Source organism: Musca autumnalis, unplaced genomic scaffold (assembly GCF_047663935.1).
Source record: "Musca autumnalis isolate F117 unplaced genomic scaffold, ASM4766393v1 scaffold_1, whole genome shotgun sequence".
NCBI classification, from domain to species: domain Eukaryota; kingdom Metazoa; phylum Arthropoda; class Insecta; order Diptera; family Muscidae; genus Musca; species Musca autumnalis.
Genome location: NW_027411644.1, coordinates 248,327,478 through 248,399,566, shown reverse-complemented (window position 1 = coordinate 248,399,566; position 72,089 = coordinate 248,327,478). Strand labels below are relative to the sequence as shown.

Here is a 72,089-nt window from a genome sequence, read left to right as displayed (position 1 = left end):
ATACAGTTAACCAAAAAAGTCTACATACACCCTATAAGTCTCTAGTTTTAAGGGTAAGGGAACATTTTTATGAAAATCCAAGTACAAAGTTCTATTTCATATGCCTAATGAACAAAATTAAATTTCACACAAATATATTCCATAATACGAATAACGCAAATTCTATAAAAATTAAAAAATTAATAGGGAAAAAGTGTACCTACATTTTGCGAAGTTCAGGAGCATATGTTATCCACAAGAACAACTTCAAAGCGCTCTAGGATCTCAAAATTATTGGTGCCACTGTATTTTCTAAGGCTTTATAAACTGCCAGCCTGAAAAACTCAAAGAAATCTGCAAGGGTCCGCTTTAACGAGGTATACGCGAAGTCTGACCTTAAATAAAGGCAATTAATCCACAAATATGTTCCTATTTTGCCCAAAGGATATCATGGACAACCAAAGACGTTCAATAAAGAAATAAAATGTAAACTTTGTATTCCTTACTCCATAAATTTTACGGTAATCTCAATATTTCATTGGGGTGTACGTACACTTTTTCCCTATTAATTTTTTTAATTTTTATAGAATTTACCGTTATTCGTATTAGGCCATGTTTATATTATAGCCTTTTGCAGGGTTAACCTTCTTTATGAGGATTTATTTGAAATATAAGCAATGGAATTGACATTTGAAACCCAGTGGGTTTGTTAAATCCAGTTATATATAAACGTACTATTATCAAATATATTTTAATTTTGGTTTTCAAACTAGTCAGGCTTAATCCCATAGTCGTTGTTTCAATATTTTATTAAAACAACTTTAATTTATAAGTGGGAAAAAATTGGGGATGTTTACCAAGGGGTAAGGCAGGAAGACTATAGTTACAGATCTCGCCACAGATCTTCTTTAATAAAATATTAAAACAAAGACTATGGGATTAAGCCTGACTATTTTGAAAAACAAAATAGAAGTGGTCATCCCAAATAAAAAACGCCAACCCTCCTAGAAATATGTTTCTGTTAAATTTAATTTTGTTCATTAGGCATATGAAATAGAACTATGTACTTGGATTTTCATAAAAATTTTCCTTACCTTTAAAACTCGAGATTTATAGGGTGTATGTAGACTTTTTTGGTGATGGTCTGAGTGGGGTCGGAATGGGCAAAAACTTATTTGGAGAAAAATCAACGTTTTATTTCAAAGCGAATATCTCCGCTTCCGTAAGGGGTATATCAATATTATTATTATTTGAGTTGTACTGACCATGCACATAAATGCGTTCCAACAAAAGTGGCCTGTATTAATGAAGACATTCAGAGCAAAGGTGCTAAGCTATCCCAATTTTAACATTTTGGATTTTACCAGTCAAAAGCTTATGCACAGGGGTAGTGGTGTAGGGTACCACATAGTCGGCCCCGACCCGACTATAGCCATGGCTCAATTGTTTAAATATGGCAAGGGGAAGGAAACCGCCCCCTTCGAAATTCCTGAATATTTCAGGAAAATCGGTTGAGTAGTTTTGTAGATGTAACATATTTTAAAAAGTGGGCGTGGTCTAGTCTTTGATTCCTGAAAAAGTAGCTAAGGTCGGAGACACAATCACATTTTTCTCGCATATTAATTTCCAAACCGATATATTCTTAATTATTGTAAATATAGCGTTTTTTTTTAAATAGGGTATAGGAAAGTACCCCGCCCCTTCCGAAATTCACCAAAATATGTAGCCTTTTTCTCCGGGGGCCATCGCTGTACATTCCCTGACAATTTCAGGAAAATCAGTTCAGTACTTTTTGTAGAAAAGATTAAAATTGAAAAAAGTGGGCGCGTTCAAAGTTTCTTTGCATAGAAACCTAAGTTGGGTTATGACGAACATTTCACAAAAAGAATTATACAAATAGGTCCAGCCGTTCTCAACTGATGGCATTACCAACGAACGACATTTGATTTTTATTTATATAGATTATTTTTCTAATTTTAGTTGCAACTACGGTGGAAATCATTAAATAGTTTTCACATTGTTTTTTTCCTTTTTTATGATCAACTTTTTTCTTGAAAACAATTTGAACACATTAAAATCGCCGCAATTACTTTTAATAAATTTCTTTCGCGGATGTTTTTTAAGTGAAAAAGGAAAGCCGAAGTTATTCCCACACTACCACCAAATTATGCGACCGTTTTCGCTGTTAGTTACGCAGATCATCAGACATATCGGTTGTGGAAGTGACTTCTCGATGCTTCCAATCTTTTATTTATACCGAAGTTATTGTAATATTGTGACTGTGAATATTGTAATTAAGAGGCCTAGCTTAATGATAATTAAATTTGTCATTCCGTCTGTAACACAACGCAATATTTGTCGGAGACCCAATAAAGTATATACACCCAGAAAAAATTCGGTTCCATTAGACATTATGTAACCTATTAAAAAAAAAATATATATATATATAATAATAGGAGGGTTGGCGTTTTTTGTTTGGGATGACGACTTCAATTTTGTTTTTCAAAATAGTCAGGCTTAATCCCATAGTCTTTGTTTTAATATTTTATTATTCCCTGCCTTACCCCTTGGTAAACATCGCCAATTTTTTTTCCCACTAATAAATTAAAGTTGTTTTAATAAAATATTAAAACAACGACTATGGGATTAAGCCTGACTATTTTAATAATAATAATAGTAATAATAATAATAATAAGAATAATAATAATAATAATAATAATAAGAATAATAATAATAATAATAATAATAATAATAATAATAATAATAATAATAATAATAATAATAATAATAATAATAATAATAATAATAATAATAATAATAATAATAATAATAATAATAATAATAATAATAATAATAATAATAATAATAATAATAATAATAATAATAATAATAATAATAATAATAATAATAATAATAATAATAATAATAATAATAATAATAATAATAATAATAATAATAATAATAATAATAATAATAATAATAATAATAATAATAATAATAATAATAATAATAATAATAATAATAATAATAATAATAATAATAATAATAATAATAATAATAATAATAATAATAATAATAATAATAATAATAATAATAATAATAATAATAATAATAATAATAATAATAATAATAATAATAATAATAATAATAATAATAATAATAATAATAATAATAATAATAATAATAATAATAATAATAATAATAATAATAATAATAATAATAATAATAATAATAATAATAATAATAATAATAATAATAATAATAATAATAATAATAATAATAATAATAATAATAATAATAATAATAATAATAATAATAATAATAATAATAATAATAATAATAATAATAATAATAATAATAATAATAATAATAATAATAATAATAATAATAATAATAATAATAATAATAATAATAATAATAATAATAATAATAATAATAATAATAATAATAATAATAATAATAATAATAATAATAATAATAATAATAATAATAATAATAATAATAATAATAATAATAATAATAATAATAATAATAATAATAATAATAATAATAATAATAATAATAATAATAATAATAATAATAATAATAATAATAATAATAATAATAATAATAATAATAATAATAATAATAATAATAATAATAATAATAATAATAATAATAATAATAATAATAATAATAATAATAATAATAATAATAATAATAATAATAATAATAATAATAATAATAATAATAATAATAATAATAATAATAATAATAATAATAATAATAATAATAATAATAATAATAATAATAATAATAATAATAATAATAATAATAATAATAATAATAATAATAATAATAATAATAATAATAATAATAATAATAATAATAATAATAATAATAATAATAATAATAATAATAATAATAATAATAATAATAATAATAATAATAATAATAATAATAATAATAATAATAATAATAATAATAATAATAATAATAATAATAATAATAATAATAATAATAATAATAATAATAATAATAATAATAATAATAATAATAATAATAATAATAATAATAATAATAATAATAATAATAATAATAATAATAATAATAATAATAATAATAATAATAATAATAATAATAATAATAATAATAATAATAATAATAATAATAATAATAATAATAATAATAATAATAATAATAATAATAATAATAATAATAATAATAATAATAATAATAATAATAATAATAATAATAATAATAATAATAATAATAATAATAATAATAATAATAATAATAATAATAATAATAATAATAATAATAATAATAATAATAATAATAATAATAATAATAATAATAATAATAATAATAATAATAATAATAATAATAATAATAATAATAATAATAATAATAATAATAATAATAATAATAATAATAATAATAATAATAATAATAATAATAATAATAATAATAATAATAATAATAATAATAATAATAATAATAATAATAATAATAATAATAATAATAATAATAATAATAATAATAATAATAATAATAATAATAATAATAATAATAATAATAATAATAATAATAATAATAATAATAATAATAATAATAATAATAATAATAATAATAATAATAATAATAATAATAATAATAATAATAATAATAATAATAATAATAATAATAATAATAATAATAATAATAATAATAATAATAATAATAATAATAATAATAATAATAATAATAATAATAATAATAATAATAATAATAATAATAATAATAATAATAATAATAATAATAATAATAATAATAATAATAATAATAATAATAATAATAATAATAATAATAATAATAATAATAATAATAATAATAATAATAATAATAATAATAATAATAATAATAATAATAATAATAATAATAATAATAATAATAATAATAATAATAATAATAATAATAATAATAATAATAATAATAATAATAATAATAATAATAATAATAATAATAATAATAATAATAATAATAATAATAATAATAATAATAATAATAATAATAATAATAATAATAATAATAATAATAATAATAATAATAATAATAATAATAATAATAATAATAATAATAATAATAATAATAATAATAATAATAATAATAATAATAATAATAATAATAATAATAATAATAATAATAATAATAATAATAATAATAATAATAATAATAATAATAATAATAATAATAATAATAATAATAATAATAATAATAATAATAATAATAATAATAATAATAATAATAATAATAATAATAATAATAATAATAATAATAATAATAATAATAATAATAATAATAATAATAATAATAATAATAATAATAATAATAATAATAATAATAATAATAATAATAATAATAATAATAATAATAATAATAATAATAATAATAATAATAATAATAATAATAATAATAATAATAATAATAATAATAATAATAATAATAATAATAATAATAATAATAATAATAATAATAATAATAATAATAATAATAATAATAATAATAATAATAATAATAATAATAATAATAATAATAATAATAATAATAATAATAATAATAATAATAATAATAATAATAATAATAATAATAATAATAATAATAATAATAATAATAATAATAATAATAATAATAATAATAATAATAATAATAATAATAATAATAATAATAATAATAATAACAATAATAATAATAATAATAATAATAATAATAAAGCGAGCGGCTTTCGGGTCAGCGTCTGTTTTCCATGTCAGGAACTGCTGCCCACCATACGTCATTCGGGTAGGCAGACGTCAACAAAAATACCCACAAAAACCCCCAAAAACAAATAATGGATTCACAAAACAATAATGATAACACAAACATAACAAATCAACAAATTAACATAACACCACACCAGAAGTCCACCTATCACTCGCGCTTCGTCTGTCCCTCGTGAGCAGACGACCGCAGAGATAGGGCTGCCGCGGCGCAGAATCAAATGGACACATGACATGAACGTGTCAGTCCTAAAGGCTTATTTTAAAGCTACTCGCGCACAAAACCCAATTGGTCACAGACAGCAGATGTACACTATCTTCCTATCCGAATACCCCGAATTATCGCATCTCACTCAGCAAAATATAGCGGATAGAAGAGCTGCGATAGTTAGGAACAACCTAATTCCTATAGCTATACAGGAAGAAATACGACGAAACGTCGAACACGAGCTACAGCAAAATACCAGCAATCCAATGCTACAAAATATAACAGAAACCAGGCAAAGCACACTTAATAACATTCCAGAAACTCATGAACCCACAGGAGAAACCATACACATACCACACCCAGCACAGCCCACAGACCCAGTCACTGATATTCCCTCAGCAACCATAGCTGAGGCAAAGATTAAGTTCTCAGAAATCAGCCCCGAAAACAGACCATATATCCCGAAACCAACAGCCTCAAAAATACTAACCATAATCACTTCAATAGTAAACAATCATATCCTACCTCAAGAAATAGCTGGACAAGACATCACTTAAAATCACCTTATAGAATTAATGTACTGTAGCGCAAACACAATAACCACCCTAGCGAACCAAATACATAAGTCCAATATAACAAAACGAAATAGCCCGACAAATAATCATAATAATGGAACCACAAGACAATTTAGTAACACAACGTCAAAACAGCAAACCACCCAAAAACCCCGTTGGTAATCAAGAATAGAGGGAAAGATAGACGAATATAGACGAGACTTAGGCGTAATCACAAGCCACATCAATGGAAAAACTGGAAAAAGATGCAAGAACAAGCTTAACAACATAAAACGTAAATATATTATCCACACGCAATTCGACCCAATAAATAATTCAATAGAACAGATCCGCGACACCATTAAACAAAAGCTTCTGAAATATACAAACCGACTGCGAACATACATGAAAAGCTACCAAAAATCCACGCAAAATAAACAGTTTCATACAAACCAAAAACGATTCTATAACTCCATAACTGCTCCCTCCACACGTAATCCAACCACCCAAAACAGGATTGATATTGATGAAGTAGAATACTTCTGGAAAGCAATATGGAGCCACGAGGTTAAACACAATACACAATCAACATGGATAAGCACCCTACTTGAGGATATCTCAATAAACCCCGGTATGACCAACCACTTAATAACAGAATGGAGTTTCAAGAAAATAACACGGAAACTCCATAACTGGAAACAACCAGGACCAGATAAAATGCAAAATTTCTACTACAAATATCTCACCACACTACACCCAATAATTATTAACATATTTAACAATATGATAACACAACCAGAAACCATACCACCTAGTATGAGCGCTCACATACCTAAAGCCCAAAACCCAATAACATGCCTAAATACGGCATATAAAATACTCACGGCATGTATAAGCCAACAAATTTCCGAACACTGCGAGTCACAAGATATAATGGCCGAAGAACAAAAGGGATGTAGGCAAGGAACAAAAGGATGCAAAGACCAACTTATCATTGACAGCACTATCACAAGACAAGTAATTAAGAATAAAAAAAACATGTACGCTGCCTTCATAGATTACCAAAAGGCCTTCGACTCTGTACCCCACTTCTGGATAATTGAAGTACTAACACTATACAAAATTAACCCTGTGCTAATACACTTTCAGTCAATTAATGACGCACTGGAAAACTACACTCCACGTAGGAAATGGAAAGGACAGTGTCACATCAAACCCAATCAAAATACTAAGGGGTATATACCAGGGCGATTCCCTAAGCCCACTACTTTTCTGTTTATCTCTTAGCCCACTCTCCACACTCCTAAAAAATAGCCAATACGGATATAAACTTAAAACATCCGACAACCTCAGGATCTCACATTGTTTTTTATATGGACGATCTAAAAATATACGCAGGGACCAAGCCCAATCTAAGTCAATTACTCAAAATCGTCGAAGTATTTTCCAATGATATCAACATGGCATTTGGGATTGACAAATGTAAAACACGGAACATAACGAAGGGCAAATACAATCCAGGAGAATTGTTCTGTACGTCCGCAGGAGAACAAATAACCCCACTCTTAAGAGAGGAGCAATACAAGTATCTGGGTATCCGACAAAACATAACCATAGACCATACTGTGCATAAAACAAAGACAAAACAAGAATTCGTATATCGCGTCCAAAATATTAGTAAAACCAAACTTAACGGAAAAAATCCAATCAAAGCAATAAACACATACTCAATACCCCTCCTAACATATACATTTGGTATAATATCATGGTCTCCCACAGACCTTACTGACCTGAATAGAACGGTCAGGAGAATGCTAACCAAGTACAACCAACATCACCCCAAGTCATGTATGGAAAGACTATATATCCCAAGAAAACTTGGAGGTAGAGGACTACTCGACATCCAGAGCCTACATGATAGACAAATAAAAACAATAACGGACTACTTCAAAGCAAAAGCAACAACCTCCACACTCTACAACGCGATTGTAAATTCAGACGATAACCTGACGCCACTAAACCTGGAAAATAATAGTCAAAGAATCCCGGAAACCACACAATCGCTACTGCAAAAATGGAAATCCAACCCATTACATGGAAAATATCCCAATCAAATAAATCAAACATATGTCGACATAGAAAATACAACTAACTGGCTCAAGTACAGCAACATACATACAGTCTGTCGCAAAAGTTAGTATACACCGTTGAAACCAAAATGTATTAGGGTAAAATATCACTATAACTTATTGAAAACAACAAACAATTAGTTTTATTTGATAGACAAGAAGGTTGTCTTCCGTAATAACAATTAAATGTGCGCAATATTTGCATACATTACCAAATGTACGGTTCGAATCCCAAAAATACCAAAATTTATGTCGCAAAAGTTAGTATACAACGGAGAATCCTCGTGGAACTGTGTAAAAAATTCTGGATATTTTTGAACAAAATGAAACTAAATCAGTACTTAAGATCATAAAGAGTATATTAATTGGTTTTAATGGCAGTTATAGTACTTATAGTGACAAGTCCAACGTACACTGGATCGTAAAATCCACAAAAAATGGTCATCTACAAATACAACAACTGTAGCGACAAAATTCTGGGTGTTATGTCCTGTTTATGGATTCTAAAACCATGAAATGGTCAGAAAAGCTCTAAAGTTTCAATATGGGGTGATCTTGATCGAGTTTTGGCTTGTCCTGTTTGAAAAAACGGGAATTTCTTGAAGGAAACCCAAACTTTTGAGGCCATTGTCCTTTTGAAACATGTAATAATCCCTAATCCTTACACATAATGACTTTCCTTTTTAGTTAATTTTCTCACAAATATTCCCCCTTTTCATATTCCCACCAAAAGTAAATAGTAGGAGAACCTCAAGGTCCGTTGTAAGCCCTACAGTTAAACTGTCCTACCGGCCTTTTAGCAGTATCGAATATGCTTCTCGTGTCCCCAGTGTCTAATGTACTACTAATGTCTAATGAACTACTTCTAACTGATCCATTTAGTTGTATTTTGGTCCTAAGTGAAGCGAACACAGCTTTTCAGAACGTTTTTGCACAATCCATGCGTTATAACAGCAGAGGAAGCTCTGTATTAAAATGTTAAATGAGCTATCATATCCTTCTGTGGTGGTGGAGTATCACTGTAGGGCTTACACCCGAACTTAAGGTTCTCCTACTATTTATTTTTGGTGGGAATGTGAAAAGGGACTTAATTTGTGAGAAAATTAACTAAAAAGGAAAGTCCTTATGTGTAAGGATTAAGGATTATTACATACTTCAAAAGGACAACGGCCTCAAAAGTATGGGTTTCCTTCTAAAAAATTCCCGTTTTTTCAAACAGGACAAACCGAAACTCGATCAAGATCACCCAAATTTAAAATTTAGAGCTTTTTTGAGCATTTCATGGCTTTAGAATCCATAAACAGGACATAACACCCGGAATTTTGTCGCTACAGTTGTTGTATTTGTAGATGACCAATTTTTTGGATTTTACGATCCAGTGTACGTTGGACTTGTCACTATAAGTACTATAGCTGCCATTAAAACCAATTAATACACTCTTTATGATCTTAAGTACAGATTTAGTTTCATTTTGTTCAAAAATATCCAGAATTTTTTACACAGTTCCACGAGGATTCTCCGTTGTATACTAACTTTTGCGACATAAATTTTGGTATTTTTGGGATTCGAACCGTACATTTGGTAATGTATGCAAATATTGCGCACTTTTAATTGTTATTACGGAAGACAACCTTCTTGTCTATCAAATAAAACTAATTGTTTGTTGTTTTCAATAAGTTATAGTGATATTTATCCCTAATACATTTTGGCTTCAACAGTGTATACTAACTTTTGCGACAGACTGTATATGCCGAAACCGAAGGCTTCATAATGGTAATACAGGACGGAGTAATACAAACAAGAAATTACAGGAAATATATCATGCATGATAAGACGATCGCCGATGACAGATGCAGAAGATGTGGAGGAGCCTCAGAAACTATAGCACACTTGCTAAATAGTTGTACCTCTCTGACCAACAACCACTACACAACAAGACACAACAACATAGGAAAAATAATATATATTAACATAATAAAATTACTGAAAATTAACGAAAACACATCATATTACTATAAATTCCACCCAAAACCCGTAATAGAGACGGAATACTACACAATATATTGGGATAGATCAATCCTGGTAAACAACCCACCAGATATAACTATACCAAATAGACCGGACATGGTCATAGTAGACAAAAAAGCCCATACATACCCATTAGATATCAATATAACGGAAACAATCAACACCAAAAAATCGATAATAATAATAATAATAATAGCGTAGTACTTATTATATTACTAACACTAAACTAGTTCCACTTCCAAGTGGATACCCATAACATTTAATTGTTTGTAAACTACGGAATTATATTGCTTGTTAAATTCCAGATACAAACAAACGCCAACAGCAGCAGCTCTTATTATCCACCTACATATGAAACGTTTGCAAAAAAAAAAAAAAATAAATAAAACAAAACACATTTCATTGTCGAGATGAAATTTCCTTTTATGCCCAAGAATTGTATTTCGTGTCGATGTGTCTAGGCGTATTATTGCAATACAAGCGATTTGTATATCAAATAACAAATATGACTTTAAAACAGTTGTGCTTGGAATTTGTCAATTTTAACACAAAGCGGCGCGGCTGGCTTGCCGGCCATCAACACTCACTCGGTAAACGGTAGACAACAGATGATTTAAGCAAAAAAGACAGTCCAAAAACGGTGAAATGTTTAAACTCTATTAAAATTTTAGTCAAATGTTTAGTCCGGATAAACTAACGCCTTCGGATGTGCTAATTAATTGGGTGCATCAATAATTTGTTGGGCGAATTATCAGCGACAAAGCTATTTTCTGAGATAGTTTTCGCACCGAAAAATATAATTAAATGAAATATGTGTCAACATATTTTCATTAGACAATGGTTCTGAGAATAGTTAAGGACTTGATCAAATAAATTTCTAAAAAGTGACAGTTAACTTTTACCCCCAGTTTTTGTAACTTATTTTTGTTCGTTCGTCTATATTCGTAATAATTTAGGCATTCATAGCTCAGCCCCCAGATGACATACACGTCTAATTTTTCGTATACCCGTTCCATATATCGTTAAGGATTCCTCATTTAAAAATCAGCGCTCTACATTTGCGCTAAAGCGAGTAAATCGATCTACAAAATTTGACAATTCGTGTGAGAAGAATAAAAAATTTTACAAAAACTGGGGGTTAAGTAAAGTAATGGTCACATTTTTTTTTAGACAGACATTTCACTGTAGGTAGCATAGTGTTCGTAGATATTTTCCATTCATATTGACATTCAGACACCAAATCTTATTTTATGACAGAAACATATATTGTTTAAAACCCGTGGGGATAATAACACAAACAAGATTGTTTAAATATCCATTTCTACATTTTTAAATTACCAATTTAAGTTGTAATTATTTATAGCAACTGTAATAAAACGTAATTAATTGGATCAACAGACAACGCCTAATTAGAAAATAGCAACACCTAAAAGGTATGCATTTAATTAGATATTATACAGAAATTAGACACAATAATCAATACTATATACAGCAAATGTTAGAAAAAGATGGAAGATGATAATTAAAAAATATTTAAAACAAATCCACGTATATTCCTCCCAAAAACATTAAAAAATCGTAGTTTATGGGCAGCTAAAAATATTTAAAAATCCACGTTAATGGACAGCTAAAAATAATGGGCTTCCAAAATTATTTAAAAATCCACGTTAATGGATATTCAAAAATATTTAAAAATCCAAGTTAATGGATATTCAAAAATATTTAAAAAATCCACGTTAATGGGTTTTCAAAAATATTTAAAAAATCCACCTTAATTGGCTTCCAAAAATATTTAAAAAATCCACGTTAATGGGCTTCCAAAAATATTTAAAAAATCCACGTTAATGGGCTTCCAAAAATATTTAAAAAATCCACGTTAATGGGCTTCCAAAATTATTTAAAAAATCCACGTTAATGGGCTTCCAAAAATATTTAAAAAATCCACGTTAATGGGCTTCCAAAAATATTTAAAAAATCCACGTTAATGGGCTTCCAAAATTATTTAAAAAATCCACGTTAATGGGCTTCCAAAAATATTTAAAAAATCCACGTTAATGGGCTTCCAAAAATATTTAAAAAATCCACGTTAATGGGCTTCCAAAAATATTTAAAAAATCCACGTTAATGGGCTTCCAAAAATATTTAAAAAATCCACGTTAATGGGCTTCCAAAAATATTTAAAAAATCCACGTTAATGGGCTTCCAAAAACATTTAAAGAATCCACGTTAATGGGCTTCCAAAAATATTTAAAAAATCCACGTTAATGGGCTTCCAAAAATATTTAAAAAATCTACGTTAATGGTCTTCCAAAAGTATTTAAAAAATCCACGTTAATGGGCTTTCAAAAATATTTAAAAAATCTACGTTAATGGGCTTCCAAAAGTATTAAAAAAATCAGCGTTACAGGGCTTCCAAAAATATTAAAAAAATCCGCGTTAATGGGCTTCCAAAAATATTTAAAAAATCCACGTTAATGGGCTTCCAAAAGTATTTAAAAATCCACGTTAATGGGCTTCCAAAAATATTTAAAAAATCCACGTTAATGGGCTTCCAAAATATTTAAAAAATCCACGTTAATGGGCTTCCAAAATATTTAAAAAATCCACGTTAATGGGCTACCAAAAGTATTTAAAAAATCTACGTTAATGGGCTTCCAAAAATATTTAAAAAATCCACGTTAATGGGCTTCCAAAAATATTTAAAAAATCCACGTTAATGGGCTTCCAAAAGTATTTAAAAAATCTACGTTAATGGGCTTCCAAAAATATTTAAAAAATCTACGTTAATGGGCTTCCAAAAGTATTTAAAAAATCTACGTTAATGGGCTTCCAAAAATATTTAAAAAATCCACGTTAATGGGCTTCCAAAAATATTTAAAAAATCCACGTTAATGGGCTTCCAAAAGTATTTAAAAAATCTACGTTAATGGGCTTCCAAAAATATTTAAAAAATCCACGTTAATGGGCTTCCAAAAATATTTAAAAAATCCTCGTTAATGGGCTTCCAAAAATATTTAAAAAATCCACGTTAATGGGCTTCCAAAAATATTTAAAAAATCCACGTTAATGGATATTCAAAAATATTTAAAAATCCACGTTAATGGATATTCAAAAATATTTAAAAAATCCACGTTAATGGGCTTCCAAAAATATTTAAAAAATCCACGTTAATGGATATTCAAAAATATTTAAAAATCCACGTTAATGGATATTCAAAAATATTTAAAAAATCCACGTTAATGGGTTTTCAAAAATATTTAAAAAATCCACGTTAATGGGTTTTCAAAAATATTTAAAAAATCCACCTTAATTGGCTTCCAAAAATATTTAAAAAATCCACGTTAATGAGCTTCCAAAAATATTTAAAAAATCCACGTTAATGAGCTTCCAAAAATATTTAAAAAATCCACGTTAATGAGCTTCCAAAAATATTTAAAAAATCCACGTTAATGAGCTTCCAAAATATTTAAAAAATCCACGTTAATTAGCTTCCAAAAATATTAAAAAAATCCGCGTTAATGGGCTTCCAAAAATATTTAAAAAATCCACGTTAATGAGCTTCCAAAAATATTTAAAAAATCCACGTTAATAAACTTTCAAAGATATTTAAAAAATCCACGTTAATGGGCTTCCAAAAATATTTAAAAAATCCACGTTAATGAGCTTCAAAAAATATTTAAAAAATCCACGTTAATGGCTTCCAAAAATATTCAAAAAAATCCACGTTAATTGACTTCAAAAAATATTTAAAAAATCCAAGTTAATGGGCTTCAAAAAATTTTTAAAAAATCCACGTTAATGGGCTTCCAAAAATATATAAAAAAAATCCACGTTAATGGGCTTCCAAAAATATTTAAAAAATCCACGTTAATGGGCTTCCAAAAATATTTAAAAAATCCACGTTAATGGGCTTCCAAAAATATTTAAAAAATCCACGTTAATGGGCTTCCAAAAATATTTAAAAAATCCACGTTAATGGGCTTCCAAAAATATTTAAAAAATCCACGTTAATGGGCTTCCAAAAATATTTAAAAAATCCACGTTAATGGGCTTCCAAAAATATTTAAAAAATCCACGTTAATGGGCTTCCAAAAATATTTAAAAAATCCACGTTAATGGGCTTCCAAAAATATTTAAAAAATCCACGTTAATGGGCTTCCAAAAATATTTAAAAAATCCACGTTAATGGGCTTCCAAAAATATTTAAAAAATCCACGTTAATGGGCTTCCAAAAATATTTAAAAAATCCACGTTAATGGGCTTCCAAAAATATTTAAAAAATCCACGTTAATGGGCTTCCAAAAATATTTAAAAAATCCACGTTAATGGGCTTCCAAAAATATTTAAAAAATCCACGTTAATGGGCTTCCAAAAATATTTAAAAAATCCACGTTAATGGGCTTCCAAAAATATTTAAAAAATCCACGTTAATGAGCTTCCAAAAATATTTAAAAAATCCACGTTAATGGGCTTCCAAAAATATTTAAAAAATCCACGTTAATGGGCTTCCAAAAATATTTAAAAAATCCACGTTAATGGGTTTCCAAAAAAATTTAAAAAAAACCACGTTAATGGGCTTCCAAAAATATTTAAAAAATCCACGTTAATGGGCTTCCAAAAATATTTAAAAAATCCACGTTAATGGGCTTCCAAAAATATTTAAAAAATCCACGTTAATGGGCTTCCAAAAATATTTAAAAAATCCACGTTAATGGACTTCCAAAAATATTTAAAAAATCCACGTTAATGGGCTTCCAAAAATATTTAAAAAATCCACGTTAATGGGCTTCCAAAAATATTTAAAAAATCCACGTTAATGGGCTTCCAAAAATATTTAAAAAATCCACGTTAATGGGCTTCCAAAAATATTTAAAAAATCCACGTTAATGGGCTTCCAAAAATATTTAAAAAATCCACGTTAATGGGCTTCCAAAAATATTTAAAAAATCCACGTTAATGGGCTTCCAAAAACATTTAAAGAATCCACGTTAATGGGCTTCCAAAAATATTTAAAAAATCCACGTTAATGGGCTTCCAAAAATATTTAAAAAATCCTCGTTAATGGGCTTCCAAAAATATTTAAAAAATCCACGTTAATGGGCTTCCAAAAATATTTAAAAAATCTACGTTAATGGACTTCCAAAAGTATTTAAAAAATCCTCGTTAATGGGCTTCCAAAAATATTTAAAAAATCCACGTTAATGGGCTTCCAAAAATATTTAAAAAATCCACGTTAATGGGCTTCCAAAAATATTTAAAAAATCCTCGTTAATGGGCTTCCAAAAATATTTAAAAAATCCACGTTAATGGGCTTCCAAAAATATTTAAAAAATCTACGTTAATGGGCTTCCAAAAGTATTTAAAAAATCCACTTAATGGGCTTTCAAAAATATTTAAAAAATCTACGTTAATGGGCTTCCAAAAGTATTTAAAAAATCCACGTTAATGGGCTTCCAAAAATATTAAAAAAATCCGCGTTAATGGGCTTCCAAAAATATTTAAAAAATCCACGTTAATGGGCTTCCAAAAGTATTTAAAAAATCCACGTTAATGGGCTTCCAAAAATATTTAAAAAATCCACGTTAATGGGCTTCCAAAAATATTAAAAAAATCCGCGTTAATGGGCTTCCAAAAATATTTAAAAAATCCACGTTAATGGGCTTCCAAAAGTATTTAAAAAATCCACGTTAATGGGCTTCCAAAAATATTTAAAAAATCCACGTTAATGGGCTTCCAAAATATTTAAAAAATCCACGTTAATGGGCTTCCAAAATATTTAAAAAATCCACGTTAATGGGCTTCCAAAAGTATTTAAAAAATCTACGTTAATGGGCTTCCAAAAATATTTAAAAAATCCACGTTAATGGGCTTCCAAAAATATTTAAAAAATCCACGTTAATGGGCTTCCAAAAGTATTTAAAAAATCTACGTTAATGGGCTTCCAAAAATATTTAAAAAATCCACGTTAATGGGCTTCCAAAAATATTTAAAAAATCCACGTTAATGGATATTCAAAAATATTTAAAAATCCACGTTAATGGATATTCAAAAATATTTAAAAAATCCACGTTAATGGGTTTTCAAAAATATTTAAAAAATCCACCTTAATGGGTTTTCAAAAATATTTAAAAAATCCACCTTAATTGGCTTCCAAAAATATTTAAAAAATCCACGTTAATGAGCTTCCAAAAATATTTAAAAAATCCACGTTAATGAGCTTCCAAAAATATTTAAAAAATCCACGTTAATGAGCTTCCAAAAATATTTAAAAAATCCACGTTAATGAGCTTCCAAAATATTTAAAAAATCCACGTTAATTAGCTTCCAAAAATATTTAAAAAATCCACGTTAATGAGCTTCCAAAAATATTTAAAAAATCCACGTTAATGAGCTTCCAAAAATATTTAAAAAATCCACGTTAATAAACTTTCAAAGATATTTAAAAAATCCACGTTAATGGGCTTCCAAAAATATTTAAAAAATCCACGTTAATGAGCTTCAAAAAATATTTAAAAAATCCACGTTAATGGCTTCCAAAAATATTCAAAAAAATCCACGTTAATTGACTTCAAAAAATATTTAAAAAATCCAAGTTAATGGGCTTCAAAAAATTTTTAAAAAAATCCACGTTAATGGGCTTCCAAAAATATATAAAAAAAATCCACGTTAATGGGCTTCCAAAAATATTTAAAAAATCCACGTTAATGGGCTTCCAAAAATATTTAAAAAATCCACGTTAATGGGCTTCCAAAAATATTTAAAAAATCCACGTTAATGGGCTTCCAAAAATATTTAAAAAATCCACGTTAATGGGCTTCCAAAAATATTTAAAAAATCCACGTTAATGGGCTTCCAAAAATATTTAAAAAATCCACGTTAATGGGCTTCCAAAAATATTTAAAAAATCCACGTTAATGGGCTTCCAAAAATATTTAAAAAATCCACGTTTATGGTCTTCCAAAAATATTTAAAAAATCCACGTTAATGGGCTTCCAAAAATATTTAAAAAATCTACGTTATTGGGCTTCCAAAAATATTTAAAAAATCCACGTTAATGGGCTTCCAAAAATATTTAAAAAATCCACGTTATTGGGCTTCCAAAAATGTTTAAGAAATCCAAGTTAATGGGCTTCCAAAGATATTTAAAAAAATCCACGTGTAAGGGCTTCGAAAAATATTTAAAAAATCCACGTATATGGGCTCCCAAAAAATATTTAAGAAATCCACGTTAATGGGCAGCTAAAAATGTTTAAAACGCAAGTTAAAACCAGTAAGGAAAGGATCATAGTCGGGCGGGGCCGACTATATGATACCCTACACCACTGTGAATATGTAAAATATAGGAGATATGTATCAATTTGAACTGATTTATATACATATATATACACATCCCAAATTTCATCAAAATTAGACAGAGCGGGCGAAAATATACATAGGAGCTATCTCCAAATCTGAACCGATTTCGATATAAGTTGTTACACTTATTTCTAGACTAAATTCAGTCACACATTCCAAATTTCATCAAAATTGCACGTAAATAGCGTGTTTTCAGCAAATACGTCAAATCGGCCGAAAATATATTTGGGAGCTATATCCAAATATGAACCGATTTCGATGTAGTTTGGGACATTTATTTTGAGACCGAATTCAGTTACACATTCAAAATTTCATCAAAATCGGACGTATATAGCGTGTTTGGTGCAGCAAATACGCCAAATCGGCGGAAAAATATATGGGAGCTATATCCAAATCTGCACCGATTTCGATATAATTTGGTACATTTATTTATAGACCTAATACATTTAAATGTCAAATTATAGCTACATCGGTCTGAAAATGTAGCTACAAACGTCAAAACACCGCAAATCGGGGGTACCGTTATATGGGGGCTATACCAAAACGTGGACCTATGTCCACAAGTTTGGTTATATAAGTTTATTGACACTTAAGAACCCTAAGTGTCAAAATATAGCTAAATCGGTCTGAAAATGTAGCTAAAACTGTCAAAATACCGTAAATCGGGGGGTACCGTTATATGGGGGCTATACCGAAACGTGGACCTATGTCCACAACTTTTGTTATATAAGTTTATTGACATTTAAGAACCCTAAATGTCAAATTATAGCTACATCGGTCTGAAAATGTAGCTAAAAACGTCAAAATACCGCAAATCGGAGGGTACCGTTATATGGGGGCTATACCAAAACGTGGACCTATGTCCACAACTTTTGTTATATAAGTTTATTGACACTTAAGAACCCTAAATGTCAAATTATAGCTATATCGGTCTGAAAATGTAGCTAAAAACATCAAAACACCGTAAATCGGGGGCACCGTTATATGGGGGCTATACCAAAACGGGGACCTATGTCCACAACTTTTGTTATATAAGTTTATTGACACTTAAGAACCCTAAATGTTAAATTATAGCTACATCGGTCTGAAAATGTAGCTAAAAACGTCAAAATACCGTAAATTGGGGGGTACCGTTATATGGGGGCTATACCAAAACGTGGACCTATGTCCACAACTTTCGTTATATAAGTTTATTGACACTTAAGAACCCTAAATGTCAAGTTATAGCTAAATCGGTCTGAAAATGTAGCTAAAAACGTCAAAATACCGCAAATCGGGGGGTACGTTATATGGGGGCTATACCAAAACGTGGACCTATGTCCACAAGTTTTGTTATATATGTTTATTGACACTTAAGAACCCTAAATGTCAAATTATAGCCAAATCGGTCTGAAAATGTAGCTGAAAACGTCAAAATACCGTAAATCGGGGGGTACCGTTATATGGAGGCTATACCAAAACGTGGACCGATATATCCCATCTTCGAACTTGATCTTCCGACGGCTAAAAAAATGGTATTCCCCAATTTTCAGCGAAATCGGTCAACAAATGCGACCTGTATGTTGCGAACGGACGGACGGACGGACGGACGGACATGCATAAATCGACTCAGAAAGTGATTCTATGTATATCCCTAGAAGGAACTATGGGTCTATCTCGCTTCCTTTTGTATGTTACATACAAATGCACTAACACATAATACCCCTTACCACATAGTGGTGTAGGGTATAAATATTGAAAAAATCCACGTTAATGGGAAGCTAAAAATATTAAAAAACCCTAGTATATGGGCTCCCAATAAATTTTTAAAAAATCCAGAATAATGGTTCTCAACAAATTTAAAAAAATAGCATAGCAATGTATGTATGTATATCTCATATCAAAACTATTAAAATAATTTTACATGTAATAACTGTTTGTGGTTTTTGCATCGTGCTGAAAAATTATTTGTCATTAGTATGCGAAATTCAATGTAATATTAAAAATTCATTTAACAAATTTCCATTTCTTACAAAATACGAATTTGTTAAATTTCAAAATAAACAATCGATCGGACCATAAATGTATTCTAACGAATGTATGCAGAGCAAAAACTATTTGTTCAATGATAAGAGCGTGGGATAGCATTATGGACTTCTAATCAGACTAACTGTCTATTGAAAAATGCGTCATTTTCGGAATGAACGAAAATATTACCTTGTTTTGTTGTTGTTCAAATTGAATGATTCACTATAGAAACGTGTATGGCATTCATTAACTGAAGTAAAAGTATGAACAACAACAAAATTAGCAAACATATGATTGCTTATTTATTGAGTGTCATAAAAAGTCATTAACACTTAGTTTTGAATTTTGTTTATTTGCAATTGTTGTTGTTTATGAACATTTCATGTTACAACAAAATTTAACAATGTTTTTTTTTAGTAATAACTATGAACAACTATGGAACTTATACATAATTCTTCCTACAAGCGGAACAAGAACATGTTGTACGTTGAACATGTATAAATTTCCAAATATTTTTATGAGTTATTACATTTGCGGAATATTTGAAGGATTTCAAATTACGTTACAATATGACAAAAATGTGATGCCACAACCACGAGTTGTAATGATGTCTACAAATTGTCATTATTACAACCCATAGAGCGTAAGTAGAAGTTTCAGGTGGACGGACACACTTAGCTAGATCTTTTAGACATTAATGGTGGGTCTGGAACCGGTTAAAATAAAGAGAATATTGGTACAGCATTAGCTACAGAAATGTTCTTTTTTCGGATATTGCTGGAACATTTTTGTTCTGAAATATATAACTTAGGTATGCGCGTTGTTTTGTTGGTTGTTGTCGCTTCTTCAGGATTAAAAAATATATCGTCGGTGTCATGCTTAAGTGTTCCATACGCCATTTGCCCGTTTTGAGATAATCGCATTTTAATGTTTTGCGTCACAACTGTGTGGAGCTGACTAAAGCAAATATTTATATTTTTGACTTGAAATATTAATAGTAGTATATAGAACATACTTGCAAAAATTTAGAGGAATATGTATTGGAATATAAAAGTTATAGAAATTTTTTTAAAAAAAGAATTTTTGTCGATATGTTCCATATCCGCACTTATGACACAAATGTGAAATATTGTAAATCACATGGAACAAAGTGACAAAAAATGTTTCTATATTTGCCTCAATAAATTGAATACTTCTTAATCGAAAATTATAATTCTGATTTTTGAAATGTGTTTTTAAACTTGTAAGTTTTTAAAATATGAATTTCATAACTGAAAAAAGTTAATGCTTTTCCGTCGAGGCGTGGATATCTCGGAAACTAGAGCAGATAGGAGAAAGCCGACTAGAAATTCAGAAAGAGCACACCGGAAAACCCTAGAAACCACCTGTATCTCAAAAAGTCAAAAATGGCGTATGGAACACTTAAGCATGACACCGACGATATGTCACTTGGTGTTTAACACTTATATTAAAAAGTTAAAATAACTACTGTGCTCCAAACATTCGCAACTGCTCAAAATATCTCTGGGTAACAAATTAACAAATACGAATGTAAATGTAAAACTAACACACAAATACTGCGTAGAAGATGGTCGTGGATTGGTCATATACTTAGAAGGTCATCAGAAGGATGTTGCCAAAATACCTTGGATTGGAATCCTCAAGAGCAAAGGCAGCCTGGCGGCCTACAACAACTTGGCAGAGAAATATCAAGAGAGAATGTCAGCAAATAAACAAATCTTGGAATGAAGTGAAGTTATTAACAAGAAACCGAAGATCATCGAGAGAAATGATTGACGCCCTATGATCCTATAGTAAACTATTATTTTTATAAATACAATTGAAATTATTGAATTGTATTATAATTTACTTCTTATTTAAAAAAATGAATAAAGGACAAAAAAAAAAAATCATTTGCAACTGATAATTGGTTTCAAGAATCAGGAGAATTTTTAACCTCATATCCATGTATCATAGTTTTATTACTTTTTATGTACGATTAGACAAAATCTTACATATAAGGTGATTCGATAAAAAACCTCACGCACAAAATGATTTTTTTATTTTTGTATATTTTGGGTAAGCAGAAATATAATGAAACAGAAGCTTTAGAAGTTAAATATTCACGTTGTGATGGGAGAGGATGAATCACAGTGAGAAGTAGACCGTCTTGCGGCAGTAGTTGTATAAGTCTTGATTGCATGCTCAACGCACTGGTTGCTTCGGGCAATACTGATTGGATATTCATCTTTTTCCAGTGTGTCTTAGAATATTTGAAAGTTTTTTGATAGTCATTCAGAGCTACAAAATCTTAGGCGCGGAACAAATGGCTACTGAACCAATGATCAACCCATGAGTAAGAAATAATGGAACAGATTTTACGCAACCTGTTTCTGGTTTCGGGCATCAGAATAACAATAAGAAGAACTAGAATGACACCAGAGTTCCAGCGTGCTTAAAATTTTCAAAAGGGATCTTTATCTCAGTTTTACCTTTGCTGAAAGCTGCTTTCAATTGAGAATACTTACTCATACTGCACAAACAAGTAGTCGATGTGTGGTGACAACCCAGATGAACTACAACTCCAGTAATTTAGTTGGAATCCCCGCAGGTAACAATCATCACAATTGATCCCCACTTGTTGAACACATCTAACACATTCTGGAGTCCTTCTGCGATTGTGTTCAATTTGAGCTCAGCGACCTGAACTTCTTTCTTGAAAATTAAAGTCTGATATACATAAAAGGTATAAAGGTTTAAGGTGTTTGCTTGCAAAGTGCATATAGCCTTATAGATTCCTGACTGACATGGGTTTTGGATCTCAATGCTCTCAGCGGGAAGCTGGTGGTACAAGGCTGCTACTTGGTGGAATGCAATAGCTGTTGGGTTATACTTCCTTTAGTTCGTTGAGCATTAAGCTTTAAATAGATCTTTAAACATACTTACTTACTTAGCTGGCCCATTACAGAACATTTGTTCTATAGGCCGAACTAAGAAAAGATCTCCATTTCTCTCTGTCTATTGCTTCTCTTTCTGGAATACCGCGCCTTGTAATCTGTTCATCCACTTTTTTGCGCCATCTATTCTTTGGCCTGCCAATTCTGCGTGCACCGCCCAGCGGCTCATATTTATACGCCTTTTTAGCGGGTTCATCATCGGCCTAGACAACGCAATCGTTGCATCTCAATACGTTTAACTATATTGATGTCGTTGTATAGCAGATACAGCAGATTGGTCCGTAGATCTTTCGAAGAATTTTTCTCTCAAACACACCAAGCACTGCCTTATCTGCTTGCGCGAGTACCCAGGCTTTGGAACCATACATCAGCACGGGTAGTATCAGTGTTTTGTAAAGCGTTATTTTTGTTTGACGAGATGTGGCTTTGTTTTTAAACTGCTTACATAATCCAAAGTAACATCTGTTAGCCAATACAATTCTTCTTTTTATTTCACAACTGATGTCTTTAGTTGTGTTTACGGCGGTGCCGAGCTAAACGAAGTCTTTTACTACCTCAAAATTATAGGAACAAACGTCCACAGTTAGCCCGATCTTTATGGACGCATTGCGCGTCGACACCATCAACTTAGTCTTCTCGCCGTTTACCGCCAGACCCACTTTAGCAGATTCTCCTTCGGCCTTCATAAAGGTATCGTTACTTTTTTACTGATTGTCCCATGATATCTATATCATCAGCATAAGCAAGTAATATGTGGCTATTGGTGTAGATTGTGCCACTTCTTTTGATGTTTGCCTCTCGAATAACCTTTTCCAGCAGGATGTTGAAGATATCACACGAGAGGCTGTCTCCTTACCTAAAACCTCTTTTGGTACAAAATTCTTCGGAGAGGTTCTTTCCTACTTTAAATGAGGATATCGTGTCAGTTAAAGTCATTTTAAGAAGCCGAATGAGCTTTGCGGGGATACCAAATTCAAACATGGCCTGGAATACCTTTGAACGCAGCTGGCTGTCGAAGACTGCTTTATAATCGACAAAAAGGTGGTAGGTGTCGATCTGCATCTCTTGGGTCTTCTCCAGGATTTGCCGCACAGTATCCCTGACACGATCTTGTAGGCAATCGGGAGTAGACTTATGCCCCTATAGTTAGAGCATACAGTCTTTCTCCTTTCTTATGGACGGGGCACAGGATACTCAGGTTCAGATGGTGCTAATTAGCTGATGAATACACCTTATCAGCGTGTCGCCTACGGTTTTGAACAGCTCGGCTAGTAAGCCATCGGCTAGTAAGCCATCGGCTCCTGCTGCCTTATTATTCTTCAGCCGGTTTATTGCTGTTTTTACCTCATCTTGGCTGGGCGGTATACATTCAATACCATCATCTGGGATTGGATCTGTGGTATCTTCGTCGTCTTCGCTGGATACCAACAGGTTTGAAAAATGTTCTTTCCATATCCTGAGCACATTATCTGTATCAGTTACCAAATTACCATGCTGGTCTTTACAGGAGGTGATGCCTGTACCAAAGCCATCAGTTTGATGCTTCACCCTTTGGTAGAATTTTCTGACTTCATTCTGGCTCCTGTACATCTCGAATTTTTCACATTCCCGCTTTTCCATCTCTCTCTTTTTTCCTGCGGAAAAGACGTTCCTCCTCTCTCCTTTTTTCCCCATATCTCTCTCGCGCGACGTGTTGCTACGGATTGTAAAGTAGCCCTATATGCCGCATTTTTCTCTTCGGTAGCAGCCCGACACTCCTGGTCATATGGTCAAGTATGGATTGTGCTGCTGTTTGCATGGAGAGGGCAATACTTTGCCATTGCGCTGATATATTATCGGGATGAGGAGTGCTTTGATTAAGCAATTGGGCTAGTTGAGTGGAATATGCTGTGGCTATCTGTTGTGATTACAGCTTACCGATGTCTAACTTTCGTGTTGTGTCTGTTCGTACTTTGTTTCCTATGTTTAACCGGGTGCGTACCTTTGCTGCAACAGGTAGTGGTCCGAGTCTACGTTTGCTCCTCGGAACGAGCGCACATCCAACACGCTCGGTAAATGACTTCCATCTATCACAACGTGATCAATTTGATTTCTTGTTTTCTGATCTGTTTATGCCGCTGCGAAGTCTATCAGCCTCATGCCATTGTCAGATGTTTCATTGTGGAGACTGAATTTTCCGACTGTAGGACCAAAGATATTTTCCTTTCCAATTTTGACATTAAAATCGCTTAGAATAATTTTAATGTCATGGGCAGGACAACGGTCATATGTTTCTTCTAAGCGCTCATAAAATATATCTTTGGTCTGTTCATCCTTGTCTTCAGTGGGAGCATGAGCGCAAATAAAGCTGATGTTGAAGAATTTTGCTTTTATTCGAATTGCAAGTCTTTCATTCACGGGTGTGAAGCTGGAGACCAGATGTTTTAACCTCCGACCAACTACAAATCCGCAAACAAACTCATGATTTATTTCATGGCAGCTATAATACAGTGCTTCACCTTTAGGTGTTGTTGTGACGCCTTTCCCGTTCTATATTTCCTGTATGGCAGTAATGTCGGCCTTGTACTTTTCAAGTACATCTGCCAATGCGTAAACTGCACCTTCTCTATAAAGAGTGCGAACATTCCAAGTTGTTAACGTTCTTATGGGTGAACGCGCGGCACATGTTAGCTCACTACCTTTAACGGTTGTTAAAGGCAGTTCCCCAGGTGACACCACGGGGAGGTCAGTGTCGACTTGAGATGAAAGAGGGACCAAGATAAATCCTGGGCTTTGCCATGTTAAAGCCGGTCAGGACCGTTCCTTGGTATCTTCCATCCCCTACGTCAATACAAGTGAAATTATTGAATTTTTTATTATAATTCACTTCTTATTTAAAAAAAATTAATAAAGGACAAAAACAATAATTTGCAACTGATAATTAGTTTCAAGAAACAAGAGAATTTTTAACCTCATATCCATGTATAATAGTTTTATTACTTTTTATTTAAGATTAGACAAAATCTTACAGATAAGGTGATCCGATAAAAAAAACCTCACACACAAAATGATTTTTTATACCCTCCACCATAGTATGGAGGGTATATTAAGTTTGTTTTTCCGTTTGTAACGCATTGAAATACTCATTTGCGACCCTATAAAGTATATATATTCTTGATCAGGGTAAAATTCTGAGTCGATCTGTGCATGTCCGTCCGTCCGTCCGTCCGTCCGTCTGTGGTAATCACTCTAGCATCCACAAAAATGGAGATAGAACGCTGAAATTTTGGGAAAATGCGTCTTTTGTTTGCAGGCAGGTCAAGTTCGATGATGGGCTATATCGGTCCACGTTTTGGTATAGCCCCCATATAACGGTACCCCCCGATTTACGGTATTTTGCCGTTTTTAGCTACATTTTCAGACCGATTTAGCTATAATTTGACATTTAGGGTTCTTAAGTGTCAATAAACTTATATAACAAAAGTTGTGGACATAGGTCCACGTTTTGGTATAGCCCCCATATAACGGTACCCCCCGATTTACGGTATTTTGCCGTTCTTAGCTACATTTTCAGACCGATTTAGCTCTAATTTGACATTTAGGGTTCCTAAGTGTCAATAAACTTATATAAAAAAGTTGTGGACATAGGTCCACGTTTTGGTATAGCCCCCATATAACGGTACCCCCCGATTTACGGTATTTTGCCGTTCTTAGCTACATTTTCAGACCGATTTAGCTCTAATTTTACATTTAGGGTTCCTAAGTGTCAATAAACTTATATAAAAAAAGTTGTGGACATAGGTCCACGTTTTGGTATAGCCCCCATATAACGGTACCCCCCGATTTACGGTATTTTGCCGTTCTTAGCTACATTTTCAGACCGATTTAGCTATAATTTGACATTTAGGGTTCTTAAGTGTCAATAAACTTATATAACAAAACTAGTGGACATAGATCAAGGTTTTGGAATAGCCCTATATAACTTTACGGCACGATTTCAGGTATTTTGACGATTTAAGTCGCATTTCTAGACCGAATTAGCTATAATTTTATATTTAGGGTTCTTAGTGACCAAAAAACTTATATTCGAAAAAGTTATGAACATAGGTACATGTTTTGGTATAGCCCCATATAACGGTACCTCCTGATTTTCGGTATTTTGAGATTTTCACCTACAAGTTTTAACCGAATTAGCTGTAATTTGAATATTTGACATTTGAAGTTCTTAGTGGTCCCCTCTCTACCAAAATTGTCTGGAATTTTTAGAAAATGCGTATTTTGTTTGCAGGCAGGTCAAGTTCGATGATGGGCTATATCGGTCCACGTTTTGGTATAGCCCCCATATAACGGTACCCCCGATTTATGGCATTTTGACGTTTTTAGTTACATTTTCAGACCGATTTAGCTATAAATTGACGTTTAGGGTTCTTAAATGTCAATTAACTTATATAAATAGTGGACACAGGTCCATGTTTTGGAATAGCCCCCATATAACGTTACCGCCATATTTCAGGTATTTTGACGTTTAAATTCACATTTCTAGACCGAATTAGCTATAATTTGATATTTAGGGTTCTTAGTGACCAAAAAACTTATATTCGAAATAATTATGAGCGTAGGTCCATGTTTTGGTATAGCCCCATATAACGGTACCTCGGTATAACCTACAAGTTGTAACCGAATAATCTGTAATTTGAACATTTGACATTTGAAATTCTTAGTGGTCACCACACCTCTCCACAAAAATTGTCAAGAAAGGTCGATGTATTTATAAAGCTCCCATATAAAAGTACCTCCCGATTTTCAGTAATTTGATGATTTTAGCTACAATATTAAACCGAACTAGCAGTAATTGGACATTTGATGGTTGTAGTGGTCACCACACATCTGTATCAACAATTTTCAACATAGCCCCAATATAACGATACTTCCCGATTTTCGGTACTTTGAGGATTTTACTTAAAATGTTTAACCGAACGTAGGTCCATATTTTGGTATAGCCCCAAAACAAACCTCCCGATTTTCCGTATCTTAGCTTTATTTTGGACGAACTTTCTGTAATTTGAAATTTAAAAGCCAACATAAATTCTGCAACAAAAATTGTTCATTTACGTTCATATTTTCGTATAGGCCACATACCTCCGACCTAGCTGTTAATGACATTTGAAGCTCCCACGTTATGAACCAATTTTTGGTATTTTGAGGATTTTAGCTACAATTTTTAACCGAATTAGGAGTTATTTGACATTAAAGGCTCCCATCAAAAACTGTCAACATAGGTCCATGTTCTATTATAACCCCTATATAACGGTACCTCCCAATTTCTAGCCCACCAAAAATTATCAACATACATAGTTAGATATAGGCACCATAAAAAAGGGCCTCCCGAATGAAGCATTTTATGTAAATGATCTGACATTATAACGTACCCACTTAAAGTTGGGGACAGGAATGAAAACTAATTATTCCATTTTAGTTCAGAATATTTTATTGTGGAGGGTATGAAAAGTTCGGCCCGGCCGAACTTAACTCTTTTTTACTTGTTTTTGTATATTTTCGGTAAATGTTTGAAGTCACTGTAAGCAGAAATATAATGGAACAGAAGCTTTAGAAGTTTAAAAATTCACGTTGTCATGGGAGAGGATGAATCACAGTGAGAAGTAGGCCGTGTTGCGGTAGGAGTTGTATAAGTCTTGCATAACTTCGATCGCACGCTCAACGCACTGGTTGCTTCGGGCAATGCTGATTGGATATTCATCTTTTTCCAGTGTGTCTTAGAACATTTGAAAGTTTTTTGATAGTCATTCAGGGCTACAAAATCTTAGGCGCGGAGCAAATGGCTACTGAACCAATGATCAGCCCATGAGTAAGAAATAATGAAACAGATTTACCTGTTTCGGGTTTCGGGTATCAGAATAACAATAAGAGGAACTAGAATGACACCAGAGTTCCAGAGTGATTAAAAATTTCAAAAGGGATCTCAGTCATCTCAGTGGAGTGACAGCAGTTTCATTTATCTCAGTTTTACCTTTGCTGAAAGCTGCTTTCAATTGAGGATAATTGCTCATCCTGCACAAACAAGTAGTCGATGTTTGGTGACAACCCAGATGAACTACAACTCCAGTCATTTAGTTGGAGTTCACGCATGTTATTTTGGTAACAATCATCACAATTGATCCCCACAGGTTGAACACATCTAACACATTCGGGAGTCCTTCTGGAATTGCGTTCAATTTGAGTGCAGCCACCTTAGGTTCTTTCTTGAAAATCACTGTCTGATATATAAAGGTTTAAGGTTTTTGTTGTCAAAGTGCAGATAGCCTTATAGATTCCTGCACACAACCTAGTGTAAAGCACACAACCTAGTGTAAAACCTAGTGTAAAAACGGAGGAGGATAAAGGGCAACACAGGGGGAGGATTAACTTGACCCAACTATCTGATGATGGTAGCGACCCTGATTCCGAATCCGATAGCTGCGGCAAAACAAACACCACCGTTGTGGAAAATCCCATGAAAGAGGAAGTCCACAAGATGGTAGAAGAAGTGAGCGAGAGCATCGCAAAGCTCACGACGAAAAGAGTGCAGTGGTCTGGGGCCCAAAGGAAGAAATTTAAGAGGAACCAGGCAAAACTAAAGAAGGAAAAACAGCTGGCTGCTTCAAAGGTTACCACAGAAAGTCCCTCCACTTCTTCGGAAGCGGCGAAGAGGACAAGGTCTCCTGAGGAGCAGAACGTGGCAAAACCCAGTAAGAAGAAAAAGGGCTTCCCACCTTCAATTGCCCAGAACAAACCTCGTCAGGACAAAAGCCAAGGAGACTGCCTAAAGGATCCTTCAAATGATACTGAAGAGGCGAGTTCTGACAAAAAGAAGGTGAGCGCGACGTCGGAATCTTCTGCGGTGGCCAAGGACTCAGTAAAGAAGCCTACTACCACCCAGAAGAGGAAGATGGACGCTGAAACCGGAACGGAGCCGCCATCGACTTACGCCAAGGTAGCCAAGAGATACTACAAGGACGAGCTGTGCTACGCAGTAATCGATACTAGTAAAGGATCTGGAAGGCTACACAAAGAGTACTTACCGGAGATCGAGAAATCGATCAACGATAAAATATTGGAACAAATCCTGCAAGGACGAGTCTCAATAAAAATAAACTGCTGTGAGCCAAGGGGGGACCTCCTATTGTACCACCTGGACTCACACGCAAACTCTGCAGCTCTCGGGGAGGTAGTCAGCAGTATAGCAACTCCATGGGAAGGTGGCAGACTAAAACTGGTGAGGAAAGACGAAATTCCTCACCTAACCAAAGCATCGGTGTACGTCAAGGGGTATGGCTGCAAGCTCGAGACGGAGCGCATGCTCGAGGTCTTTGGCGTACAAAACGAGGCCCTAAAGGTGGAAAGATGGGAGGTCTTCCACAGGGAGGAGAAGGAAGACGGCACTCTCCTTGTGATGGGGATCGACGATCTCTCGCTAGCCGGGCTCGTCAAAACCAAGGGCAAGGCATTCTTCGTCTCGAACTCGGTCTACTTCAAAGTTGGAAAGGCAAGAGTTGGTGAGGAGGAGATTGCCAAACCAAATAACCAAGAGGTCAACCTACCAAAAGGCTTTCAGGAGGGAGGAGCAGACGAAATTAGCGACTCCCAAGAAGCCAACCTTCTGGAGGACCAATGATTGAGGTCATCCAGATCAACCTCCATCGGAGCGAAACGGCAACACTAGCCCTGATGGACAAAATAACTAAAGGTAATATACATATTGGTTTAATCCAAGAACCTTGGACCATAAAAAACAAGGTTTCTGGACTTAACCATATAAATTATCAACTTTTTTACGCAAATACGGGATCCCGACCGAGGACCTGCATTATATGCCACAAAAACTTATGCTTTCTTTTTTCTCCAGAGTTGTCATCGTCGGACGTTACAGTATTGAAGCAGGGGAATGGTAACATATACCTAGCATCATTATACCTGCCGTTCGACTCCCCGACATTACCACCTTCGTCGGAATTGCAGCAACTGGTGAGAAGGATAAAGCAAACAGGTAACGAAGTACTAGTAGGTAGCGATGCTAACTCTCACCACATCTCGTGGGGTAGTACTAACATTAACAAAAGGGGACAAGCCCTTATAGATTACTTAAATACTAACGACCTAATTACACTTAACACCGGGAATACGCCAACCTTTGTTAATAGAATTAGGGAGGAAGTACTAGATATAACGATATGTTCAGAAAATTTAATAAACGAGGTACACGAGTGGAGGGTCCTGGAGGAACACTCCTTCTCAGACCATAAGTATATTAGATTTAAAATAGCTAGGCTATCGCCTAACCCGATAACCTTCCGAAACAAATCCAAAACAAATTGGACAAAGTTCGGAAAACGAGTAAAAGAAAGACTTGGGCAACCAGATGAGGAATGCCTAAGTAAGGAGGACATAGAGAGAGAGGTCCTAAAGTTAACTGAGGCACTAGTAAAGTCTTTCGAGGAAAGTTGTCCCCTTCGAGAGAGGAAATCCGCCTACGAAAAACCCTGGATGACAGGGGAAATTCGGAATAAAGGCAAGGAGGTCCGCAGACTTTATAATAGGGCCAAACGTAAAAAAGCAGCTGTATTCTGGGACAACTATCAGGCAAAATTAAAGGAATACAACAAAATAACAAGAAACGCCAAACGAAACTCCTGGAAGCTTTTCTGCGAACAGGTGGATAGTGTAAATGACGTTTCAAAGATTAAAAAGTTTCTATCTAAAACCCATACACAGACCGAGCAATTGGTCGATGGAAATGGAAAAAGGATTGAAACAACAGAAGAAACTCTAGGCCTTCTGATGAAAACGCACTTCCCACAGAATACCATGGTTAACACTGAGGCATCGACGGAATGTATTAACTCATCGGAAGAAGCACCAAAGATCGACAGCTTAATGGTCCAACAAGCCATTTTAAGCTTTTCACCATATAAAGCAGCTGGACCAGACCAGATCTTCCCGGCTTTATTACAGAGGGAAGTGGACTTTATTGCGTCCAAACTGGTCGGGATCTTCAATGCATGCTTAAAACTTGCATACACTCCTATAGCCTGGCAGGAGGCAAGGGTAGTCTTTATACCCAAACCTGGCAAGGCAAGTTATGCAACACCAAAATCTTATCGACCGATAAGTTTACCTTCATTCTTACTCAAAACAATGGAACGGACAGTCGACACCATGATAAAGAGTAAGATCCCCAACGATATGCTTAAATTCAAACAACATGCATACGTTAAAGGCAGATCAGTGGAAACCGCATTGCATGAGGTAGTACACCACATAGAAAGAACCTTCGAAATGAAAATGTACACACTTGCTGTATGCATCGACATCGAAGGCGCTGTCAATAACGTAAGCACCGAGACACTTATCCACTCCTTAGACGAGTTTCAGGTAGACAGGGCCTTAAGGAACTGGATAAACCACATGCTAAGGAATAGATGGATAAGCTGCGGGCTATACGACGTGAAAATAAGAGACAAAGTTGGACAAGGAACGCCACAGGGAGGGATACTTTCACCTCTGTTGTGGGTTACCACCATAAACAGTCTCTTGAGGACCCTAACCGAAGAAGGATTTGATCCAGTCTGCTACGCAGACGACGTTATAATACTTCTGAGGGGAAAGAATCCGAATCAACTCTGTCGTAGAGCAGAAACGGCTCTAAAAATTGCTTTTAACTGGGCCAGGCCGAGAGGTCTGAACGTCAACCCAGAAAAAACAGAATTATGTCTATTCACTAGGAAAACGAAAATGGGGCACTACGAGGAACCAGTTTTTCTAGATAAGACAATAAATATCTCTTGTACAGTTAAATATCTAGGAGTAATTCTGGATAGGAAACTTAAATGGAAAGACCACATACAAGAAAGGGCCAACAAGGCCCAAATATGTTGGTCAACCTGCAGAAGGGCGATAGGCTCAAAATGGGGGTTCAATCCTAGGATGATACACTGGCTATACAGAAGCGTAATTAGACCAATTCTAACCTACGCGTCTGTGGTATGGTGGACAGCCATGGACAAAAAATGCAATGTGGAAATATTGCAAAAGGTCCAAAGAACATGCTGCCTAAGCATTAGCGGAGCAATGAGGACCACACCGACTAGGGCTCTAGAAACAATTTTGTTTGTACACCCAATAGAGATTCAGGTAAGGTATGAGGCAGCCATCGCAGCTGTAAGGCTAAAGTCGATGAGCGAGTGGATCGAAAAGAGCCACCAAACATACCACCAAAACATATTAAAGGTCACAACGGGTGAATCTATAAATCAGGTAGTATCGGACCGTATACCTGAAACTAGTGAAGTAGCCTTGTGTGAAGTGTCAATACCTGACAGAGACATGTGGATCGAGGGAGCTCTAGCACTGATTCCCGCTGGAAGCTGTGGGTTTACGGATGGGGCTGTGCTAGGGGGGAGAACCGGACTGGGTCTTTATATAATGGAACCGGAAACGGAAATCTCCCTCCGTCTGCCGGATCATAACACGATCCTGCAGGCGGAACTCCGGGCGATAACAGAGTGTCTGCTTTGGTTTGATACACACACAAGGCCTACCACTGTAAATATCCTTACGGATAGCAAAGCAGCCATTAGAGCTATATCAACCAAGACAGTGAAATCTAGAACCGTCTTGGAATGTATTAAATCTATAAATAATTACTCCCAACACGGTAAGGTAAACATTATATGGGTACCAGGGCATACCGGGATTAGGGGTAATGAAATAGCAAACTCCTTGGCAAAACAAGCCAAGGAGCAACCAACGGTAAGTCTAGAAAACGCTAAGCCGTTTAAAGCTACGCGACTAGAACTAAAGACATGGGCAAAAAATGCACATGTATCCCTCTGGAGTAGTGGAGAGAAGGGAAAAAACACAAAAATCCTATGGGGAAACCCAGACGAGGACAAAACAAAAGAATTACTTTTACTAAGTAAAAAAGATATTAGTAGACTGACAGGAATCCTTACAGGTCACCTAGGTCTAAAAGCGCACCTGCACAAAATAGGTTGTGCAGAAAACAGTGAATGCAGAGCATGCGGAGAGGACGACGAAACGTTGGAACATTACCTCTTCCATTGTCAAGCCTTCACAAATCTGAGAACCCAGTTACTAGGGAATGACATTATACCAGGACTCGACCAAATTAGGACAATCGAGTTCAAAAAGATCAGAGACTATGTAAATAGGACAGAGATCCTAGACTAAGTCAAAAAAAAAAAGTATAATCCTCCATAACCCAAAATTAGAGCGCACAACAGGCCTACTTATGGCTTAAGTGTATGTCCACATGGGCATGTGGTGATCTAGTATCACCCCTCTTATCAACCTAACCTAACCTAACCTATAGATTCCTGACTGACATGGGGTTAGGATTTCTATGCTTTCAGCGGAAAGCTGGTGGTACAAGGCTGCTACTTGTTGCGGTGACATAGCGCCTTGCAGGCTTAATCAAAAGCAGGTCAACTGATTATAATTACAATGTGCTACAAAAGTTGACAAAATTTTTTGCAGGGGTTCTGATGTATATATTCAGTTTTGTGGGAGTCCATGGAAGACGAAAATACCTTTGGTTTCTTTGGGTCACTTCGTTTTTTTATTTTATAACGGTAAATGTAGTGAAAAACGGGGTTTCTTGGATTTTCAACTTAAAGCGGACATAACTTCTTGTTTCCACAACGGACTTTTACAGCTTATTTTTTATTTAAAAGGTGAAAATCATGTCTTTCGAACAAAGCCATAACCGGTAACAAATGGTTAAGTTATAGTGATTAAAGTGTGATAAAAACGCATTAAAAACAGGAAAATGCTTTCCTCGTGCTCTAGGCTGCGTAGAAGACACCAAACTCCAAAATTATTTACTTTTATCAAGAAGGAAATTTTGTTAGCTTTACAAAATGGGGAAAACCAATGAAATCGGTTGAAAAATGCGTGAGTTATGCCATCTTTAGTGTTTTAACTTTTTGGTTTTTCCTTTATAAAAGATTGGTACCTTGTGCGTAATTGTTAAATAGATAAATTCAAACTACAATCATACGCACCAAGGTACCAATATCGGTGGGGTATTGACGTCACAATCTTTAGAATTACGAACATCGGGTGGTACCTTTCTATGGAGGCTATATCGAAAACGACGAATTTTTAATCGGAAAGTTTTTTACCGCCAACGTACACTAAATACCAAATTTCAGCCATTTCGGAGGGTTGCACAGTGTATGGTGGGTTGCACTTGTATGGAGCGGCCAAAAATATTTAGAGTGTAAAAATCAAGCTAATGCGAAAGTTACATCTTTGTACTGCTGCGAAGAGTGTTCTAGGAAACTCTGGAGGGGGTATACGGTAAGAATTGTTTTATGCTGTTAATACAAAATTACATGAACAACAATTCCGATTATCTTATGATGCAAAAATAAGCTTTGGGAAACAAAACCGTCTACAAAACAACATAAAATCCAACCAATTTAGCGGATTAAAAAAAAAATCAACATTTTTGTCTGAAAATTGGTAAAATTTTTAATATAGATCTTATAGCGTTCTTCCTAGAAGGCACGTACCGCCAACGTAAGACCAATTTGGAAGAAGATTTCTTTATCTTGCCACTGATGCCAATTCTGTTAACGTATGTAAGTGGTCAGATAACAGAGTTATACGCTAATATATCCATAGAAAACCTATTCTAGGGCAGCTTTAGTGAGCGACCCACCATTTATAGTCTGGCATCTTAAACCTATGACCTACTTTGGAAAATTATTCCCGAGGTTGGACTGGTGGGCATCATGACTAAAACCTTAGGTCAAATTTAAGTATATGATCGAATAGGCATTACAAAATACACTATGAAAATATGCAGCTAACTAGAATTCCACAACACGCTAAAACACTATTTTTTAATGAAAATTAAGCTATTACCTCCTCCTTCAAAATCCACTATAATATTTTGCTATACGTATTAGTTTCGCGATATTTTGAATATGTTTACTTGCACTTAAAATTTAGGTTGTATTCACAACAAAAAAATATTACTCAAATGTTCTGACTTTTGAAGCTTCCTTAAGAAGTTCGCGTTCGAATAAAAAAACTAATATATATTTAAAAAGGGTCCATGTCATAGCTGTCAGAGGTGCCAGATGTTGTACAAAAATTTTGACATTCATTTTTTATTTTTGGCCAATGGGTGGATCCACTGTGGGTTGTTGGGGCCACAAACTTCAAAATACCGAAAGCTGTGAGGTACCGTTCTACAGGGGCGAAATAAATGCTTGGACCCGTACCGACAAATTTCGGGGGGAAAGTTGTATAGCCCCCAATAAACACTCAATACCAACTTTTAGCTGATAATGAGGCTAAAACCTTCAAAATAACGAAAATCGAGCTGTATCACAGACGGACATGGTTATATCTTCTTAGAATTTTACCCTGATCAAGAATATATATACTTTATATTTTTTTCTTGATATTTTCTTCACATTAAGATCTTCCATATCAAAAAATCGTCAAAAATTACTCTAAACTAGAAGAGAAAGACTTATATGTTATTTGTTTAGAAAAGTCGCGCGAGAAAATGTGCTCATATTCCAGCGTTTGAGATTGAATGGCAACAATTGCTGTTGAAATTTTTATTTTTATAAAAGCAAACATGATCAAGATATTAGGTGTGTCTTTTTACTTACTAAATGTTGCTGAAACATTTTTTCAGCAACTTTTCCTTTATACAACTGTCAAAATCTGCAACATTGGTAATAATTATTATTAATTATCACCTAAAAAGACACAGCTATTGCTAGCAATATGCCTGTCTGCGTACTCGATAATTTGTAAAAATGATTACAAATGTTTCAAATTTTGACAATTGTATAAAGGAAAAGTTGCTGAAAAATTTGTTTTAGCAACATTTAGTAAGTAAAAAGACACACCAAATGTTTCTAAAAACTATTTTCAAAGAAAAGGGCAAAAAATGTTTTTCTATGCCCGGATTGTTTCCTCCATCAGGGTAGCGACGTTAAAGACTAGTATAATATGAGCCAAGCCTGGCGAATACTGGACTTTCCATATATTATTGAATTGATTGTACGTACTCTAGACATAACCGTTAATGATTTTTCATAGTCATTTGTTGGAAAATAACTTCAAAAACTAGACATTTACAAACAAATTTCCTACAAAGTGACATTAATTAGGATCATGCCAAAATTAAGGAAAACGTTAGGGAACCAATTATTCCCCCATTCTGATTACTATAAAATAAAAAATAACAATTTAGTATTTATTTATTGATTATTGGTGTGCATCATGTTCAATGTTCAATTTTAAGATGGCCATTGTTTTGTTAAATTTTAGTATAACGGCACTGAAAGTGGAATATTTTTGTATGTCATCTTAAAGACCACTCTTCAGACTACAAAATGGTTTTTTGAATTTTTAAAAAAATCTCAAATCGTATCCATGTTATCAACGTTTACAGTTTTCAGTCCAGGTTGCATCATTTTCAGTGACCCCCAATTTATATTCTTGATCAGCATACAATTCTAAGTCGAAATCTGTTGAAATCAAGATACAGCTCTTATTTTTTAAGATAGAGCTTCATAATTTGGTAAAGAAGTTTCTATTACTTCTAGGTATTGAAAATGGGCTATATCGGTCCACGTTTTCATATAGCCCTCATAGAACAGAACGTCCCGATTTTCGGTATTTTAAAGGTTTTAGCCTCATTATCGTACCAAAATGGTTGAAATTTGGTACTTAGACTTCATTTGGGATACAAAACTTTCCATTCGAAATATGTCGGTATAGGTCCACGTCTTTATATTGCTCCCTAGAACGGTACCTTCCGATTTTCGGTATTTTGAAGGTTTTAGCCTCAATATCCAACCGAAATAGCTGAAATTTTACATATGATCATCGTTGGAGGTATAAAAATATCCATCTGGAATTCGTTGCTATAGGTCCACGTCTTCATATAGCCCCCATAGAAAGTACCTTCCGATTTTCGGTATATTGAAGGTTGTGGTCTAAATATACCAATGAAATGGCTGAAATTTGTATTTAATCTTCGTTGGGGGTATACAACTTTCCACCAGAAATTTGTCGATATAGGTCAACGTCTTCATGTACCTAGAAAATGTAAACCAGCATTACACTGAGGTGATTTGCCACCGCCGAAAATTTTGATGTTCTGGTCAGGTGGCTCCCTTTCTAGCTCTGTCATGATCATCCAACATCGATGCATTTTTTTCATATTTATACGAAATGTTGATTTATAAAAAAGATTTGATGATTTATTAAAAAACTTTGAACCGTTCACAACCACAAGTTAAACTAAGATTTTCTTAAACTATTCTCCTTAATACACTTCAATTAATAAACAACTTGTTGACGTCGAATTACGACCATAGAATGGATTTAACATTGTCGCATTATTATAGTCCACCTGATATTGCGGTAAATAGTAGACATTTTCACAGAATCGTCCCGCACTACAACGTTCACAATCATCGAGGCCACGTATACAACGGTCTATCATTAGATTTGCTTCAGCATTCATGGTAATGGTGCGATTTTGTACTGTGAAACTGCAATCCAATGCATTTTTAATATTTGCATTCGATGAACAGTGTGCGGCATCCATTTGATTGTGAAATTGTTTCACCATAGCTCTGGTGTAGGCAGTTACAGCAGAAATCTGGAAATAATGCAAATAAAAAATGTTAAAAAACATTACAACATTTAATTTCACATATTAAGTTTTAAATATTTATCTCCTGTCGCTAATTCGACTACATATTATTTTTTAAATTGACAAAAGTATTACTTTCACCCTTAAAATATTTAATTCCTGTCTCTCTTCCCTGAAATTTTTTGTAAAATTTATTAAATATTTTCAACACTCACCACTTTGGCTATACATTCGGTGAATTCATTATCCTTAGCAGGATGTTTGGTTGTGCAAGCTTTCAAATCCCGTTCCATATTATTTTGATAGTAGTTATATAAATTAGTTTTTGTTGTTACGCCGGCACTTATCATAGTATTCAATTGGTTTTGAGCTGTTGTTATACACGCTTGCATAGAGGCTTTTGTTGCGGCTACTGTTGGTATTTTCGAACGATATTTTGCCACACAATCTTTACTGATATCACTTAAAACCTCCAACGGATTCAAGTGCTCATTCGTTTTGATAATATCCGTCACCAACATATCCAACATGAGTTGTATGCCACCTAAACGCTCCGTAAAATGTTTCTTAAAAATATCCAATTCTTTTTCAAATTCCAAAATATTATCGGCATACTGGCGACGATTTAAATCCAAATAATTATCCGTACGCAAAACTGAGACATTATAGTTTAGATAATTTTTCATAAAATTCGTTGAATTGCTCTGAAAAAAAAAAAAACAAACACGAACGACAATTGTTTAGTGTTATTTGCTTAGTTTTTAAACAATTGAAAATAAAATACCAGAGCTTGAATATGCACAATGGCAAAGACACAAAATAGAAAAGCTGTTTTAGAATCCATTGTATCCTCTGACTTGAACTGCTTTCTTCACCAAATGTTTGCGATATACTAAAATATTTTCGCATAAATTCTTGCAATTTATATTTAAGAATGGTTTAGTGGCCAACTGTTTAATCAAGACGAACTTTATAAGCTGTACTTTCTTTGACGTCGCATGCACACATTGACTGTGGTTGGATTCAAAATAATTTTGATAGGTCACCACAGCTTATTTCCTTTGCTCAATTTAGTGTGCAGTCAAGAAAAAAAATGTTTTAAGTTTTATCAGTGGTTGGCTGTGACCACATATCCATATTTTCTTTGAATGAAAAACATAATTTTGCGCAGGGGGTTCCCAAAAGCAGACTGGGAGTTTTTTCTTTGACAAAAAGGGAATTTTTAGTATTGTAATTTATTGAAGATGAGGCAGGAAGGCGACCATTGAAATGTATTTTAAAGAATTTGTGGCCACTTACAAAATTCCCAAATCCCGCCTGAGATTGTGCAATGCTAACGTGTTATTTTAAAGCTGTCATGTCACAAAACACGATTTTGATGAAGCTAAAATCTTCAACATCTGTCTTATATGCAGCCTTGCCGACAGTTTTTGGTCGGAAATCGTCAAATCGCCAACAGAATTTGGAAAATAGTCAACATAGTCGAAAACTAGGTTTGCTTACCGCTTTGTAGCTTATAGTTATGACAATGTGACTACATAAGATATACACACATAGCAGTAAAGCTAACTTAATCTCGCTTAAATACCGCCATAAAAAGGATTTCACCAGATGAGAGTTTCCCTTATGGCTATCCAGTTTGCAATAATGGAGAAAGGTAAATACACTGCCAGCTTTGAATGACAGCTTTGCTCAACTATCACCTGATTGACTGTGTGACCGTCCATGTCTTTCGGTCATGACTGACTAACTGACCTCTTAAAGAGCAAAGGAAGCTGAACATTTTTCACAACGAGATAGACAATTTCCATCCATTAACAATCGTAAACGAACATTTTCAACTGATATAATTCTTGCCTCACACTCAGTTGAAAATTTTCGTTTAGGAATTGAAAACTATTTTCGTTATAATTTTTTTTCATTTGACAGTTTTCTGGCTGAAAATTGCTAAGAACATTAAAAGAACTCATAAAATCGAGTTTTTAATATTGTTTTCTTTAAATCCTTTCGTTAAGTTTTGATTAAAATATATGGTCTGTTCCAGTACTGCAAGAATCTACTAATTTTTATTATTTTTCTCGATAACATAAAGGAAAAATTGTTATCGTAGTAAAAAATACCAAGGAACGGCCCTGACCGGCTTTCACATGGCAAAGCCCAGTATTTATCTTGGTCCCTCTTTCATCTCAAGTGGACACTGACCTCACCGTGGTGTCACCTGGGGTAGCTGCCTTTAACACCCGTTAAAGGTAGTGAGCTAAAATGTGCCGCGCGTTCACTCATAAGAACGTTAAAAATTTGGGTTTGGGCGTTGGGTTGGTAACCCTCCCCTAGAAAAAAGCAGCCTAATATGAAATAAGTAAAAAAGTGTCAGTCGGCTTTCCCGACTGATATATACCCTCAGCCAATGTGAAGTGAAACTTTCACCTACGGACAGATCGAATGTATTTAAGGTCTTGTGGCTCTTTTTGGGCATTTGAACTTGCCGACAAAAATCTGGATTAGAAATTAACTGCACTAAGACACAAATGTTGAACTTTTGTGGAGAGCACCGATAAGGGCAATTTTAGAAGTTAAACTAAATTTTTACAAAATATAAGGAGATCCAAAATTTGGACCAAATTGGTTGCCCAATTCAAGTGATATCGTCATAGCATTTTTAAAATATTGGGGAGAAGTACCGGAAGTTGTGGACCGGTAGAGCCCCATGAAACTCAGTTTGGATATACTATGGCGAAGACCCAATGTTGGACCAAATCGGTTGAACAGTTCGAGAGTTATCGTGCTCTCCGCCCGCTACATGTGGTGTCCCAAGGAATATGGACTTGCCCCTGAAAAAACTTTTACCGTCGTACTGGAGTTAGCGAATGCAAATCGCTTCAACAAAAATCAAAGTGATTCGATATCAGGTCTTAAAGTGAACTTATCCGAAATTTTGTGTGGGAGGTACCGGATGGAGTGGACAAATATAGTACATATATGAACCTGGTAGATATATTAGGATGTGTAAAGTATAGACCAATTCGGCCACTCCCTTCAAGAGTTACCGTACGAACAATTTTCCGAACATTTTTGAACTTTTGTGGGGGAGGTACCTGAAGGAGTGGACCGATATGGCTTATTTTCAAACTTAAACTATGTTTGGACAAAATATTACTAAGGCCAAATTTTGGACCGAATCGGCAGATCCGTTCGAGAGTTATGTTGCGCTCCAACCACCTCACACGGTGTCATAGGGGTTTTTTGCAACTTTCAGGCTATTTTCTCAGGAAGTATGGACTTGCCCCTGATGAAACTTGTACCGTCGCATGGAGGGCAGTAAATACAAGTTGCTAAAACAAAAATCAAAGCGATTCGAGAGATGGCCCTAAACTGAACTTTTCCGAAATTTTGTGTGGGAGGTACCCGAAGGAGTGGACCGATTGAGTCCATATTGAAACCTTATTTATGTCTGGTACACGTTTCACGATGGGCAAAGTATGGACCAAATCGGTTACTCTTTTCAAGAGTTATCGTGCGCACAAATTTTCCGAACATTTTCGAACTTTTGTGGGGGAGGTACCGGAAGGAGTGGACCAATATAGCCCATCTTCGAACTTAAACTAAGTTTGGGTAAAATATTACGAAAGCCAAAATTTGAACCGAATCGGTTTATCCGTTCGAGAGTTATCGTGCGCTCCAGCCAGCCAGACAGACAGACGGACGGACATTGCTCAATCGACTCCAAATTGTCTGAAACACATTTCGTCCAAACATACTTGGAGTCTAAAACCAATATTTCGATGAGGCACATTTTGCCCGTATGAAAGTGTATATACCCTCGTTAGCATAAATGCTGAGGGTATAAAAAACGAAAGAAAAGAAAAACAAATCCCTCTAAAGTTGACGAACCCCGCAAACGTTTTAAGGACCATGATATGCGAATCTGCACCTGAAATGTTCGCACTCTTTATAGAGAAGTTGCAGTATATGCATTGGCAGATGAATTGGGAAAGGCGTCACAACAACACCTAAAGGTGACGGACTGTATTATAGCTGCCATGACACAAAGCATGAGTTTGGTTGCGGATTTGTTGTTGGTCGGAGGTTAAAACATCTGGTCTCAAGCTTCACCCCAGTGAATGAAAGACTCGCTGCAATTCGATTAAGCTTAATTTGCGCTCATGCTCCCACTGAAGACAAGGACGAACAGACCAAAGATATATTTTACGAGCGCTTAGAAGAAACTTATGACCGTTGTCCTGCCCATGACATTAAAATTATACTAGGCGATTTTAATGCAAAAATGGGAAAGGAGAATATCTTTGGCCCAACAGTCGGGAAATTCAGTCTCCACAGTGAAACATCTGACAATGGTATGAGGCTGATAGACTTTCCAGCTGCAAGAAACATGGTAGTTAGCAGTACCAGATTTAAGCATCTCGATATTCATAAGGGCACCTGGCTGTCGCCAGATCAAAGAACAAGAAATCAAATTGATCACGTTGTGATAGATGGCTGTCTGCATCGAGCGTGCTGGATGTACGATCGTTTCGAGGTGCAAACATAGACTCGGACCACTACCATGTTGCAGCAAGGGTACGTACCAGATTAAATGTAGCACACAAGTTGCGAACAGACACAAGACCGAAGTTGGACATCGGTAGGGTGCAAACACAACAGATAGCCACAGCATATTCCACTCAACTGGCCCAATTGCCTTATCAAAGACCTCCTCGTCCCGATAACATATCAGGACAATGGCAAAACATTGCCTACTCCATGCTAACAGCCGCAAAATCAGTACTTGGATATCAGAGACCTCCACCAAGGAATCCATGGTATGACCAGGAGTGTCGTGCTGCTACCGAAGAGAAAAATGTGGCATATAGGGCTACTTTACAAACCGTAGCAACGCGTAGCGCACGAGAGAGATACAGGGAGAACGAGAGAGAGGAGAAACGTCTTTTCCGCAGGTAAAAGAGAGAGATGGAAAATTAGGAGTGTGAAAAAATCGAGATGTACAGGAGCCAGAATGAAGTCCGAAAATTCTACCAAAGAGTCAAGCATCAGACTGATGGCTTTGGTACAGGCACATCCTCCTATAGAGACCAGCAAAGTAATTTGGTAACTGATACAGATAGTGTACTCAGGATATGGAAAGAACATTTTTCAAAACGAGTACCCGACTATTGGAACCTGAGTATCCTGTGACCTGTCCACAAGAAGAGAGATAAGACTGTATGCTCTAACTATAGGGGCATAAGTCTACTCCCTAGTGCCTACAAGATCGTGTCAGGGATATTGTGCGAACGACTAAAGCCTATGGTCAACGAAATAATTGGACCCTACCAATGCGGCTTTGAACCTGGCAAGTCCACCATTGACCAGATATTTACCCTGCGGAAATCCTGGAGAAGACCCAAGAGATGCAGATCGACACCTACCACTTTTGGTCGATTATAAAGCAGCCTTCGACAGCCCGCTATGTTTAAAGGTATTCCAAGTCATGTCTGAGTTTGGCATCCCCGCAAAGCTCATTCGGCTTTTTAAAATGACTCTAACTGACACAAGATCTTCAGTTAAAATAGAAAAGAACCTCTCCGAAGACTTTTGTACCAAAAGAGCTTTCAGGCAAGGAGACAGCCTTTCGTGTGATCTTTTCAACATCCTTCTAGAAAAGGTTATACGAGAGGCAAATGTCAAAAGAAGTGGCACAATCTACACCAATAGCCACATGTTCCTGGCTTATGCTGATGATATAGACATCATGGAACGATCAGTAAAAGAAGTAACCGATACCTTTATGAAGGTCGAAGGAGAATCTGGATACCTTTATGAAGATCGAAGGAGAATCTGCTAAAGTGGGTCTGGCGGTAAACGGCGAGAAGATCACGTTGATAGTGTCGACGAGCAATGCGTTCATTGAGCTCCGACCAACTGTTGAAGTTGGTTCCTATAATTTTGAGGTAGTAAAAGGCTTCGGATACCTCGGCACCGCCGTAAACACGACATCAGTTATGAAATAAAAAGAAGAATTATATTGGCCAACATATGCTACTTTGCTTAAGTAAGCACTTCAAAAACAAAGCCACAACATGTCTAACAAAAATAACGCTTTACAAAACACTGATACTACCCGTGCTGATGTATGGTTTGGAAGCCTGGCTACTGGCGCAAGCAGATAAGGCAGCGCTTGGCGTGTTTGAGAGAAAAATTCTTCGAAAGATGTACGGACCGATCTGCGTTGACGGTGAATATTGACGTCGTATGAACCAGGAGCTGTATCTGCTTTACAACGACATCAATATAGGTAAACGTATCGAGAGCAGCGATTGCGTTGGCTAGGCCATATAATAAGAATGAGCTATGATAAACACGCTAAAAAAGCGTATAAATACGGTCCACATGGCGGTGCACGCAGAATTGGCACCACCGTAAACACAACAAACGATATCAGTTATGAAATAAGAAGAATTGTATTGGCCAGTAGATGCTACTTTGGCTTAAGTAAGGACTTCAAAAACAAAGCCACAACACGTCAAACAAAAGTAACGCATTACAAAACACTGATACTACCCGTGTTGATGTATGGTTCCGAAGCCTGGGTACTTACGCAAGCAGATAAGGCAGTGCTTGGCGTGTCTGAGAGAAAAATTCTTCGAAAGATGTACGGACCGATCTGCGTTGATGGTGAATATTGACGTCGGATGAACCAGGAGCTGTATATGCTTTACAACGACATCAACAACAACAAGGCGCGGTATTCCAGAAAGCGAAGCACTAAACAGAGAGAATTGGAGATCTTTTCTTAGTTCGGTCTATGGAACAAATGTTCTGTAATGCGCCAGCTAAGCATGTAAGTAAGTAAGAAAGCAAGTAAGTAAGTAAGTAAGTAAGTATAATAATTGTTCCACAAACATCCCTGGAGGGACAAGGGGGACTTCTCTCATATCAATGAATGCACCCCGATTCATATTAGCTCAATGATATGGGACCTACTGTTTATCGCCGAGTCCGAACGGCGTGTCTAAGACACCACTTGTAGAGAAGCTTTACAAGGCTGTAAGAAAGTAAGTAAGTAAATATGTAAGTAAGAAAGTAAGTAAGAAAGAAAGTAAGTAAGTAAGTAAGTAAGTAAGTAAGTAAGTAAGTAAGTAAGTAAGTAAGTAAGTAAGTAAGTAAGTAAATATGTAAGTAAGAAAGAAAGTAAGTAAGTAAGTAAGTAAGTAAATAAGCAAGTAAGTATGTAAGTAAGTAAGTAAGTAATAAGTAAGTAAGTAAGTAAGTGAGTAAGTAAGTAAAAAAGTAAGTAAGTAAGTAAGTATGTAAGTAAGAAAGTAAGTAAGTAAGTAAGTAAGTAAGTAAGTAAGTAAGTAAGTAAGTAAGTAAGTAAGTAAGTAAGTAAGTAAGTAAGTAAGTAAGTAAGTAAGTAAGTAAGTAAGTAAGTAAGTAAGTAAGTAAGTAAGTAAGTAAGTAAGTAAGTAAGTAAGTAAGTAAGTAAGTAAGTAAGTAAGTAAGTAAGTAAGTAAGTAAAAAAGTAAGTAAGTATGTAAGTAAGTAAGTAAGTAAGTAAGTAAGTAAGTAAGTAAGTAAGTAAGTATGTAAGTAAGTAAGTAAGTAAGTAAGTAAGTAAGTAAGTAAGTAAAAAAGTAAGTAAGTAAAAAAGTAAGTAAGTATGTAAGTAAGAAAGTAAGTAAGTAAGAAAGTAAGTAAGTAAAAAAGTAAGTAAGTAAAAAAGTAAGTAAGTAAAAAAGTAAGTAAGTATGTAAGTAAGAAAGTAAGTAAGCAAGTAAGTAATTAAGTTAGTAAGTAAGTAAGAAAGTAAGTAAGTAATTATGTAAGTAAGTAAGTAAGAAAGTAAGTAAGTAAAAAAGTAAGTAAGTAAAAAAGTAAGTAAGTAAAAAAGTAAGTAAGTAATTAAGTTAGTAAGTAAGTAAGTAAGCAAGTAAGTAAGTAAGTAAGTAAGTAAGTATGTATGTATGTAAGTATGTATGTAAGTAATATTTTGTCCAAACTTAGTTTAAGTTCGAAGATAAGCCATATAGGGTCACTCCTTCATGTACCTCGCCCACAAAAGTTCAAAAATGTTCGGAAAAATTGTACGCGCGATAACTCTTGATGGGACTGACTGATTTGGTCCATACTTTACACATCCTAATATATCTATCAGATGTAGATCAGGTTCGAATATGGACTATATTTGTCCACTCCTTCGGGTACCTCCCACACAAAATTTCGTATAAGCACACTTTAAGACCTGCTCTCGAATCACTTCGACATTTGTTGAAGCAACTTGCATTAGCTGCCTCTATTACGACGGTAAAAGTTTTTTCAGGAGCAAGGCCATACTTCTTGAGAATACAGCCCAAAAAGGCACAATAACTCTCGAACTAATAAACTGATTTGGTCCAAAATTTGGTCCCCGTCATATTTTGTCCAAACATAGTTTCAGTTCGAAAATGGGAATACCGGTACACAAATTCCGGCACTTCCCCCAATATTTAAAAAAAAATCACTAAAATGGAATGCTCCATATCTCTTGTTATCTCTTTAAGGTACCTCCCCCACAAAAGTTCAAGATATGTATCTGAGTGCAGTTTAGGGTCGGTTCAAAGATCCTTTGGAAATGCATACCGATTCTGTTCGTTGGGGCCCTGTTTATGCATCTTGGCTGTCTGTCCATGCTTCTTGGCATACTGGCCCAAAAGTTATACGTTGATCCACTGAAATGACTAGTGGGCGCGATATCTATCGAAAAGATCCACTTCCATAATGGACCAAGTCGGCCCATTCCTGTAAGTACCTCCTCCGCAACACTTGTGAACTTTAATCCTAATCCACATTTTTGTGAGCAAGTTCGAATGTCCAAAAGACCCAAAATACATTCGATCTCTTTAGAGTTTAAATTCACATAGGTTAAGGGTATATCTCTGTCGACTGATACTTTTTTTCTTGTTTTTTTCTATTTTTCATTAGATGGCTGATAAAAAAAAAAAAAAAAAAATACAAAAGATGTTTTCCATTTGGACCAATATTAATGAAGTTAGGAGTATTTCTTTCCATATAGTTTTTATAGAATTCGACATTTTCAGGCCGAGATATTTCAGGAACCGTTAGTAAAAAAAAAAATTTAAAAAAATCTGAAAAGCAAACATAAAGGAAAACAAAACCCACTTTTTTTAAAGTGTCCGATTTCACTCAGAAATCCCTATATATAAATTAAATATGTAGGCAATTTATATCCCTGAATGTTATTAACAAAATGTGAAGTATGCATAAAGATGTTTATTGAACATAACAATTTACTTAAAAAAATATATTAAACCGTCACGTAGATTGCTGTAAGCGTTGTAAGCCACTCTTCTTAGACAGCATACCAAATATCCAACGTTAAACAATTTTCCGTATTGTTACGGCCATGGAATGGATTGGCCATTGTTAAATTCTTGTAATCAATTAAATACGATGGTACGCGGACTACATTTTCACAATAATATCCGGTGTTATTGCAGTTGGGTTTTTCATTTGCCGATTCATGAAGGCAGCGATCGATGAGAGTTGTGGCACGTTGAACATTTGAAATTGTGCTATTTTGTACCGAAAAACTGCATTCATTCGACTGTTTTACAAAGACATTCGAATTACCCTTAGCTGTTTCCAATTGAGTAGAGAATGTCTTTTGGCTGCTCAGAGTATAGGCATTTGAAGCGGATACCTAGAAAAGAGGAGATTATATATTTGTCTTTTATTTGTGACAAAAATGGGGCCTTACCACATCAGCCAAGCACTGGGTATAATTTACAGGATGTGAAAGATTAAATTGAGCACGACAGGTGGAAATACCCTTTTCAAAATTGCCAACATAATAGTTACTCAAACTACGATTGGTTGCACTCATATATTGGACTAATGTATTCACTTGTCCTCTATACCATGTCATGCAACGTTCCATTTCACTGTCTGCAGCAGCTTCTGAAGGTATCAACTGTTTGTACTTCAAGACACATTGTCGGCTAAAATCACTCAACACGGTTAGGGGTTCCAAATTTTCATTAACACGTGCGATTTCATTTACAAGAGATTTTTGGTGTATTTTAATGGAATTAATTCGTTCCAAATAGGCATCATAGAACGATTCAATTTGAAGATTATAAGTCCAAATGTGCAGGTTGTTTTGACGTCTTACAGCTTCAACGTATTCGTCGTTACGTATAAGGGAACTATTTTGGCTGTTATAATAATTTATTAGGCCAGTCTGGAAATTAAAAAGGAGATTTGAATAAGTTAAACTTTTGCCAAAACTAAATCGAATTTCTGCTTACAGTTTGTTGGGCCTTGGCCATAACAACCACTAATGCCATGAATGTGAAAATCTTCTTTATAAAGGCCATGTTATCCTTTTCGCTGCAACAGTTTCGTACGAATGACTCCTGAACAACTGTTACCTTAATGCAAAAGTGCACTGATTTTTATATGGGAATTTCCAATTTTATCTTCCACTCATCTTTAAGATATCTGTTATTGTTTTTCGTGTAGTATCTATGAATGTCAGAATTGTAATCAAAACACAACTTTTTCTGGGAAAAAATTGTTAATAAAAATATTGTTTATTAGAACAACTGGTACCCTTTTATAATGTTTAACTTTTACGGTATAATATAGTAAGTAATTAATTTAATTATAAACATAAAAGCTAAAAGATAAGTTTTCTTTTCAATGGGGGAGTTTCTCAAAATTGACAATCTGATAAAGGTTTCCTTCTGTTATCTACATACACATACTTGTTATTCACATCAGTTTATGATTATGAATTAGTCAGGCTTCTTATGGCAGTACCTCAGATTCTTTGGGGGTTCCCAGCACCAATTGAGGGCTATTTGCATGGAGTGGGTAATATTTTACAATTTGGAGGAAAACAGAAAAATAGACAAATTAAATAAATACAAACAACAACAAGTAAAAAGCATTAAGTTCGGCCGAACTTTTTATACCCTCCACCATAAAATATTCTGAACTAAAGCGGAATAATTATTCTCTTTCCTGTCCACAATTTTAGGCGGAGATATTTTGTGACCGCTGATAAGGTAAAAAAAACATAAAAAATGTATTTAATCAGTCGAGAACCTTATATAAGAGTGGACTTATGTTTTTGGTTGAGAAGTTTTTTGACCACTGGGAACCTCAAATGTGGAATTGCAGGTATTTGGGTCAAAAACTGTAGGTAAAATCCAAAAAACCGGAAATCGGGAGGTACCGATAGAACTATGTTGACAGTTTTTCAAATTACAAATAGTTCGGTCAAAAATACCGAAAATGAGGAGGCACCTTTTTATGGGGCTTTACAAAAACATGGACCTATGTTTACAATTTATATAGGGGGCTATACAAAACCATGGACATATGTATGTTGGCAGTTTTTGGTGAATATGTCGTGTGGCCACTGGGAACCTGAAATGTCCACTTACAAATAGTTCTGTCGAAAATTGTAGCTAACACCATCAAAATACCGAAAATCGAGGGGTACCTTTATATGGGGGCTATACAAAAACATGGACCTATGTTTACAATTTATATAGGGGACTATACAAAAACATGGACTTACATTGACAGTTTTTGATGGAGATGTTTTGTGACCACTGGGAACCTCAAACGTCAAAATACAGGTAGTTCGGTCGCAAAATGTAGCTACAACACTTAAAATACCGAAAATCGGGAGTTACTGTTCCAAAACGTGGACCTATGTTTACAGTTTTTGGAGGAGATATTTCAAATGCTAAATTACAGGTAGTTCGGTTACAAATTTTAGTTAAAATTCTGAAAAAAACAACCGAAAATTGGGAGGTACCGTTATATTGGGGCTATACCAAAACATGGTCCTATATTGACAATTTTTGGTGGAGATGTTTTGTGATTACTAGGAACCTCATCTGTCAAATTACAGGTAGTTCGGTCACAAAATGTAGCTAAAATCCTCAAAATAACCAACATCGGGAGGTACGTTATATGGGGGATATACTAAAACATGGACCTATTTTGACGGATTTTAGTGGAGATATTTTGTGACCACTGGGAACCCCATTTTTAGACCAAACGTTATTTACAGGTAGTTCGGTCAAAAAATGAAGCTAAAATCCTCAAAATACCGAAAATTGGGAGATTATGGGGGCTATACCAAGCCTATGGAAAAATTATACTCAGGTGCAAATATATAGCGCTCTAGGTCAATTATTGCGAACGCTAGAGTGATTTCAACAGACGGATACACAGACAGACTGACATGGCTAGAATTTTATCCTGATCAAGAATATGTATACTTTATATGGTCGCAAATGATTATATACCCTACATAGTCCCAATTTACATTGGGCGAGTTTACTTGCGGCAATTGTCATTTTGTAGGAGAGAAAGGTGAGGCATATGGTAACCCTTTGCCTCTCAGCACCCTCTCTCACCTACAAACTGACAATTGCCGCAAGTAAACTCACCTAATGTAAATTGGGACATACTATGGTGGAGGGTATAAAAGTGACTAAGTCAGCTTTGTGTTCGGTTAAAGCCCTCTGTCTACGGCTGCTCAAAAAACTGGTATAAAAATAGTATTTTTGTAGGTTACAAAAAAAGTTTACAAGTATCCGTAAATTGTTAGGCATTCTACTGACTCATCTAATCAACACAATCTACACGAAGCAAAACCATATTCATATATTAAAAGGACACGACTAGGGTGGGGTTTTAGAACCTTCCGGCCATTATAAAGGGAAATACAATGATAGGTATAATAAATAAAAGCAGTAAGGGAAGGACCAAATATATGTAAATAAATATCAAATTAAGCCGATAGGCGTTTTAAATTAAAAAAAAAAAAATAAAAGATCAAATCAAAACAAATTTCTTTGTATACCCTACACCACTATGTTTGTAACGCATCGAAATAATGGCCGTAGACCCATACCAAATGTATATACCAAAATGAATGTCTCGACGAGCTTAGTCGATCTGGCTATGTATGTCCGTCCGTCCCTCCGTCGCAATTTTGATCGGATCGTCACCAAATTTTGTGGGTTTTATTTCAAAGCGAATATCTCCGCATCTATAAGGGGTATATTAAAAGCAAAACCTGCTAATGAAAGTAGAATATATCACCTTTACAACCAAGTATAGAAGGTTGGTGGTCAAACAACGAAGATATCGCAATAGTCGCTAATACAACCCAACTTTTAATTTTTGCGATTTTAATTATAATGACGAATATCACAGCTTTGGTTGGTGAGCTTCCAAAAGCAAAGCCTGACTATGAAAGTAGAGAAGAGAAAATCGCGTTACAGGTCGCAATTTTTATCGGATCGTCACGAAATTTTGGGGGTTAATGGGGGTCCCACAGAGGAAGAAGGCTATTGATTTTGATGATGGTCGGATAATATTTAGGGGTCGGAATGGGCAAAACTCTTTTGGAGAAAAGGTCAACGTTTTATTTCAAAGCCAATATATCTGTTTCTTTAAGAGGTATATCAAAAGCAAAACCTGACAAGGAAAGTAGAAAATATCACCTTTACAACAATGTAAAGTAGGTTGTCGTAGGTGGTCAAACAACAGAGATATCGCAATAGTCGGTAATGCATCCATTTTCCGATTTTTTTGTAATCACGCTACAGGTCGCAATTTTGATCGGATCGAATTTTTTGGGAGTTGATGCGGGTCCCTCCGAGGAAGAAGCCTATTAAGAGTCGGAATAAGCAAAAAACGTATGTGGAGAAAACTCAACGTTTTTTCTTATGCGAATATCTCCGCTTCTGGTAGGAGTATTCCAAAAGGAAAGCCCGTCAATGGAAGAAGAAAAGATCTCCTTTATATTGGTGCAAAGTATGTTGGCGTAAGTGGGCAAACAACTGAGAAAAGTCAGTATTATATCCAATTTTTCCATTTTTTGTAATCACGCTACAGGTTGGAATTTTGATCGGATTTAGGGGGTTGATGGGGGAAGAGGAAGAAGCCTATTTATTTTGGTGATAGTCGATAATATTGTTACGGAATTAGATTTAACTAATCTCCGTGTAGACGTTGTTTTATTCCCCGATACGATTTGTACCAAATAAAACAGGGTTCGTTTTAGATTACGTTTCTACAATGCTTTATTTACTTTATTACACTTATTCGGAGCTGACTGTTATAGCTAAGTACACAGCTCTACTTTACTTCTTTACTAGTCGATGTTTACACTTCGGTATAAAATTCACAACTGCTCACTGTTTGGCCGGCATCTCATATTTATACCCAAAATCTCTTTGGTCTAGAATTATCTAGAAATCTGGCAACACCTCGAATCTTTGCAACGAACACACAGACGCACATTCGCACTAAGCGAACAACCATACTCACATACATACATGGGGGGAATACAGGCGGACGACAAGCAAAGTAATGACATAATTACAACAACAAACAAATGCAAGAAAGAAGTAGCAACTAAACGATAATTTCATGATTATGGCAAAACAAAATAAAAGCACATTAATGAAAGGTAAAGTAACATCTAGAATAATGAAGATAATTCGACATGATAATTGTTGTTGCTTAAATAAAGTAACTGCGTAATAAAACTTTACGTTACAATTCAAATTTTTAAATTAACGGAAATTAAACTAAATTAACTTAAACCTATCAGTTACATTCGTAACAATATTTAGGTCGGGATGGGGAAAACTCATGTGGAGACAAATTCAAAGTTTTATTCTTTGTGAGTGTATTGGTTTCTAGTAGGGGTATTCCAACGGCAAGGCCTGTCAATGGAAGAAGAAAATAAAGGGTGTTTTTTTAAGCTAGATAGAACTTGAACTTGTAAAAAGTAACACCAAAAATTAAATTTTGACAAAACTTTTTTTTATTTGTTTCAGTATACTCTGACAAATCATCATGAATAGACTCACGCTTGAACAACGCTACGAAATTATCCAAATTTACTTTGAAAATCAGTCGTCGATTCGACCCGTTGTTTTATCGCAAAATTGTGTTCAGCGATGAGGCGCATTTTTGGCTTAACGGGTTTGTTAATAAGCAAAATTGCCGCATATGGAGTGAGACCAATCCACAAGAGACCCTACAGACTCCATTACATCCAGAAAAATGCACCGTATGGTGCGGTTTGAACGCAGGTGGCATCATCGGACCTTATTTCTTCAAAAATGAGGCCGGAGCTCGCGTTACGGTCAATGGAGATCGTTACCGCACCATGATCAATGATTTTTTGTTTGAAAATATAGATGACATTGATCCGGAGGAGATGTGGTTTCAACAGGATGGCGCTACGTGCCATACGGCGAACGCAACCATCGACTTATTGAAATCAAAATTTGGCGATAAGTTGATTTCGAGAAGTGGACCTGTCAATTGGCCTCCAAGGTCGTGCGATTTGACACCTCTCGATTATTTCCTGTGCGGCTACGTGAAGTCACTGGTTTATGCTGATAAACCAGCAACAATTGATGCCTTGGAGGCCAGCATTGTTCGTGTTATTCGTGACATACGGCCAGCAGTGCTCGAAAAAGTGGCCAAAAATTAGAAGTCCAGAATGCACTTCGTCAAGAACAGCCGCGGTGCCGATATGCCCGAAATCATTTTCAAATGTTAATGTCACGTATTGATCTTTCGAATAAAAAAAATTTGATTACAATTTAATTTTTTGTGTTATTTTTTACAATTTCAAGTTCTATCGGGCTTAAAAAAACACCCTTTACATATATGGATACTTTTTTTGCGAGAAAGTTTTCTATCTGCTGGGAACACAAAACTAACAACCAATTTGGCAGGAAAATGTGACTATAATCTTCAAATATTCTTAAATCGGGTAGTACCCCTACATGGGGTCATAGCAAAACTTCGAGGTATACTGCATGATTTTTTTTGCGAGTGATGTTTTGTACCAAATATTAGCCACAACCTTCAAAATACCAAAATTTGGGAGGTACCCTCATATGGGGGTTATATGAAGGCGTGGACCTACGAGGGCGGTTCGGAAACTTCTTAGCCTATCAATGAAAGAGAGTAGTTAGTTTTTCAAAAATATTTTTATTTTTCAATATAATCTTTTGAAACTTCAATACACTTAGTCCAACGCTTTTCTAGCAATTCTATCCCTTAAATAGCTTAAAATAGTTTTCCTCAAGGTCTTCAAAATAGTGGTTTACAACTGTAATTGCATCTTCATTTGAGGTAAAACGCTTGCCAGCAAGGCATTTTTTTAGATTTGGGAACAAGTAAAAGTCACTGGGAGCTAAATCAGGAGAATAAGGTGGGTGGTCAAGCAACTCATACTTTAATTCGTTGATTTTAGCCATTGTTAAAACACTCTTGTGCGCTGGTGCGTTGTCTTGATGAAAAATTATTTTTTTGTGTTGTAAGCCAGGACGTTTTTCTCGAATTTGTACATTTAATTGATCCAAAAGGTTGCAATAGTACTCTGAATTTATTGTTTTGCCATTTTGCAGATAGTCAATCAATAAAATACCATTGAAGTCCCAAAAAACCGTTGCCATAACCTTACCAGCCGATTGAATTTTTTTTGCCTTCTTTGGGACACTTCCTCCAGCTTCAGTCCATTGTTTGGATTGTTCTTTTGTCTCTGGAGTATAGTGGTGGATCCATGTCTCATCAACAGTTATGAAACGACGCTTAAAATCCATTTTATTTCGCTTAAAACGATCCAAACAAGCTTGAGAAATGTTCATTCTTATGCGTTTTTGATCGACTGTTAACAAATGCGGCACCCATCTTGCAGAAAGCTTTTTCATCTGTAGTTTAAATTAAATGGACTCGATCATTTGAGATGCCCATGATATTAGCAATTTCCCTTCAAAATACCGAAAATCGGGAGGTATGTTCTATGGTGGCTATATCAAAATGTGGGCCGATATATCCCGTTTTCAATACCAAACATCCTAGGATTAATATAAACTTCTGCGCTACATTACAAAGCTCTATCTTCAAAATTGCGACCGATTATAGGGCAGGTCGTAAACTATACTTCTCGGAAATTTTGTGTAGGAGGTACCAGAGAGAGTGGACCGATAGAGTCCATATTGGAACATCACCTATGTCTAGTAGAAATGTTACAATGTGCACTGTATGGGCCAAATTGGTCACCCCCTTCAAAAGTAATCGTGCGCATTATTTTTCCAAACATTTTTGAACTTTTGTGTGGGAGGTACCTGAAGGAGTGGACCGATATGGTTTATCTTCGAACTTAAACTATGTTTAGAAAAAATATTACGAAGGCCAAATTTTGGACTCAATCAGCAGATCCACACTGTGTCATAGGGTTTTTGCAACTTTTAGGCTATTTTCTCTAGAAGTATGGCCTGCCCCTGATGAAACTTGCACAGTCATATGGGGCAGTGAATACAAGTTGTTACATCAAAAATCAATGCGATTCGAGAGCAGACCCTAAACTGAACTTTTCTGAAATTTTGTGTGGGAGGTACATGAAGGGGTGGACCGATAGAGTCCATATTGGAACCTCATCTATGTCTGGCAGAAATATTACGACGTGTAAAGTATGGACCAAATCTGTAACTACCTATAAAAGTTATCGTTCGCACAATTTTTTCGAACATTTTCGAACTTTTGTGGGGGAGGTACGTGAGGGAGTGGACCGATATGGTCCATCTTCGAACTTCCACTAAGTTTGGACAAAATATTACGAAGGCCAAATTTTGAAACAAATCGGTTCATCCGTTCGAGAGTTATCGTGCGCACCAACCAGCCAGACAGACAGACGGACATTGCTAAATCGACTCCAAATTGTCTGAAACGCATTACGTCCTAACATACTTGGGTCTAAAACCATTATTTCGATGAGGCACATTTTGCCCGTATGAAAGTGTATATAAGTAAAAGTAAAAAAAAAAATAATATTGATGAAGCCAAAGTTTGCATTATCATAATACGCAAAATATTACAGTGTACCACGAAGTATGACCATAGTTGGACCGAACGAAGTGTTTGTGATCAAAGCTCAAAAATGTGGCTAAACAAGTTAATTTGCGAAGAAGCTATGACCGCGTGAATGAATAAAAATATGTAAAGCACGTTGAAACAAACGAATTTTTTTACGTTGTTATTTGATTGCCACTTAAACCGTTTAAATTACGGATATCTATCTAAAGTAAAAGTAGAATATAAAATGAAGATTACACTTCTAATGTATCACTTTTCAAAATTTCCACTACATCCACCTTTTATGGATGCTGAGATTTTGAAGCCGGATTTTAAGTGTTGTTTGTATTTTTGATTTAACTGGGACGCGCATTCGGGTATTTCAAAAAGATATTTTAGTTTTCTTACGGCCTGGATCATATAAATCACAGATCGTGGAAATACATCCACTAGAACCGCGGAAACGGCTACTGCAAAAATTGAAAAAAATGCGAAAAATGTTTTTGAAAATATGTATCGTATTTTATCGCGTTTTCTGTGGATCGTTTCCTTTTTAATGAAGAAACTGACAAACAACTCGCGTTTTCGCGAAAACAGCGTTTTAAAAAATTTAGTGGTATGAGAGCTGTATCCGATTTATCCCAAAAATAGTGTGTGATGCTACCTACATCCACGGTTCTTGATGGATTTGATCAAAATGGGTTTAGATCGATGTATTTTTCTTGGTTGATAGTGAAATCGGATGCGCATAAAATATGTAAAAATAGAGGAATAACTCCGACCTATTTTTGCTACATTTTCTTCAACTAACAAAATAAATTTGAAAAAAAAAACACTGTGCTACACTGAAAATGCAAACAACTTCTAATGGGAATTTCCTGAAAGTACATATTGAGACTACAAAAACCCTATTTGGGTTTCGGGTTTTTAGATCGGGTTTTGGATTTTATGCCATCATCTAAACCGGGCTAAAACGACACTTTTTTCCATTGGTCTGGGTTTTATCTCAGAAACTAATAAGAATTTTGCTTTGCAGTCTTTAGCAATATTTAAGCCCTAAAGTAGTAGAATTTATGTGTAAAGTAGATAAACTACGAAAGACTGCATCTAGCGCATCAAAATCGTTAAAATATATAAAAGTTTACTCAATTTCTGGAATTCTGGTCAGTATCAGCTAAACTGGTGGAAGTTGAACCAAGTAACCTTTCGCAAAATATTGCAAATAATGTACCCACCAATTCTTTAGAACATTCTGAAACTCTAAAATGATTATTTCACGTTGTTTACGCGGTATTTAATAACATGCCTTCTACAAAACATATTTCAAACAATGTTCGCACAACCAGTTTATTCTCATATTTGGGATTTCAATGCATTGTTGAAATATTTATCAAATTGTAGTTGTAAACTATGCTAGAAAGAACGCAATAGAAGCATTTTACTACAATGAAATGTTTTGAAGAGTTGTGTATTACACATCAGCGAATATTTTTTTTCCCAAAGATAACATTAAGAAAAAATTAACAGTTTTGGAGATACGCTACGAAATATATACAAATTATGGAATTTTTAGATATATTATAAAATTTTTGGCAATAAATGCAGTTTTTCGAGTTCTTTATTCCTCCAAATATTTTCTTCCTGCTCTTATCTACGAGTTTGCTGCAGTGGTCAGATCAAGATTCGTATTGGTTTCTGAGATACAGCCCCGCTTTGCGTTACAACGGCGATATTTAACCATATTTAGATAGGGCCATAAAATCCGAACCCGATCTAAGAATACAAAACCCAAATATGGTTTTTACCTATTGGTCCTTTACTTTAAAAAAATTCTCGACAGAAGTTGTTTGCAAGCGATTAGCTCAAAAATGTTGCACAGTGAAATAAAATATAATTTAAAAAGAAATTAAGTTTCAGTGTTTTATTTAGAAATGCACTTAAAACTAGAAAATACTTTGTCGCTTAGCCTCAATAAATATATTCCTCCTCATGATGGAATCTCTCAAATAAAACGCTTGCATTTAAATTATAAATGGTGGCAAAATTAAACGGCAAGCGTTTTATTTGAGAGATTCCATCATGAGAAAGAATATTACATCTTTGTGTTTATTTCAGCTTTAGTCCATATTTTGTTGTAATTCAATTGTTTGAATAACAACAAAATATTTTAAAGTGGATATGAAATTGATTAGTTGCGGGCGAAGGGTAGGGAATACTATAGTTTCTGTTGTCACCAAACAACTTCATCAGTTCCCTTTTTCGCCGACTCTGTATCGATAAACAGGTCAATAAAGCCATCTAGCAAATTAAATAAAATGAGAAATTTGCTGTATGGCCCTAAAGCTGTTTACCCTACAATTTGAGTCGAACTAAAGAATTTCATATCCACCACTGTTTTTAAGTCGTCTTTGCTTCGCAAAGAATACGAACATAGGAGTGTTGCTTCAATAAGCGGGGGTAAAAACAACAAGAAAGTTGTTTTTGCATTACGCATTGGTTGAAGTTGTTTGGTGACAACTGAAACTATAGTATTCCCTGCCCTTCGCCCGCAACTAATCAATTTCATATCCACTTTAAAATATTTTGTTGTTATTCAAACAATTGAATTACAACAAAATATGGACTAAAGCTGAAATAAACACAAAGATGTAAAATTCTGCAGTCCAACAATAAAAAAACGCCAACGAGAAAGAATATATTTATGGAGGCTAAGCGACAAATTATTTCCTAGTTTTAAGTGCATTTCTAAATAAAACACTGAAACTTAATTTTTTTAAATTATATTTTATTTCCTTAATAAATATGTACAAAAATTGGAAATAATTGATGAAATTGATTATTATTTCATTATTGTTAAGCAATCACATGTGTGTGTGTCTGAGCGTGTCATTGTTCACAACGCACAGCAAACGTTTGCCAATAGTTATTTTAGTTTCGTTGGTGAATGCAACCACTCTGCACAGCATAGCCGAAATACATTTCATCAATCGTACGGTTTTCATCTTTTTGTGTTGAAAAGTTTGTGATTTTGTTTTGGTTGTGAAAACGAAACATTTCAGATAAACTGAAAAGATGGTGGCTTTGTGTGACGTTCATTGCAGACGGACATGGTTACATCGACTTAGAATTTTATTTATTTATTTTATTAATCAACTTTACAATAATTCTAAGCCATCAGGCCAATTAAAATGAATTACATTATATTACATATTTGTATGTCATCACTACTCAGTGTGCATATGAAATAATCCTATTTAGTTACTTAAATTGAATCCTTACATGTAAACAATAAATGGAATACATTATGCAAAGCGCAGATATGTCACTACTCCAAAAAATTTTTATGCTGATCAAGAATATGTACTTTAAAGGATCTCCGACGAATATTTCGATATGTTACAAACGCAATGACAAATTTAATTATACCTTCCATATTATGGTGGAGGGTTAGAAAAAACACATCGAAATTCAAGCTTCAAAATATCTGCATCCATTTTAGGTGGATGCAATGGATATATCATAAATTATACACTGCTATCATGTTGTCCATGATGCTATGATTCTTTTTGCTTGAAATTTAAGGTTAAGCCAGAAATGGGAAGGGAGTATACAAAAATTTGATGCCAACACAGCTTCCAGATTAATTATTTTTAATGGTAGATATTATGAGACCCTCCTAAAACACTTCACTTCACAATTACTTCAATCATATTATATATAATATATCAACAATTGGCAAGTTCTGAAAGGGCGAAACTCCGTTTCATCGATAGTAAAAATTTTTTGAATATGACCCTATGGAAGCAATATCTAAATCTGAACCTATTTCAATTTATTTTGGCCAAATTTTATCAACGGGCTCTTCTTTAGAAGAGTCGAATATTAATTTTTAAAATCGGTTAGCAAATAACATAGTTATAGTGGTTTAACCGTTGGAAAAACGCATTAAAAACAACGGTTAATAAATAGATGTGTTATGCTAGTTCTTTGGCTTTTTATCCATATTGTGTATTTTCAACGTTGGATCCCATGATGCGTATAGTGCACATTAAGGTTTTTTTATTTAATATGTATCATACGCATACGCCGGGGCATCCAAGTTTGGTGATGTTTAATTTGTTTGGTTTAAAGTTGCTGCAAAATAATTTAAACTACTTTGGTGATTCATTTTATTATTTTGTATATATACACATTTTAACAATTTTATTATTTATTATTACCATACTTTCTTTGAAATCTGAATTACATACTTGCGAAACATATGTCAAATGTAATAAATCTAAATAAAAAACTATACCCATCAAATCAATAATAATTTTTACCGCAAATGGGACTTAGATCGATTATTTACAATATATGTATTATTAGAAGAAGAACCTTTCATTTGATAAGGACTGTATTAATTATTTTCCAGTTAAATTAATCATAAAAAAGAACCTGTGGATGGAACCTGAAAAACGAACTGAAGTATAAAAGTTGTGAATTTCATTGACCAAAAACAGTATCAATTTGCGAGCAGAACAATCTAGTAACCATGGCCCGTGTAGGAATATTCATATTTTTTGCAATTTTTATTATTGCAAATGGACAAGGTGTAAGTTTTTTTTTTTATTGATTCCTTATAATAAAATAATGCAAAGACAATTCGTATAGGCCACTGCTGTAAACTACTATGCCCAACGAAATAGTTCCGTCATACGCAACGATGAATACATAGAAGCAGTAAGACATCAAAATAATTTCCATATTTGGTATTTTGATCTGCAAATTAACACCTTTAGAGAGACATATTTGGAGCGTGTCAATGATATTGAGATACAAAAACAATCACTATTAGACGCGATTCAACAGGCAAATGAAAATGTGTTTCCCCTGACGGTGTTGAGTGATTTAAGCGGACAATGTGTTCGGAAGTATAGCCCATTAATACCCTCATTGGTTGCGGCAGAAAGTGAGGTGGAACGTTGTATGGTAAATGCTCGGATTCAAGTGAACTCACTTACCACATATATGGTATCGACTAATCGAACACTGGCCGATTATTACAAAGGAAACTTTGAGAACGGAGTAAAAAATTGTGCTACCAAATTTAATAACACTTATCCGGAAAATTACACACACTGCTTAGCTGATGTGGTGAGTTGGAGAAAAAATACTCTCAAAGACATTTGGAATTATTAAAAGATTTGCTTTATTTATCTCCTAGGTATCTGCTTCGAATGCCTATACTGCAAGCAAACAAAAAACATTTTCAGAGCAATTACAAACCGCCAAGGGTTCCGCAAATTCTTATGTTAAGATTGCCCATGAATGTAGTTTTGCCGTTCAAAATTCCACAATTTCCAATATTCAACGCTCAACTGACCTTATTGGCCATTGCCTCAATGGTTGGGATGAAAACTCTAAATGCATTAACCAAACTGGATATTACTGTGAGCAGGTTCATCGTATGCCATCGTATTTGATTGATTTTTCAAATCTTACAATGCTCAATCCATTCTATGGACAAAAGCAATCAGGTGATTGTTTGATGTTGAATATTGTTAATTATGTCTAAAAATTGTATTGAAAGACGAAATAAAATGAAAGCGAATGCAAGTAAGCGAAATTTTAGTTTCTAATTGAAATAGTAACTGATGGATCAAAATCAGCCAAGTGGTCGAAATCACTGTGCTAGAGGCGCAAAATTAATAACATGCAAACGAATGGAGAAATTTTGCACGAACTCAGAAATTTTGCACGAACTCAGTATGTGTCCATGGGTAATAATGGACATATAACTGTACCTCCCAATATTTGATATTTTGAGGATTTTGTTCATATTTTCAGACCAAATAAACTGAATTTTGGCATTCGAGGTTCTCGTTGTTTATATCTTCTCCACCCACAATTGTGAACATAGGTCAACGTTTTGATATATGTAGGTCCCATATAACTGTTCCGCCTATTTTTGGTATTTTGAGGATTTAAGCTACAGTTTTCATCAATCCGATCAAAATTGCGACCTGTAGCGTGATTAAAAAGTTCGCCAGCCTACTTTGCTTCAATGTAAAGGAGAACTTTTCTTCTTTCATTGACGGGCTTTCCTTTTGGAATACCCTACTAGCAGCGGAGACATTCACATCTGAATATAACTTTGAGTTGTTTACCCATTCCGACCCCTGAATATTATCCGATCATCACCAAAATCAATAGGCTTTTTCCTCTGTGGGACCCACATCAAATCCAAAAATTTCGTGTAATTACAGACAATTTCGCGTAATTACAAAAAAATGGGATGCATTACCGACTTTTGCTATATTTCCGTTGTTTGACCAAGGAGCACTTTTCTTCTGCCAATAACGGGATTTCCTTTTTGAACATTCTTACTAGAAGCGGAAGAATAAAACTTTGAATTTTGTTCACATACGTTTTTTTGTCCAAAAAACCAAAAAACCAAACTCAATAGGCGTCTTCCTCTGTGGCACCCCAATTTACATCCAAAATTTCGTGACAATCCGATTAAAAAAAGGAAAAATGGGATGTATTACCGACTATTGCGATATGTCCGTTGTTTGACTTCCTACGCCGACCTATTTTGTGCCATTTTAAAGGTGGGATTTTCTACTTTCATTGCCCGGCTTTGCATTTGGAAGGTTCCCGACCAAAGCTGTGACATTAGGGACATAACCAAAAAAACACCACGTCAGTACCATATGCGGAATATTGTCCTGATAACGAAAACGCGTGTTTTAGTTCGATTCGGTGAAAAAGTTTCCGCACCGACTGCGATTACTAAAGCCCTTTTGATATTTATACCCTACACCACTATGTGGAAAGGGTATTATAAGTTTGTTTTGGTAGAAATTCATGTAACACCGCGAAATACTCGTCGGAGACCCCCAATGTGGTATACCAATCTTCATATCGCGGCGAGATAAAGCGATTTTGAGATGTGTGTCCGTCCGTCCGTCCGTCCGTGTGTCCGTCTGTCCATTATAAATTGTAATCAAACTCCAGGCCGCAATTATGGACCGATCGTCGCGAAATTTGGTATGGAGGTCGGTTTCACATCAGAATAGATCGCTATTTTAATTGGTGATGATCGCGAAATATTTAGCGGGTGAAATGGACCAAAAACATAATTTTTATCCGATTTTGTAGCTGCTCTGTAGGTCGCAATAATAGTCCGATCGCCTCGAAATTTTAAGTAAGCTAAAAGAATATGACAAAGATGAAGCCTGCAATTTGAGATGGCGATCAGATAATATTTAGATGGTTAAATGGACCACAACTTTTGTGTGAAAATTGTGTAAAATTTTAGTATACAGCTTATATCTTTATTCCTGGAAGAGACATCCCGGGCAAGTAAGCTATACTTGGAAGAGGAACGCTTGACCATTCTATTGATGTCAACTGTGTTGGTGTACATGATAAGATAACAGAGTTACAGCCTAATATACCCTGTTATTTCTTTGTAGTGTAATCATAAACACGATAGAGGTCGCAATTATAGCTCAATAATCACGAAATTTTGCACGAGGTAAGACTTTATGTCGAAGTAGATGCTTACAATTTTGTATAATGATCTGATAATATTTAGCAGGTAAAATGGACCATTACTTTTGTATGAAAAATACAAAAACATTTTTTTTGGTCTATATTTTATTTCCAGGAGGACATATACCGGCATAGTAGACTAAATATGGAAAAAGATCTACTGATTTTCGTGTATGCTATATAATGGGCCTACTGCTTAATATGTAATGGGTTTTGTGTAGAGAACCACATTTGCCCATTCCCAGTTTTTGCATTATTGCAAATTACATGGTGCCCTAACGTTTTAATTGTCCAATTGGATTTGTATACATACATTGCAGCATTGGTCGCTTTGCCACCTTTTTTCAAAACGATTCCCAGCCAGGCAAAATCAAATTGTCGACGTTGGCAAAATATCCTTCAGTAAGTTTTGCGACATTTTCTGAGTATTTCAGCCATGTAAAACTTCTCTACAAGTGGTGTCTTAGGACACGCCGTTCGGACTCGGAGATCAGCTCTGGGTCCCATATCATTGAGCGAATATGAATCTGGGTACACTCACTCATTGGTATGAGAGAAGTCTCCCTTGTCCCTTCTAAGATGTTTGTGAAACAATTATTATATTATTATTTAAGCTTGGTGTGATACGGTAGCAGAATGCACAAAGTTATTTCTTACAATAAGTTCATTTGTTCCATAAAAGTTTAAATGTGGAAACCTAATTCCCAGGGGTAAAGGTGTAGGGTATCACATGGTCGGTCCCGTCCGACTATAGACTTTTCTTACTTGTTTTTCTATTAAAAAAAATTTAATTTGCTTTGTTTGAATAAATATTTAAGAAAACAAATACGATTCTCAAAGGCAAAATCATTAAAAACAGTCTGTAACTTTCGGGAATTCGTTGCAAATGACCACATATTCTCTTGGTCGATAGGTACAAAAAATATAAACATAAAATTCGCGAGTTTATAAAGAACAAGTACCCGTCGGCTTTGCCGACTGATATATACCCTCAGCCTATCTGAATTTAAACTATCATCTACGGACAGATCGAATGTATATAGGGTCTTTTCAGAATTTTGTGACCCTTTTTGTTGGACATTTGAACTTGCCGACAAAAATGTGGATTAGGATTAAAATTCAAAAGTGTTGCAGAGGAGGTACTTAAAGGAATGGACTGATATAGTCCATTACGAAAGTTGATCTTATTTTTGATAGATATAATAAATTTTGGACCAGAAAATCGATATCGGTCATTTTGGAAGTTAAACTAAATTTAGACAACATATCGACGCCTCCAAACAATAGTATGCTAAGTCGACTTAGCATGTTTTCAAGTTCTTTACATTTTTATATTTAACGTCCTTTAACTTAAATTCTGTCAAATTTTGGTAATAATCGGACAATCCGAACAGAAGTTATAAACAAATATTTACTTAGCATAGCACTTAGCATACTATTATTGGAGGTGTCGATATGGTGATATGGGGTTTTAACACCTTTCGGCAGTTATATCAAGAAGAATGGACTTGCCCCTGAAAAAACTTTTACCGTCGTAATTGAGGCAGCGAATGCATGTTGCTTCAACAGAAATAAAAGTGATTCGAGAGCAGGTCTTAAAGTGAACTCCGAAATTTTGTGTTGGAGGTACGCAAAGGACCAGGGGCCACCATGGTGCAATAGTTAGAACGTCCGCCTTGCACTCAAAAGGTCTGCGATTCGAATCCCAGGCCAAGCAACATTAAATTTACAACGGTGGCAAAATTCCCCCTCAGTAATGCTGACGACATTTCCTGAGTATTTCAGCCATGAAAAACTTCTCTATAAGTGGTGTCGTAAGACACGCCGTTCGGACTCGGCGATAAAAAGTAGGTCCCATATCATTGAGCCAATATGAATCGGCGTGCACTCATTGATATGAGAGAAGTCTTATACATTACACACCCTAATATATCGAAAAGATGTATATCAGTTTTGAATATGGATTATATTTGTCCACTCCTTTGCGTACCATACATACATACATACATACATATGTTCCCCGAAGATGTTGTGGGAACATATATATATGTGTGTATGGTACGCAAAGGAGTGGACAAATATAATCCATATTCAAAACTGATATACATCTTTTCGATATATTAGGGTGTGTAATGTATGTACCACATCGGTCACTCCCTTCAAGACTTATCGTGCGCACAATTTTTCCGAACATTTTTGAACTTTTGTGGGGGAGGTACCTAAAGGAGACCGATATGGCTTATCTTCGAACTTAAGCTAAGATCCGTTCGAGAGTTATCTTGCGCTCCAACCAGTATACATGGTGTTATATGGGTTTTCAGGCTATTTTCTCAGTGAGTATGGACTTGCCCCAGATAAAACTTGTACCGTTGTATGGGGGGCGGTGAATACAAGATGTTACAACAAAAACCGAAGCGATTCGAGGGAAGGTCCTTAACTGAACTTTTCCGAAATTGTGGGAGGTACCCGAAGGAGTGGACCGATTGAGTCCTTATTGGAACCTCATCTATGCTTTGTAGAAATTTAACGATGTGCAAAGTATGGACCACATCGGTTGCTCCCTTCAAGAGTTATCGTGCGCACAAATGTTCCGAACATTTTCGAACTTTTGTGGGGGAGGTACCGGAAGGAGTGGACCGATATAACCCATCTTCGAACTTAAACAAAATATTACGACAGTCAAATTTTGGACCAAATCGGCTCATCCATTCGAGAGTTATCGTGCGCACCAGCCAGCCAGACAGACAGACGGACGGACATTGCTAAATCGACTCCAAATTGTCAAAAACACATTTCGTCCAAACATCTAAAACCATTATATCGATGAGGCACATTTTGCCCGTATGAAAGTGTATATACATACCCTCGTTAGCATAAATGCTGAGGGTATAAAAATTTATAACTGAACTTCAATGCATTTGGTGCGGAATCTTTTTAGCGATTGAGAAAAAAATGACACCGTATATCATAGTACTTTTTCATGCTCTACACGGCTGTGCAGTGGTATTTTTGATATTTGCAAAAATTGCAAAAAAATGATAACCCTAGTGGGCATACGAAATATTAGAACCAACTTTTCGAAAAATACCATGAAAGACTGTAAAGTTGTGAATATAGCAATTCTTTAGTTGACAGTACAAATAATGAATTATTCTCATTTTTGTTAATTTTAAGAAAATTTTTAGTGAAATTTAGCTACTTTGTTATTTTATTTTATTTATAAACATGTTAACAAAGATATTAGGCTGTTAACAAAAATATATTTGGGGAATTCCAAGTGAAATCGGACAGTTCGGAGAAATGTAATTTTTGATTTCAATTGTTTTTGGTTCAATTTATGCTTCTATCCAACAGAACATTTTAGTATATTTTAAAATTATTTTTTGACCAACGGTACAGAGATATCGCCTATTGAAATTATCGCATTTTTAAAGAACTATGTTCAAATAAATACTCATAACTTCTTTAATATTGGTCCAAATGGGACCATCTTTATTTTGATTTGTTTGTTTTTTTATCAGCTATCGAAAGAAATATTTAAAAGAAAAATGCACAGTAGGCATCAATGCAATTTTCGGGATTTAATATTTAAAATCAATTTTTAAACATGATTGCACCCTTCGATTTTTTCAAAAAAATTTTATGTTAAACTACGTTCAATTACAAAAATTTTAAGCCCTATGTGGTAATGGGATTCGGACGATTACTATTTTTTCTGAATTTTTTAAAATTTGTCAATACAATTTTTCCTTTATACCTTTGTCCAAAATTTGTATTTCCTGTATTTTTGAAGCTAAGAGTACATATTTATCATTATATATTATATATTTATCATAAAAAATAGAAAAAAAATCCACAGTGGACTTTAATGGAATTTTCGCTGATGCATTTTCAAAATCGAAAAATGACGCAGTTTTTAAGATGTTTGAGATAAATTCATACATATAAAATCAAAACAAATATTTATAAATAAAACTTTTAATTTTTTTAATAAAATAATAAATTTTGGACAAAGGTATAAAGGAAAAATTTTATTGAAAAATTCAGAAAAAATAGTAATCGTCCGAATCCCATTACCACATAGGGCATAAAATTTTTGTAATTGAACGTAGTTTAACATAACATTTTTTTGAAAAAATCGAAGGGTGCAATCATGTTTAAAAATTGATTTTAAATATTGAGTCCCGAAAATTGCATTGGAGCCCACTGTGCATTTTTCTTTCAAATATTTTTTTCGATAGCTGATAAAAAACAAACAAATCAAAAAAAAGATGGTCCCATTTGGACCAATATTAAAGAAGTTATGAGTATTTCTTTGCATGTAGTTTTTACAGAATTTGAATTTTTCAAGGCGCGATATCTCTGGAACCGTTAGTCAAAAAAAATTTGAAAATATACGAAAATGTTTTGTTAATCAGCAGCATCGCCACAGCAAAAAATAAAGGAAATAAAAAAACTCATCTTGAAAAAGTGTCCGATTTCACTCAGAAATCCCCATATATTAATATTTATTTATACCAATAAAATTATGTTTTATTTAAAATTTTTTAATAATTTTGGTCAAAGACATAAGGTCTGTACGATAACGCAAAAGTTTGTATAAATTTTGGAGAAATTTGTTACTGAGAACTTACAAGTTTTTGCAAGCATAATTTTCCTTGTAAGAATTTGCAGGTTTGATCAGCTGATTTAAATTCGAATGTTTTGTGGCGGACTTTGCAATTCTTGGCGAAAAAACATAAAAAAACATTTGGTTATTAAAATAACCAATAAAAAGGGAAGAATAATTAATTAATTTATGATATGGAAAGAGAATTATTTTTGTAGTAATGGATAATCAAACAATATTCGTAAGCAATCTTCGATTGTTAAATTAAATCTTATCCGCCAAACTTCTTGTTTGTCAAATCAGTTGACTTCTTGCAAGTTTTTGCAAATTGTTGTTCGTATTTTTTATCTATTGAGAACTCAGGAAAATTTGGGAAAAATAGTTCAAAATTCCGAAAATCGGGAGGTACGCTTATGGGTACTTTACACGGTATGTTTTTTACATATGAGTTGTCACTTCTCCCATACATAATGTATATGCAAACTGACAACTCATATGAAAAAAACATATCGTGTAAAGTACCCATTATATGGGTGCTATCCCTAACCGTAGACATATATTGAACATTTTGTGCAAGGAGGTATTTTGTTCACTCAGAACTCAAAATGAAAAATTTTAACCAAATCGGTTGGAAAGTAGGTCTAAATTCGTCAAAATATCAAAAATTGGACAGTACCTTTTTATGTGGCTATATGTAAATGTGGACCTACATCCACTAAAATTGTCTTTCTTTTTTTTGCCTCGTTATATATAAACCTATGTTTAACATTTCAACGCGGTAGTTCGATTAGTACTATTTTTGGAACTCCATTTCGTACAAGTGGGACCACTGTGCATTGTGGTGTAGTGTATAGTGATTAATTTCTGTATTATATCAATTCATTGGAAATCGAATTATCATTTAATTTCATAGACTTTTGTCACACTCAAATCGAAAATATATGACCTAGACATTCGCCTTTTCTTGGCCCACAAAACAGCTGATAATTTAATTGTTTCATTTATGTGTTTCCCAGAATTCGAGATCTGATAAGACACATTTGAAAACAGCGAAAAGATAAGGAACTCATGAGGGTATCCCCAATGCCAGAAATAAATGTGATATCGCACAAGACAACACAAACCGGAATATTAAAAGTAGATAATATAATAAAATACACTTTTGATAAGCTTAATTTTATTTAACAAGTACTTCTCAAATGGGTTCTTATTTACATTTATAAATCCATGATTTTGGTTGGCAATATTTAAACATGTGTTGATTGCACACTTTAAATTTAGTGCCGTATGATCAGTGGGATTTTTACATACATACATATTTAACTAAACGGTCATATGGTGTATTCGTTTACTCAATAATTTGTAAAAATTGTTACTGAATGTTGTTCGTTTACTTCATAGTTCATTGTACAAAATATTACTCGCTTACAGAATAATTAGTACTGGAAATGTAAACGAATAGTCAGACATACAGACAACAATGACACAGAACGTGTAGGAATAATATCATTGGGCGACATCTAGTGTTAAATAGTTCCGTTAAAAGTGTCTATGCTAAGTGATCATAAATAGTGCACACATTCTGCCATATTCATATAGAGGGCAATAACAAAATAAGTAAGATCACTTTACGATATCAGGTAGCACATGTTGCGTGCTCCACCATAAGAAAGTTCAGAAACAACTTGAATATAAAGTGAGGACTAAATAGAATGATAAATATTTTATGTGAGAGTGTCGAATAGAAGTTAAATCTGACGAAACTACGCTACGTTTTTAAATTATTTATTTGCCATCAGCATGGCCTTATGGTCAGATTTACTCCATTGTATTCCACTTATGATTCGAACATAATGTCAGCCGTTTGTAACACATCAAAATATTTGTCAGAGGCCCTATAAAGTACGTACAATATACATCTGCGAATTTTTGAGTGAAATCGGACACTTTTTAAAAAGTTGTTTTTGATTATACCCTCAGCCTTAAGGCTAGAAAGGCTATATACACTTTGATACTTTGAATGTGCCTCATCGAAATAACTGTTTTAGACCCTAAGTAGGTTTAGACGAAATCCGTTTCAGACAATTTGAAGTTGATTTAGCACTGTCCGTCTGTATGTCTGGCTGGCTGGAGCGCACGAGAACTCTCGAACGGATCAACCGATTCGGTTCAAAATTTGGCTTTCGTAATATTTTGTCCAAACTTAGTTTAAGTTCGAAGATGGGTTATATCGGTCCACTCCTTCCGGTACCTCCCCCCACAAAAGTTCGAAAATGTTCGGAAAATTTGTGTGCACGATAACTCTAGAACACATCGTGAAATTTCTACCAGACTTAGAAGAGGTTTCAATATGGACCCAATCGGTCCACTTCTTGGTGTACCTCCAACACAAAAGTTCGGAAAACTTAAATTTAGAATTTAGAACCTTTGAGTTTTGTTGTAAGAACTTGTATTCACCACCCCCCATACGACGGTACTAGTTTAATCTTGAACAAGTCCATATTTCCTCAGCAAATAACCTGAAAAGTGCAAAAAAAACCCTATGACACCGTGTTTAGTATAAGTTCGAAGATAAGCTATATCGGTCCACAACTTCAGGTACATCGCCCACAAAAGTTCAAAAATGTGTGGAAAAATTGTGTAAAAAATTGTGCATTTGCTGCCTCAATTACGACGGTAAATGTTTTTTCAGGGGCAAGTCCATACTTCTTGAGAAAACAGCCCAAAAGGTTTCTTAGTTTCAGTTCGAAGATTGGCAACAACTTCCTGTACTTCCCTCCAATTTTTAAAAAATGTATGCACGATATCCCTTTGATCGGGGCAACCAAATTTATCCAAACGTTGGATCTCCTAATATTTTGTCCAAATTTAGTTTAAGTTCTAAAATGGCCGATATCGATCTTCTCTTTATGTTACCTCCCCCACAAAAGTTCAACAATATTGCCGATCTGTTCATAGATGGAAGTTTTAATTTACATAGGCTGAGGGTATATCTCTGTCGGCAAATCCGACTGATACTTTTTTACTTGTTGATTATATCCTCAGCCTTTAGGCTAAAAAGCGTATATACACCTAGATACGACCAAAAATGTGCCTCATCGAAATAACGGTTTTAGACCCCAAGTATGTTTGGACGAAATTCGTTTAGACAACTTGGAGTCGATTTACCCATGTTCCATTCCCCATTCCCATTCATATTCCCCAATGGCTTAACTTCATTATTACTCTCTATTACAGAGAGTAATGTCTTTCAAAACGAACTGACAGTGTTTCAAAATTTTACTGATCGCTACCAATATCATGATCTCATCCCAGCGAAGGGAAATATCAATTGACTTTTCAGTT

General features: G+C 34.2%; 3 protein-coding genes across 3 annotated transcripts; 1 reads left to right on the top strand and 2 right to left on the bottom strand.

The window, feature by feature from the left end:
• Positions 1–38,287: 38,287 nt before the first annotated feature.
• On the bottom strand, positions 38,288–39,691 carry LOC141391174 (uncharacterized). The gene is made up of 3 exons (XM_073964082.1): positions 39,471–39,691; positions 38,902–39,390; positions 38,288–38,692 (listed from the first exon to the last, which is right to left on the bottom strand). The coding sequence occupies exons 1-3, from the start codon at positions 39,528–39,530 to the stop codon at positions 38,354–38,356; spliced, it is 888 nt and encodes a 295-aa protein (XP_073820183.1). The 5' UTR covers positions 39,531–39,691; the 3' UTR covers positions 38,288–38,353.
• An 8,247-nt stretch (positions 39,692–47,938) lies between these two features.
• LOC141391173 (uncharacterized) lies at positions 47,939–49,230 on the bottom strand. Its single transcript, XM_073964081.1, has 3 exons — positions 48,991–49,230; positions 48,441–48,923; positions 47,939–48,383 (listed from the first exon to the last, which is right to left on the bottom strand). The coding sequence occupies exons 1-3, from the start codon at positions 49,057–49,059 to the stop codon at positions 48,033–48,035; spliced, it is 903 nt and encodes a 300-aa protein (XP_073820182.1). The 5' UTR covers positions 49,060–49,230; the 3' UTR covers positions 47,939–48,032.
• Positions 49,231–61,102: 11,872 nt separating this feature from the next.
• LOC141391172 (uncharacterized) lies at positions 61,103–62,204 on the top strand. Its single transcript, XM_073964079.1, has 3 exons — positions 61,103–61,190; positions 61,250–61,732; positions 61,803–62,204. The coding sequence occupies exons 1-3, from the start codon at positions 61,131–61,133 to the stop codon at positions 62,151–62,153; spliced, it is 894 nt and encodes a 297-aa protein (XP_073820180.1). The 5' UTR covers positions 61,103–61,130; the 3' UTR covers positions 62,154–62,204.
• The last annotated feature ends 9,885 nt before the right edge of the window (positions 62,205–72,089 follow it).

Bases quoted from the DNA above. Each gene is read 5' to 3' on its own strand.
- LOC141391172 (XM_073964079.1), top strand. From the start codon at position 61,131: ATGGCCCGTGTAGGAATATTCATATTTTTTGCAATTTTTATTATTGCA. The intron at 61,191-61,249 runs GTAAGTTTTTTT...CAATTCGTATAG, and splicing joins TTATTGCAAATGGACAAGGT to GCCACTGCTGTAAACTACTA. The intron at 61,733-61,802 runs GTGAGTTGGAGA...TTTATCTCCTAG, and splicing joins CACACTGCTTAGCTGATGTG to GTATCTGCTTCGAATGCCTA.
- LOC141391173 (XM_073964081.1), bottom strand. From the start codon at position 49,059: ATGGCCTTTATAAAGAAGATTTTCACATTCATGGCATTAGTGGTTGTT. The intron at 48,924-48,990 runs GTAAGCAGAAAT...TTTAATTTCCAG, and splicing joins TGGCCAAGGCCCAACAAACT to ACTGGCCTAATAAATTATTA. The intron at 48,384-48,440 runs GTAAGGCCCCAT...CCTCTTTTCTAG, and splicing joins CCCAGTGCTTGGCTGATGTG to GTATCCGCTTCAAATGCCTA.
- LOC141391174 (XM_073964082.1), bottom strand. From the start codon at position 39,530: ATGGATTCTAAAACAGCTTTTCTATTTTGTGTCTTTGCCATTGTGCAT. The intron at 39,391-39,470 runs GTATTTTATTTT...TTTTTTTTTCAG, and splicing joins TTGTGCATATTCAAGCTCTG to AGCAATTCAACGAATTTTAT. The intron at 38,693-38,901 runs GTGAGTGTTGAA...CATTATTTCCAG, and splicing joins CCGAATGTATAGCCAAAGTG to ATTTCTGCTGTAACTGCCTA.